The sequence below is a fragment of the Apodemus sylvaticus genome, chromosome 5, assembly GCF_947179515.1.
Source record: "Apodemus sylvaticus chromosome 5, mApoSyl1.1, whole genome shotgun sequence".
NCBI lineage: Eukaryota > Metazoa > Chordata > Mammalia > Rodentia > Muridae > Apodemus > Apodemus sylvaticus.
Window position 1 is genome coordinate 35,268,440 of NC_067476.1, and position 72,089 is coordinate 35,340,528.

Consider the following 72,089-nt stretch of genomic DNA (forward strand, 5'->3'; position numbering starts at 1 on the left):
ACACAAAAGAATAAATCTACTTAGCACCTCACAAAACCTTCTCTAAGAATGACCATACACTTGGGTCCAAAGCAAACCTCAAAAGATATAACAAAACTGATATAATCACTTGTATCTTGTTAAAGCATCATGGATTAAAGCTAGAATTAAAAAAAAAAAAAAAAAAAAAAAAAAAAAAAAAAAAAAAAAAAAAAAAACAGAAACCCAACATAGTCCTGGAAGCTAAACAACCCTACTGAATGACCACTTGGTCAAGGAAGATATAAAAAACAAAATTAAGGACATTCTAGAATTCAATGTAAATGAAGGCCCAGCATACCTAAACTTTTGGGACACAATGCTAAGAGGAAATCTCATAGCATTAGTGCCTTGATTTAAAAAAAAAAAAAAAAAAAAAAAACTGGAGAGAACACCTAGAGGAAGCTCAGCTCCCAGGTGCTCAAACACACCCAGGATCATAGATGAAGAGGCTACAATATCTGCCCCAACACCGGGTGTAACGGGGACCAGCAACATTCAGGGACCGAGGAACACTTGCCCAGCCAGTGGCATGGGTTCTTCATGCTTTGAGCCAGTACCCTGAGCAGCCATTGGGTACTAGTTCTGCACCCAGTCCTCTAACACCCAGATGAAGCTCAACTCTCAGGTGATCAAACACACCTAGGATCAGAGCTGCTCTAACACACCCAGGATCACAGGATCTCAGGAGCTTGGTCACACCAGAATTTCAGGATCCCAGAGGCAGCTTGACTACCATGAGCTCTGATCACATGATCCCAGAGATAGCTGGATTCTGAGGAGTTCCAAAACAACCAGGATCACAGGAGGGACAGTCTCTAGTCAGAGACAGCAAAGGCAGGTAGCACTAGAGAAAACCAGATTGCAAGAGGGAAGCATAAGAACATAAGGAATAGGAACCAAGGTAACTTGGCATCATCAGAACCCACTTCTCCTACCATAGAAAGTCCTAGATAGACCATCACATCTGAAAAGTAAAATTCGGATCTAAATTCACTTCTCCTCATGATGATGGAGGACTTTAAGAGGGGCATGAATAACTCTCTTAAAGAATTATAGGAAAACACAAGCAAACAGGTGAAGGAATTGAACAAATGAATACAGGATTTAAAAATGGAAATAGAAAAAATAAAAAGAAATCACAAATGGAGACAACCCTTGAGATAGAAAACCTAGGAAAGAGATCAGAAGTCAAAGATGTCATAGTCATAGTCATCACCAACAGAATATGAGAGATAGAAGACAGAATCTCATATGCTGAAGATTCTATAGAAAATGTTGACATAACGGTCAAAGAAAATATAGAAAGCAAAACGCTCCTAAACCAAAGCATCCAGAAAATCTGAGACACCATGAGAAGACCAAACGTAAGGACAATAGGAACGAAAGAGCAACACAGAAGATAGCAAAGATTCCCAAATTAAAGGGCCAGTAAATATCCTCCATAGACTTATAGAAGAAAAGTTCCCTAATGTTAAACAAAAGAATATACCTTCTACTCAGAACCTCATGGTACTTTCTCCAAAACTGACCATATAATTGCTCACAAATCAGGCCTTAACAGATACAAAAGGATTGAAATCATCTCATGCATCTTATAAGATCACCACAACCTAAGATCTTCAATAATAATGTAAACAACATAAAGCCCATGTACACATGGAAGCTTAACAGCAGTCTACTCAATGATGACTTGGTCAAGGAAGAAATAAAGAAAGAAATTAAAGACGTTTTAGAATTTATTGAAAATGAAGACACATCATACCAAAACTTATGGGACACAATGAAAGCAGTGCTGAATACTCATAGCTCTAAGTGCCTCCAAAAAGAAACTGTAGAGAGCTTGCACAGGCGCTTGACAGCACACCCTAAAGCTCTATAACAAAAAGAACTAAATATACCAAGAAGACAGCAGGAAATATACAAATTTAGGGATAAAACCAACCAAGTAGAAACAAAAAGAATTATACAATGAATCAAACAAACCAGGAGGTTGTTCTTTGAGAAAATCAACAAGATAGATAAACCCATAGCCATACTAACAAGAGGGCACAGAAACAGTATCTAAAGCAAAAAATCAGAAATGAAAAGAGACATATAACAACAGAAACTGTAGAAAACCAAAAAATTCATCAGAGCCTATGACAAAAATGTATACTCAATAAAACTGGAAAATCTGGATGAAATGGACAGTATTCTAGACAGATACCAAGTGCCAAAGTTAAATCAGGATTAGATAAAATATTTATACAGTACCATTACCCCTAAAGAAATAGAAGCAATCATTTAAAGTCTACCAATCAAAAAAAAAAAAAAAAAAAAAAAAAAAAAAAAAAAAAAAAAAGCCCAGGACCAGAGGGTTTTAATGCAGAATTCTATCACACTTTCAAAGAAGACCTAATACCAATGTTCTTCAAACTATTCCACAAAACAGTAGAAACAGAGGAATACTATCAAATTCGTTCTATGGAGCTACAATTATACCTATGCCTAAACCACATAAAGACCCAACAAATAATTCAGATCAATTTCCCTTATGAACATAGATATAAAAATACTCAATCATCAATGAAATTCATCAATGAATTTCATCAATGAAATTCTCGATGATCCAAATCCAAGAACACATAAAAATGGTCATTCATCATGATCAAGGAGGCTACCTGATAGAGATTCAGAGACGGTTTAATATAGCGAAATCCATCTATGTAATTCATTATATAAAAATAGTCAAAGAAAAACCACATGATCACTCCATTAGATGTTGAATATATATTTGACAAAATTAAACATCCCTTCATGTAAAAAGTCTTGGAAGGATCAGGAATTCAGGGCCCATAAATAAACAGTAAAAACAATATACAGCAAACCAGTAGCCACCAACAAACTAAAGGGAGAGAAACTTGTAGCAGTCTCAGCAAAATCAGGGAATAGACAAGGCTGCCCACTCTCTATCAATTCAATATAGTACTTAAAGTTCTAGATAGAGCAATTAGACAAGAAAAGGAGGTCAAAGGGATACAAATTGGGAAGGAAGAAATCAAAATATCACTATTTGCAGATGATATAATCCACCAGTGAACTCCTAAAGCTGATAAACAACTTCAGTGAAGTGTCTGGTTATAAAATTAGCTCAAATTAGTAGGCTTCCTTTAACAAAGGATAAACAGTATGAGAAACAAATTAGTGAAAGGACACCCTTCATAATAGTCACAAACAATCAAAATACCTTGGTGTGACTCTCAACAAGCAAGTGAAAGAGCTGTATGACAAGAACTTCAAGTCTCTGAAGTAAGAAATCGAATATTTCAGAAGATGGTAAAAACTCCCATGCTCATGGATTCCCAGGATTAATAAATAGCCATCTTTTGTAAAGCAGTTTACTGGAGGTCAGCACCTACAGTCACTTGATATTTGACAAAGGAGCTAAAAGCATCCAGTGGAAAAAAAGAGCATTTTTAAAAAATGGTGCTGGATCAACTGGAGGTCAGCATGTAGAAGAAGGCAAATCGGCTCATTCTTATCTTCTTGTACAAAGCTCAAGCCAAAAAGTACATCAAGGACGTCCACATAAAACCAGACACACTGAAACTCATAGAAGACATAGTGGGGAAGATCCTCAAACCTATGGGCACAGGGAAATTTCCTGAACAGAAAGTCAATGACTTATGCTCTAAGATCAAAAATCAACAAATCAGACCTCATAAAATTGCAAAGCTTCTGTGAGGCAAAGGACACTGTCAATAGGACTAAACAGCAACCAATAGGTTGGGGAAAGACCTTTACCAATCCTACAGCAGATATAAGGCTAATAGTCAATATATACAAAAATCTCAAGAATTAATACTCCAGAGAATCAAATAACTCTGTTAAAATTCTCAATTTAGGAATATCAAATGGACAAGAAGAACCTAAATAACGTTCATTCAGAAAATGCAAATCAAAACAACTCTGAGATTTCACCTCATACCAGTCAGAATGGTTAACATCAAAAATTCAGTTAATGCTAGTAAGGATGTGGAGAAAGAGGAACACTCCTCCGTTGCTGGTGGGATTGCAAGCTGATACAACTACTATGGAAATCAGTCTGGCAGGTCCTCAGAAAATTGGACCTGAGGGCTCAGCTATACCACTCCCTGGCATATACCCATTAGATTCTCTAACATATAACAAGGACACATTTTCCACTATGTTCATAACAGCCTTACTTATAATAGCCAGAAGCTGGAAAGAACATAGATGTCATTCAACAGAGGAATGGATACAGAAAATGTGGTACATTTACACAATAGATTCAAAGCAATGAATTCATAGTAACAAATCTGTGCAGTGTTGGCATAAGAACAGGTAAGGTAATCAATGGAATAGAATCAAAAACCCAGAAATACACTGACACACATATGGAAACTTGATTTTTGACAAAGAATTAAAACCTATACAATTGCAAATAGGAAGCATCTTCAACAAATGGTACTAGTCTATCCCGATATCTGCATGTAACCAAATGCAAATCCATCCCATTCATCATCCTGTGCAAAATTCATGTCCATGTGGATTAAGGACCTCAACATAAAACTGGAAACACTAGATCTAATAGAAATGGAGACTTCCATGAATACATTTGCCCAGGAGACAAGTTTTTCAACAGACCAACAACTGCCCAGGCACTGAGATCAAGAATTAACAAACAGAACCTCATAAAACTGAAAAGCTTCTTCAAGATAAAGCACACTGTCAATAAGGAAAAACAGCAGCCTACAGAATAGGAAAAGATCTTCACCAAACTTGAGTCCCTTGGAGGACTAATATCCAAAATATATAAAGAACTGAAGAAATTAGATACCGACATTTTTAAAAACTGAAGTACAGAGCTTAACAGAGAATTCCAAACACAGAACTATCTGATGGCCAAGAAGCACTTAAAGAAAATGTTCAACATCCTTAGTCATCAGAGAAATACAAATCAAAAAGACTCTGAGGTTTCCATCTTAAACCTTTTTTAAATTGAATATAATCTTCATTTACATTTCAAATGCTAAAACCTTTCCTGGTTTCCCCCTCACTGAAAACCCACAACCCCTCCTCCCACCCGCTGCCTCCAAGTATATGCCCCTCCATCTGTCCCACTCCCACCTCCTCCCACATCAATTTCCCTTTGTTGTTCTCAGGACCAGGGACCTCTCCTCCCACGGATGCCCAACAAGGCATATCTCTGATACATTTTTGACTGGAACCATGTGTACCCCTTGATTGATGGTTTAGTCCCTGGGAGTCCTGGGGTGTCTGGGTGTCATTGTTCTTCCCATGGTGCTATAAAATCCCCTTCAGCTCTCAGCTTCTCCAATCTGCCCTCCATTTGATCCCTTGGGGACCCCACACCCAGTCCAATATTTGGCTGTTAGCATCTGCCTCTGTATGTATAAGGCTCTCGCAGGGCCCCTCTGGAGACAACCATAACAGGCTCCTTTTGTTATACACTTCTTGTCGTCCATAATAATATCAGATTTGGTGACTGTTTATAGGATGAATTCCCAGGTAGGGGAGTTTTTGGGTGGCCTTTTCTTTAGTCTTTGCTCCACACTTTGTCTCCATTATTGCTCCTGTGAATATTTTGTTCCTTTTCTCAGAGGAACCCAAGCACCCGCACTTCAGTTCTCCTTCTTCTTGAGCTTCCTGTGATCTGTGAATTGTAGTATGTTTATTTTGAGCTTTTGTGCTAATATCCATTTATCAGTGAGTGCACACCATGTGTGTTCTTCTGTGACTGGGTTACCTCACTCAGAAAGACACTTTCTAATTCCATCTATTTTCCTAAGAATTTGATGAATTCATTGTTTTTAATAGCAGAATAGTACTACATTGTGTATATATACCACAATTTCTGTATCCAATCCTCTGTTGAAGGACATCTGGGTTCTTTCCAGCTTCTGGCTATTATCAATAAGGCAAATAAGGCCACTATGAACATAATGGAACATGTGTCCTTATTACACGTTAGAGCATCTTCTGGGTATATGCCCAGCAGTGATATAGCTGGGTCCTCAGGTAGTACTATGTATAATTTTCTGAGGAACTGCCAAACTGGTTTCCAGATTTTATCAACTTGCAATCCTACCAACAATGGAGAAATGTTCCTCTTTCCCCACATCCTCTCCAGCATCTGCTGTCCCCTGAGTTTTTCATCTTAGCCATTCTGACCTCCAGTTGATCCAGCACCATTTTTTAAAAAGGCTGTCTTTTTTCCACTGGATGTTTTTAGCTCCTTTGTTGTTTTGATTTGCATTTCCCTGATAACTAAGGATGCTGAACATTTCTTTAGGTGCTTCAGAATGTCCTCAGTTGAGAATTCCCTGTTTAGCTATGAACACCAGTTTTTAATAGGGTTACTTGACTCTGGAATCTAACTTCTTGAGTTCTTTGTATACAGTGGATATTAGCCCTCTATCAGATGTAGGATTGGTAAGATCTTTTCCCAATTTATTGGTTGCCCTTTTGTCCTATTGACCATGTCCTTTGCTCAACAGACACTTTGCTTTGCACTTTGATGAGGTTCCATTTGTCCACTCTTGTTCTTAGAACATAAGCCATTGGTATTCTATTCAGGAAAATTTCTTCTGTGCCCATGTGTTCAAGTTTCTTCCCCATTTTCTCCTCTATAATCTTCAGTGTGTCTGGTTTTATGTAGAGGTCCTTGATCCAGTTTGACTTGAGCTTTGTACAAGGAGATAAGAATGGGTCAATTTGCATTTTTCTGCATGATGACCTCCAGTTGATTCAGCACCATTTTTTAAAAATGCTGTCTTTTTTCCACTGGATGTTTTTAGCTCCTTTGTCAAATATCAAGTGACAATAGGTGTGCAGGTTCTTTTCTGAGTCTTCAATTCTATTCCATTGATCTTCCTGCCTATCTCTGTACCAATACCAGACAGTTTTTGTCACTATTGCTCTGTAGTAGAGCTTGAGGCCAGGAATGTTGATTCCCCCAGAAGATATTTTGTTGTGGAGAATAGTTTTTGCTAACCAGGGTTTTTTGTTATTCCAGATGAATTTGAGAATTGCTCTCTCTAGATCTATAAAGAATTGATTTGTAATTTTGATGGGAATTGTATTGAATCTATAGATTGCTTTCAGCAAGATGGCCATTTTTACTATATTAATCCTACCAATCCATGAGCATGGGACTTCTTTCCATCTTCTGAGATATTCGATTTCTTTCTTCAGAGGCTTGAAGTTCTTATCCCATAGATCTTTCACTTGCTTGATTAGAGTCACACCAAGATATATAATATTATTTGTGACTTGTGAATGGTGTTACTTCTCTAATTTCTTTCTCAGCTTGTTTATCCTTTGAATATAGGAAGGCTACAGATTTGTTTGAGTTAATTTTATATCCGGCCACTTTGCTGAACTTGTTTATCAGCTTTAAGAGTTCTCTGGTGGAAGTTTTGGGGCTGTTCAAGTATATTGTCAGATCATCTGCAAATAGTGATATTTTGACTTCCTTTCCAATTTATATACCTTTGACCTCCTTTTGTTGTCTGATTGCTCTGGCTAGGACTTCAAGTACTATACTGAATAGATATGGAGAGAGTGTGCAGCCTTGTCTGATCCCTGATTTTAGTGGGATCATTTCAAGTTTCTCTCCATTTAGTTTTATATTGGCTATTGGTTTGCAATATACTGCTTTCAACATGTTTAGGTATGGGCCTTGGATTCCTGATCTCTCCAAGACTTTTATCATGACGGGATGCTAGATTTTGTCAAAAGCCTTTCCAACATCTAATGAAATGACTATGTGGCTTTTATTTCCTTGAGTTTGTTTATGCAGTGGATTACATTGATAGATTTCTGTATATTGAACAATCCCTGAATCCCTGAGATGAAGCCTACTTGATAGGGGTGAATTATCATTTTGATACATTCTTGTATTTGATTGGCCAGAATTTTTGCATCGATGTTCATAAGGGAGATTGGCCTGAAGTTCTCTTTCCTTTTTTGGTATTTGTTTTGTTTAGGTATAAGGTTTTCTAGACAGGGTTTCTCTACATAGCCCTGGTTGTCCTGGAACTCACTCTGTAGACCAGGCTGGCCTTGAACTCAAAAATATGCCCGCCTCTGCCTCCCAAGAGCTAGGATTAAAGGCGTGCTCCACCACTGCCTGGCTAGGTATAAATGTTATTGTGGCTTCATAGAATGAGTTGGGTAGTGTTCCTTGAGTTTCTATTTTGTGGAATAATTTGAATAATATTGGTATTAGCTCTTCTTTGAAGGTCTGATAGAATTCTCCACTAAACCCATATGGTCCTGGGCTTTTGTTTTTGTTTTTGTTTGTTTGTTTGTTTGTTTTTGTTTTTTTATTGGAGAGTATTAACAACTGCTTATATTTCTTCAGGACTTATGGGACTATTTAGATGGTCTATCTGATCCTGTTTTACCATTGGCACCTGGTATGTATCTAGAAGGTTGCCAATTTCATCCAGATTTTCAAATTTTGTTGAGTATAAGCTCTTGTAGTAGCATCTGATGATTTTTTTTTAATTTCCAGTTTCTTTGTTATGTCTTCCCTTTCATTTCTGATTTAATTAATTTGGGTAGTGTCCCTGTGCCCTCTGGTTAAACTTGCCCAGGGTTTAGCTATCTTTTTGATTTTCTCAAAGAACCAGCTCCTGGTTTTGTTAATTCTTTGTATAGTTCTTTTTGTTTCTGTTTGGTTGATTTCAGCGCTGAGTTTGATTATTTCCTACTGTCTACTCCTCTTGGGTGAATTTGCTTATTTTTGTTTTAGAGCTTTCAAGTGCACTGTCAAGTTGCTAGTGTAAGCTCTCTCCATTTTCTTTTTGGAGGCACTTAGAGCTATGAGTTTTATTCTTAGCACTGCTTCCATTGTGTCCCATAAGTTTTGGTATGATATGTCTTCATTTTCAGTAAATTCTAAAAAGTATTTAATTTCATTCTTTATTTCTTCCTTGACCAAGCTATCATTGAGAAGAGCATTGTTAAAAGTCCACATGTATATGTGTTTTCCTTTGTTTTTGTTTGAACTTAAGACCAGCCTTACCTCATGGTGATCTGATAAGGTGCATGTAATAATTTCAATATTTCTGTATCTGTCAAAGCCTGTTTTGTGACCTATTATATGGTCAGTTTTGGAGAAGGTACCATGAAGTGCTGAGAAGAACGTATATTGTTTGCTATAAGATGGAATGTTCTATAACTATCTGTTAAATCCATTTGGTCAATAACTTCAGTTAGTTTCACTGTATCTCTGTTTAGTTTCTGTTTCTATGATTTGTCCATTATTAACAGTAGGGTGTTGAAGTCTCCCATTATTATTGTGTGGGGTGCAATGTGTGCTTTGAGCTTTATCAAGGTTTCTTTTATGAATGTGGGTGTTCTTGCATTCAGAGCATAGATGTTCAGAATTGAGAGTTCATCTTGGTAGACTTTTCCTTTGATAAGTATGAAGTGTCCTTCCTTATCTTTTTTGACAACTTTTGGTTGAAAGTCAGTTTTATCCGATATAAGAATGGCCACTCCAGCTTGTTTCTTGGACAGTTTGCTTGGAAAATTGTTTTCCAACCTTGACTCTGAAGTAATGGTTGCCTTTGTCACTGAGGTGGATTTCTTGTATGCAGCAAAATGTTGGTTCTTGTTTATGTATCCAGTTAGTCTATGTCTTTTTATTGGGGAATTGAGACCGTTGATGTTAAAACATACTAAGGAAAAGTGATTGTTGCTTACTGTTTTCTTCTTCGTTAAATGTGAAATTCTGTTTGTGTGGCCATCTTCTTTTGGGTTTGTTGAAAGACGATTACTTTATTGCTTTTTCTAGGGTGTGTTTTCCCACCCTGTGTTGGTATTTTCCACCCATTATCCTTTGTAGAGCTGGATTTATGGAAATATATTGTGTACATTTGTTTTTGTCATGGAATGCCTTGTTTTCTCCATCTATGGTAATTGAGAGTTTTGCTGGTATGGTAGTCTAGGCTAACATTTATGTTCTCTTAGGGTCTCTATGACATATGCCCAGGATCATCTAGCTTTCATAGTTTCTGGTGAGAAATCTGGTGTAATTCTGATAGGTCTGCCTTTATATGTTACTTGACCTTTTCCCCTTACTGCTTTTAATATTCTTTCTTTGTTTAGTACATTTGGTGTTTTGATTATTATGTGACCAGAGGTATTTCTGTTCTGATCTAGTCTCTTTGGAGTTCTGTAGGCTTCTTATATATTCATGGGTATCTCTTTCTTTGGGATAGGGAAGTTTTCTTCTATAATTTTGTTGAAGATATTTGCTGGCCCTTTAAGATGTAAATCTTCATTCTTTTCTATACCTATAATCCTTAGGTTTGGTCTTCTCATTGTGTCCTTGATTTCCTGGATGCTTTGGGTTACACGTTTTTTTGTATTTTGCATTTTCTTTGACTGTTTTGTCAATGTTTTCTGTGGAACCTTCAGCATCTGAGATTCTTTCTTCTATCTCTTGTATTCTGTTGTTGATGCTTGAATCTATAATTCCTGGCTTCTTTCCTCCAAAGTTTTCTATCTCCAGAGATGTCTCACTTTGTAATTTCTTTATTTTTTCTACTTTCATTTTTAGATCCTGGATGGTTTTGTTCAGTTCTTTCACTTGTTTGTTTGTGTTTTCCTGAAATTCTTTAAGGGATTTTTGTGTTTCCTCTTTAAGGGCTTCTGTCTGTTGACCCATGTTGCTAGTTCTCTAGTAAGTGCTAGGAGATGGGTCCTTCCCTGTAGCAGAACTAGCAGGGGGTCTACCACAGTAGAAGGAACAGGCAGGTAGAAGCAGAGGAGGGTGTAGAAGCATCTTAAACCTTTAAGAATGGCTAAGATTAAAAACACAGACAGCACATGCTGGTGAGGATGTGTAGCATAGCGAACATAGGGAACACTCCTGATTGCTGGTAGTAGTGCAAAGTTTTACAATCATGTTGGAAGTCAATTTATCAGTTTCAGAAAATTGGGAAAATTTCTACCTTAAGACTCAGCTATACTATTTCTGCATATACCCAAAATATGCTCTACCATACAACACAGAAAATTGTTCATCTATATTCATAGGAGCTTTATTCATAATAACCACAAACTGGAAACAATATACATGCTCCTCAACCAAAGAATAGAAAGAAAATAATGTGATCATGTATAAAATGGAATACTGCTCAGGTATTAAAAACCAAGGTAGCATGAAATCTGTATGCAAATGGATAGAACTAGAAACTATCATCATAATGAAGGTAACTCAGACCCAGAAAGACATGAACAGTATGTAGTCACTTATACATGTACTTTATTAGCCATAAAATACAAGCTAACCATGTTATAATCTACAGACTCAAAGATGCTACATAACAAGAAGACTCTCAAGGATGAATACTTGAATCTTATTTAGAAGGGCAAATAGTCACTGGAGGTAGATAAAGGACAGGAGCTGGATGGGAGAAGGGAATGGGGATAAGGTGTGGGGAATGGGAGGATAGTGCAGGGGAGCAGAAATCGGTACAGGGAGATCTCTGGGATGAGCAGGAAACACGGAAATGGGTAGTCTCTGGGGAATCTGGGGGTGGGGTGTCCTACCCAGGCTGAGATTCTTAGCGTCTGGGGATATGGAGATTGAAGTGTTCACTCCTGTAGCCAGGCAGAAAAACTAGTGGAAGGAGGACACCAATCCACCCACAAAAACTTTGACACAAAATGTATCCTTCCTGTAAGATGTACAGGGATAAAGATGGAATGAAGATTGAGAAAATGACCAACCAATGGACTTTCCAACTTGAAACACACTCAGAAGAGATCTAGGCCCTGACACTATTAATGATACTCCGTGATGCTTCAGACAGAAGTCTAGTATAACTGCTCTCTGGGAAACTTCATCCAATAACTTGTAGAAACAAATGCAGAGAACCACAGCCAAATATTAGTCAACTTTCTGAAATCGTGAGGAAGAGTAGGGAAACAGGTTGGGGAATCCAGAGAGGTCAAGGAGACTACAAGATGGCATACTGAATCACCTAACCTGGGCCCATGGGGGTTCACCGAAACTAAACCACCAACCAAGGAGCCTATATGGATTAGAACAAGGTCCCTTACAAATGAGTAACCTATCTTCATGTAAGCCTCACAAATTGGAGCCGGGCTGTGTCTGAAGCTGTGACCTGGCTTGGGTTCCTTTTCTATGATTTGAGCTGACGTTTCTACCCTCAATGGGATAAGATGTGCTTTTATTGTGACTAAATGTGCCATGGCAGGTTGGTACCCATGAGGCCTTCCCATTTTGTAAGGAAAAGAGAGGAGTAATGGGGAAGGAATATGTGAGGTCAGGACTGGGAGGTGAAGATGGATAGTCTGCTATCAGGATGTAAAGTCAATAAGTAAAGTGAATAAGGCAGGATTACATAATGAGTTTAATATGTATGTATATACTGGTGGTTTAAAATGGGTCTATTTTGATGGTTGAACAGCAGAAGCCAAAGAAATATATATTACAATTCTTTTTTTTGGTTTTGTTGTTGTTGTTGTTGTTGGTTTTTTTTTTGTTGTTGTTGTTGTTGTTTTCCAAGTCAGGGTTTCTCTATGTAGTCCTGGCAGTCCTGGAACTCCCTTTGTAGACCAGGCTGGCCTTGAACTCAGAAATCTGCCTGCCTCTGCCTCCCAAGTGCTGGGATTACAGGTGTGTGCCACCACCGCCCGGCTACTACAATTCTTAACATTTGGAAAATTAAAGTCATGAAGTATCAGCGATAATAATTTTTGGTTGAGATCATAACATGAGAAACTGTATTAAAGTGTCACAGCATTAGGAATGTGGAGAAACACTAGCATATGTAGTGAAGTCAACTTGAAAATAACCAACATAGATATGGTTGTGCATGTTTAACTGGTGCCTTGTTTTCACAATTCACACAAACTATTTGTGATCCAGTTCTTCCAATGTAACATTGTCATGATTATTCCATCACTAAAGCAGATGAAACCCTTGTTCCCACCTTTCTTTAAAATTATAAGAAAGGCATGCTTTCAAAAACAAAGGCTCATCACTTACCCACCATAAAATATTTACTATATATATGTTATAACTGTGCAAATATACTTTTCAAATATATATTGAAATAAAATATATACTACCTCCTGAAAAAATATATAAAGGGCAAAAATGTCTTTCTGGTTTCTGTTTATTCTGTGACAGGATAGTGGTGTGAATATTCACAAGATATAAAAAATAACTTTTGTCTCATTTTAAAATGGTTAAATATGTTTTACAAGACTAAGAAAAGTGGGGAAGTTATGACAAGTATCACTTGTTTAGATGCTATGAGAAATAAAGACTTTTGAATTATGGGATTAAAGATCTACACAGTCTTGAATATGACTCCACGCAATAAATAGTACAGATCCAAGAAAGTAATTTTTAAAAATAAATTATTTCTATAAAAAGTAAAATAATATACTAAATCATATAGACCATTTGTTTATTAACTCCCATGCATAATGTAAAAATATTGTGAGATGTTACTGGCACAAAGAGAAGTAGGGTGAATTTTTTATATTAAAATGTTGACCAGTGTATACAATATACAATAATTTACAAGAAAGTCTTAGCTAATGTCAATACATCAAAATTGATAATTTCATAAAACCAAATCACATGTTTTATTTGAAACCAGTGCAAATGTTCTATGTAGCTTATTGCTCAAATCGTGTGAAGTTGTCTTTGAATTAACAGTATTCACAGTAAAATATATAATGCTTATCTGTATTATATTATTTTTTTAATTCTTTCCTTAAAAACACTTAAAAGGTTGGTCACCTTATTTTGATTTTTAAGACATGGTTTCTCTGTGTTAAATTGTATGTCCTCAAACTCACTCTGTAGACCTTGCTGGTTACAAACTTAGGTATTCATCAGCCTTGCTTTTGGAGTGCTAGCATTAAAGGTATATGCCAGCACTCCTGACTTTTGAATCCATTTTGAGTGACCAAATATCTCAACAGAGTAAGTTTTATAACTATTTTCATGTTTACATTCTTATAATAAGTTTCATACACTAATAAAATATGAATGATTATTTTTTATTGGATATTCTCTTTATTTACATTTCAAATACTATCCTCTTTCCCAGATTTCCCCCTTCCTGCCAGAAATTGCCTATCATATCCCTCCTCCCACTGTGTATGAGGGTGTTACCCACCCAGACACCCCCTAATCCCTCCTCCCAACCCTCTAATTCACTTATACATCCATCAGACCTTCATGGGATCAAGGGCCTCTCCATTCACTGATGCCTAATAAAGTCATCCTCTGCTACATATGCAGATGGAGCCATGGGTCCCTCCATGTGTACTCCTTGGCTGGTGGCTTTGTTCCTGGGATCTCTGGGGTGTTTGGTTGGTCGATATTGTTGTTCTTCCTATGGGATTTCAAACCCTGTCATCTCCTTCAGTCCTATCTCTAAGTCCTACACTGGGGACCCTGTGCTCAGTCCAATGGTTGGCTACCAGCATCTGCCACTCTATTTGTCACGCTTTGAAAGCGCCTCTCAGAAGATAGCCATATCACCCTCCTTTCAGCAAATACTTTTTGGCATCCACAATAGTGTCTGTGTTTGGTAAGTTTATATGGATGGATCCCCAAGTGAGAGAGTCTCTAGATGGTCTTTTCTTCTGTCTCTGGTCCTTACTTTGTCTCCTTATTTGCTACCCTGAGAATTTTGTTTCCCTTTCTCAGAAGGACAAAAGCACCAACACTTTTATCTTCCTTCTTCTTGAACTTCATGTGGTCTGTGAATTACATCTGGGTATTCTGAGCTTTTGGACTAATATCTGATTATCAGTGAGTGCATACCACATGTGTTCTTTTGCGATTGGGTTACATCATTCAGGACAATATTTTCCAGTTCCATTTATTAGACTAAGAATTTCATGAATTCATTGTTTTCAATAGTTGAGTAGTACTCCATTGTGTAAATGTACCACATTTTCTATATCCATTCCTCTGTTGAAAGCATGTGAGTTCTTCCCAGCTTCTGGCTATTACAAATAAGACTGTTAGGAACATGTTGGAGCATGTGTCCTTGTTATATGTTGGAAAATCTTTTGGGTATATGCCCAGGAGTGGTTTAGATGGATCCTCAGGTAGTACTATGTCCAATTTTCTGAAAAACTGCTAGACTGATTACAAGAGTGGTTGTACCAGCTTACAATCCCACAAGAAGTTGAGAAGTTTTTCTCTTTCTCCTCATCCTCACCAGCATCTGTTGTTACTTGAGTTTTTGATGTTAGCCATTCTGACTGGTGTGAGGTGGAATCTCAGGGTTGTTTTGATTTGCATTTTCCCAACAACTAAGGATGTTGAACATTTCTTTAGGTACTTCTCAGCCATCTGGTATTCCTCAGTTGAGAATTCTTTGTTTAGCTCTGTACCCATTTTTAATAGGATTATCTGGTTCTCTGGAGTCTAACTTCTTGAGTTCTTACAATGCTACCCACTCTCTCCCTATCTATTCAATATAGTATATAAAGTTCTAGCTAGGGCAATTAGACAACAAAAGGAGACCAAAAGGAGGTCAAAGAAATATAAATTGAGAAGGAATAAGTCAAAATATCAGTAGTTGCAGATGATAAGATAGTACACTTAAGTGACTCCAAAAATTCCATGAGAGAACTCCTAAACTTGATAAAATAAAAGTTCAGGAAAATGCCTGGATTAACTCAAACAAATCTGTAGCCTTCTTCTATTCAAAGGATAAACAGGCTGAGAAATAAATTAGGGAAGTGACAAATTTCACAATAGTCACAAAAAAATAAAATACCTTGGTGTGACACTAACCAAGCAAGTGAAAGATCTATATGACAAGATCTTCAAGTCTCTGAAGAAAGAAAAATATCTCAGAAGATGGAAATATCTCCCATGCTCAAAGATTCCCAGGATTAATATAGTAAAAATGTTATTCCCTTTCCTTTTGAATTGTAAGGAAAGAAAAGATCTAATAAAAAAATGTTTAAAAAAAGAAATGAAATAAAACGTAAATATTTCATCTTAGTTTGACATACCTATTTATAACTATGTCACTTTTTTTATTCGATATAATTTATTTACATTTCAAATGATTTCCCCTTTTCTAGCCCCCCACTCCCCGAAAGTTCCGTAAGCCCCCTTCTCTTCCCCTGTCCTCCCACCCACCCCTTCCCACTTCCCCCTTCTGGTTTTGCTGAATACTGCTTCACTGAGTCTTTCCAGAACCAGGGGCCACTCCTCCTTTCTTCTTGTACCTCATTTGATGTGTGGATTATGTTTTGGGTATTCCAGTTTTCTAGGTTAATATCCACTTATTAGTGAGTGCATACCATGATTCACCTTTTGAGTCTGGGTTACCTCACTTAGTATGATGTTCTCTAGCTCCATCCATTTGCCTAAGAATTTCATGAATTCATTGTTTCTAATGGCTGAATAGTACTCCATTGTGTAGATATACCACATTTTTTGCATCTACTCTTCTGTTGAGGGATACCTGGGTTCTTTCCAGCTTCTGGCAATTATAAATAGGGCTGCTATGAACATAGTAGAGCATGTATCCTTATTACATGGTGGGGAATCCTCTGGGTATATGCCCAGGAGTGGTATAGCAGGATCTTCTGGAAGTGAGGTGCCCAGTTTTCAGAGGAACTGCCAGACTGATTTCCAGAGTGTTTGTACCAATTTGCAACCCCACCAGCAGTGGAGGAGTGTTCCTCTTTCTCCACACCCTCTCCAACACCTGCTGTCTCCTGAATTTTTAATCTTAGCCATTCTGACTGGTGTAAGATGAAATCTCAGGGTTGTTTTGATTTGCATTTCCCTAATGACTAATGAAGTTGAGCATTTTTTAAGATGCCTCTCCGCCATCCGAAGTTCTTCAGGTGAGAATTCTTTGTTTAACCCTGTACCCCATTTTTTAATAGGGTTGTTCGTTTTTCTGGAGACTATATCACTTTTATAAATGTAAATTTCTAGTCCTGGTTTATTATCACTCACAGCTTAAAATGTTATCACTCACTAAAAGAAAATATAGTAAAAATGGCCATCTTGCAGAAAGCAATCTACAGATTTAATGCAATCCCTTTCAAAAATTTTAACTTAATTCTTCATAGAGTTAGAAAGAGCAATTTGCAAATTCATTTGGAATAGCAAAAAAAAAAAAAAAATCCAGGATAGTGAAAATTATTCTCAACAGTAAAAGAACTTCTGGGGGAATCACCATACTTGACCTCAAGCTGTATTACAGAGTAATAATGATTAAAAAAAAAAAACCTATATGGTATTGGTACAGATATAGGCAGAAAGGTCAATGGAATAGAATTGAAGACCCAGAAATGATCCCATACACCTATAGCCACTTGATCTGTGACAAAGGAGCTAAAACCATCCAGTGGAAAAAAAATAGCCTTTTCAACAAATGGTGCTGGTTCAACTGCATTGCAGAAGAATGCAAATTGACCAATTTTTGTCTTCTTCTACAAAGTTCAAGTACAAGTGTATCAAGGACCTCCACATAAAACAATATACACTGAAACTTATAGAAGAGAAAATGGGGAAGAAGCTTGAACACATGGACACAGGGGAAAATTTCCTGAACATACCACCAGTGGCTTATGCTTTAAGATCAACAGTCGACAAGTGGTTTTTAATAGCTGAGTAGTATTCCATTGTGTAAATGTCCCACATTTTCTGAATCCATTTCTCTGTTGAGGGACATCTTGATTCTTTACATCTTCTGGCTATTATAAATATAGCAGCTATGAACATAGTAGATTATGTGCCATTATTAAATGTTATTGAATACTCTAGGTATATGCCCAGGATTCATATAGCAGATAGTATTATGTCCAATATTCTGAGGAACTACCAAACTGATATCCAGCATGGTTGTACCAGCTTGTGATCCCAGCAGCAGAGGAGTAGTGTTCCTTTTTCTCTATATCCTTGCCAGCATCTACTGTCTCCTGAGTTTTTGATGTTAACCATTCTGACTGGTGTGAGGTGGAATCTCAGGGGGTTGTTTTGATTTGCATTTCCCTGATGACTAAAGATATTGAGCATTTCTTTAGGTGCTTCTCAGCCATTCAATTTTCCTTAGTTGAGAATTCTTTGTTTAGCTCTGTACCCCATTCTTAATAGGGTTATTTGGTTCTCTGGAGTCTAACTTCTGGAGACCTTTGTATATATTGGATATTAGTCCTCTTTCAGATGTTGGGTTAGTAAGGATCGTTTCACTATTTGGTGGTTGCTGTTTTGTCCTATTGACTATATCCTTTGCCTTACAAAAGCTTTTTAATTTTATGAGGTCCCAATGAATTCATTAAATTCTTAGGCAAATGAATGGACCTAGAAAATATAATCCTGAGTGAGGCAACCCAATAACAAAATAACACACATAGTATGCACTCACTGATAAGTTGATATTAGCCCAGAAACTCGAAATACCCAAGACACAATTCACAGATGAAACAAAGCTCAAGAAGAAAGATCAAAGTATGGATACTGTGATCCTTTTTAGATGGGGGAACAAAATACCCACAGGAGAAGATACAGAGATAAAGTGTAGATCAGAACTGAAAGAAAGACCATCTAGAGACTGCCCCACATGGGGATCCATCCCATATACAGTTACCAAACCCAGACACTACTGTGAATGCCAACAAGTGCTTGCTGACAGAAGCCTGACATAGCTGTCTCAGGAGAGGCTCTGCCAGTCCCTGAAAAATACAAAGGGGACTCTCTCAACCAACCATTGAACTGATCATGAGGTCCCCAATGGAGGAACTAGAGAAAGGACCCAAGGAGCCAAAGTGGTTTGGAGTCCCATAAGAGGAACAAAAATATAAACTAACCCATCCCACAGAGCTCCCAGGGATTAAACTACCAACCAAGAGTACACAAGGAAAGACCCGTGGCTACAGCTCCATATGTAGCAGAAGATTACCTTGTTGCACATAAAATGGATGAGAGGTGTCCTTTGCCTTACAGAAACTTTGTAATTTTATGAGGTCCCATTTGTCAATTCTTGATCTTAGAGCATACACTATTGGTGTTCTGTTCAGAAATTTTCTCCCTGTACCAATGTCCTCTAGGGTCTTCCCCAGTTTCTTTTCTATTAGCTTCAGAGTGTCTGGCTTTATGTGGAGGTCCTTGATCCATTTGGATTTGAGCTTAGTACAAGGCGATAAAGATGGATCAATTTGCATTCTTCTGCATGCTGACCTCCAGTTGAACCAGCACCATTTGTTGAAAAGGCTATCTTTTTTCCATTGGATGTTTTCAGCCCCTTTGTCAAGGATCAAGTGGCCATAGGTGTGTGGGTTCATTTCTGGATCTTCAATCCTTTTTCATTGATCTGCCTGCCTGTCACTGTACCAATACCATGCAGTTTTTAACACTATTGCTCTGTAGTATTGCTTGAGGTCAGGTATACTGATTCCCCCAGAATTTCTTTTGTTGCTGAGAATAGTTTTAGCTATCCTGGGTTTTTTGTTATTCCAGATGAATTTGTTAATTGCTTTTTCTAACTCTGTGAAGAATTGAGTTGGGATTTTGATGGGTATTGCATTGAATCTGTATATTGCTTTTGGCAAAATGGCCATTTTAACTATATTGATTCTACTGATCCATGAGCATGGGAGGTTTTCCCATTTTTTGAGGTCTTCTTCCATTTCCTTCTTCAGAGTCTTGAAGTTCTTGTCGTAAAGATCTTTCACATGTTTGGTAAGAGTCACCCCAAGATACTTTATACTGTTGGTGGCTATTGTGAAGGGGGTCATTTCCCGAATTTCTTTCTCAGCCTGCTTATCCTTTGAGTATAGAAAGGCCACTGATTTGCTTGAGTTGATTTTATAACCTGCCACTTTGCTGAAGTTGTTTATCAGCTGTAGGAGTTCTCTAGTGGAGTTTATTGGGTCACTTAGGTAGACTATCATGTCATCTGCAAATAATGATAGTTTGACTTCTTCCTTTCAAATTTGTATCCCTTTGACCTCCTTATGTTGTCGAATTGCCCGAGCTAGTACCTCAAGTACAATATTGAAAAGATAAGGAGAGAGGGGCCAGCCCTGTCTAGTCCCTGATTTTAGTGGGATTGCTTCAAGTTTCTCTCCATTTAGTTTGATGCTGGCTACTGGTTTGCTGTATATTGCTTTTACTATGTTTAGGTATGGGCCTTGAATTCCTGTTCTTTCCAAGACTTTAAGCATGAAAGGATGCTGAATATCCCTCAACAGAAGAGTGGATGCAAAAAATGTGGTATATCTCCACAATGGAGTACTATTCAGCCATTAGAAACAATGAATTCATGAAATTCTTAGGCAAATGGATGGAGCTAGAGAACATCATACTAAGTGAGGTAACCCAGACTCAAAAGGTGAATCATGGTATGCACTCACTAATAAGTGGATATTAACCTAGAAAACTGGAATACCCCAAACATAATCCATACATCAAATGAGGTACAAGAAGAAAGGAGGAGTGGCCCCTTGTTCTAGAAAGACTCAGTGAAGAAGTATAGGGCAAAACCAGAACGGGGAAGTGGGAAGGGGTGGGTGGGAGGACAGGGGGAGAAAAGGGGGCTTATGGGACTTTCGGGGAGTGGGGGGCTAGAAAAGGGGAAATCATTTGAAATGTAAATAAAAAATATATCGAATTAAAAAAAAGACAAAAAAAAATGGATGAGAGGACCATGGTACTGAGAAGGCTTGATGCCCCAGCATAGTGGAATGCCAGAACAGGCAAGAGGGAGTGGTTGGGTGGGTAAGCAGGGAGAGTGGGGATGGTTTAGTGGGTTTTTGGAGGGGAAACAAGGAAAGGGGATAACATTTGAAATGTAAATAAAGAAAATACCTAATTAAAAATGTATTTACAAATATGACCTCATAAAATTGCAAAGCTTCTGTAAGGCAAAGGACAGTATCAATAGGACAAAACGGGAACCAACAGTGGGAAAAGATCTTTACCAATTCTGTATCCAATAGAGTGCTAATATGGTTGATTCTTAATATGATAACACAGATTGCTTAATAAAATAATTATAAAAAGCTACATGTAATACAGTAAAAGATCCAATCTGTAATTATCATAGAGGCAAATAACTGATATGAAATTTCTGACCTGTCATATGCAAGTGTCACATTTTTAAAGCTTTTCCCCTAACAAATGTGATTCATTGTGGCTTATAAAACAAGAAAATTGTGTTTGGAAGCAGGTTTTTAATGCTATTAAAGTACTAGGCTCAGAAACCTTTGACATCTAACATTTTATAGATTGCATTAAATGAGTAGTTCTTGAATTATGAGCAGAAAATGAATGTAGAAAAAAAGGTAGCATTGAGATGATGGTTACTGGAATAAAACCACCACTATATCTATACAGACAATATATTTTCTTTCTTTTTTCCTTTTTTATAAAGAGAAAACTGTTACATGGTGTTGTATAGAGTATTGCCTATAGTTATTAAGCAAAAAATAAAGCATAATAAAAGGAGAAATATTAATAACCATTACTGTATATAAATAGGCACCTTTGTACCACCTAGTAACAAATATATTTGCAATGACTGCTTAGAGCCAACCTCCAACTCCATTCTAATTCCTTGCACTAGCCAGATTCCTAAGACAGTACTTTTGCACTGCAAGGCTTCTGTAAGGCAAAGGACATGGTCAATAGGACAAAATGGCAACCAATAATTGTGAAAAGATCTTTACCAACCCTATATCAAATAGTGTGCTAATATCCAACGCATACAAAGAACTCAAGAAGTTAGTCTCCAGAGATTCAAATAACCCTATTAAAAATGGGGTACAGAGCTAAATAGGGAATTCTCAACTGAGGAAGCTCGAAAGGCCCTAAAGCACCTCAAGAAATGTTCAGCATCCTTAGTTATTAGGGAAATGCAAATCAAAACACTACTGAGATTCTACCTTGTACCAGTCAGAATGGCTAAGATGAAAAACTCAGGGGACAGCAGATCCTGGAGAGGATGCGGGGGAAAAAGGAACCCTGCTCCATTGTTGGTGGGATTACAGACTGGTAAAACCATTCTGGAAATCAGTTTGGCAATTCCTCAGAAAATTAGACATAGTACTACCTGCTGACCCAGCTATACCACTGCTGGGCATATACCCAGAAGATGATTCTACATGTAGTAAGAACACATGCTCCACTATGTTCATTGCTGCCTTATGTATAATAGCCAGAATCTAGAAAGAACCCAGCTGTCCCTCAACAGAGGAATGGATACAGAAACTGTTGTCTATATACACAATGGAGTACTATTCAACTATTAAAACAATGAATTTATGAAATTTTAGGCAAATGGATGGAACTAAAAAGTGTCATCCTGAGCAAGGCAACCCAATCACAAAAGATGACACATGGTATGGACTCACTAATAAGTGGAAGTTAGCCCAAAATCTCAAAATAAATAAGTTACAGTTCACCCAGCACAGGAAGCTCAAGAAGAAGGAGAACTTAAGTAAGGGTGCTTTAGTCCCTCTAAGAAAGGGAACAAAATACTCACAGGAGCAATAAGGGAGACAATGTGTGGAGCAGGGGCTGAAGTAAAGGCCACCCAGAGACTGCCCTACCTATAGGATTCATCCTATAAATAGTCAACAAACCCCAACACTTCTAATGATAACAAGAAGTGTATACCAAATGGAGCATGCAATGGTTGTCTCCAGAGGGGACTTGCCAGAGACTTACAAATACAGAAGAAGATGCTAGCAACCAACTATTGAACTGGGCATGGGGTCCCCAATGGAGGAGCTGGAGGGTGGTCCAGAAGAGCTGAAGGGGCTTACAGCCCCATTGAAAGAACAATGATTTTAGCCACCCAGATGTCCCAAATCTCCCAGGGACTTAACCATCAACCAAGGGGGCACAAATGGTTCCAGCGAAAAATGTAGCAGAGGAAGGCCTTGTTGGGCACCAATGAGAGGAATGGTCTTTGGTCAGGTAAAGGCTCAACAGAGGCCCCAACAAAGGGAAACCGAGGGGGCGAGGCGGGAGTGTGTTGGGTGGAAGGACATATACATGGAGGCAGGGGGAGGGAGGAGGGGTTGGGGGTTTTGCGGGAGGGGGAAATTGGGAAAGGTTTACCATGGCATTGCAAATGAAGATGATATTTTAAAAAAAGACAGTACTTTTGCCCTATATACCAGAGCTGAGAATACCTAGAGTTGCTTATATATGATTTCTTCAGAAAATGACTTCTGTTGTTATTTTGATTTGCTTATGAAGATTTAATTAATAGATAATAATAACTTATTTGACTCATTTACATCATTTCTCATGTTTCACTATCATAAACAGCATGCCAATGTAACTGCACTTAGGTCATTTAATGTATGTGAATATATATAATTATATATATACAAATATTTATATAAATGAATATATAAATATATGTGAATATATATTCCTACTTATTATATTGCTGCATTAAAGAGCTTGTACATTAAATGTTTCTTAGCTGTCAAAGATATGTTCATTATTTTAGAATGTATAAGAATATGCATTTAATTCTGTCACCAGTAATTTATTCAGAGAATCCTGCCATGTACATCCAGTTCTAAAATTTTCCTCTTATAATGATTTCTCACATAAGGAAATTTTTCTCCTTGTATTTAATATTGCTAGTGGATGATGTCCTATTGCTCTGTTCCTTGAATATTTTTACTTATTAAACTTTCATTTTAACCTTTTATTTTAGAGAAGTATTTTAAAGAATTTTGAGTTTTGCATGGGGAAAAAGAAATAGAAGGGAAAGGTTACACAGAACATGACAAATTGGTTGTAGTAGAGAAAAGTATATTTAATTATAATAGAAAATGCTTTCTAAATTCACATTCAGAGATGGATCCCAGGCACAAACCATTTCCTTCCAGAACCATTAGCAGGTTCTTGAGCCTTGCTTATGTTACTTCCCAAATGGTCTTTCAGTTTACATGGTTCTCATACCAATTACCAGTTGTGACCATACAGAAGTGCTTATTGATTGTTAGTAAGAATGAATTAAATATTTTTGTTAAAATCTGTATATATGGAAATTAAAGCCTGGGGAGATTGTGCATCTGTTAAGAGTTCATAATGCTCTGCAGAAAACCAGAATTCAGTTCTGGTGTACACTCTGGACTGCTTACAAATACCTGTCACAATATCTCCAGGGGATCTGATGCTTTCTTCTGGACCTCATTGTCATACTCATGTTTTCACACACATACACACACACACACACACACACACACACACACACACACTTTACATACTATAAATATAAATCAGTAAAATATATGTACCTTTTAAATCAATATCAACTTAGATCTGGCCAAACAAGTACCTGGAAGAAACTCAGTCCAGTTACACACCTGTCGTGCTTTCCCTGTTTTTTTTTCAGCTTCTTAGTGGAGTCAGGGAAGCATTCACCATAAGGCTGATTTAATTCTTAGGCTATTTACTTTTTGTCAATGGAATACAACATAGACATATCTGGGTAGAGGCAACCTCTATTGAGAAAATATCTCTATTCACACTTAATTTTTTGATCAATTGCTTTGGTCTTTGTGTACCATTTCTATGAATGGTATATGTGATTTTTAACATAGTGAATCATATCATTATTATTTTGACAAGGAAAACATAGGATCTCCACATTGCTTGAGTATGTGAACATTTATTTCAGCAATACGGATTTTTTCCAATTTATGAATAGAGATAGGCTCTGGTTTCCTTCATCATAAATTTATTTTCCTATTTAGAGGTCATTTGTCTTTTAAACAAATAGATTGTTTCTTCAGTGTCCATACTAAATAGGCTTATTTTCTTGACTTTTATATCAGAGAATTCACTTTGCTCTCAAGTTTTATACCTTATAACTTTGCTTAACTCATTTATTTAAAAATAAATATATAATTCTTTATTGTTTAAATTGGAATAGAATTAGGTCTCATTCCTTCCTTCTTTCCTCCGTCTAAATATTAAATATTCCTAAATATTTCTTCTAAATATTCTCCCTTCAACCTTTCCCTTCTCAAGATGACAGCCTTTTGTTTCCTTTTTATATTTGTTACATTCATAATTGTATATGTGTATATGTATACGTACAAATATAAATAAATTTAACCTGCTGAATCTATTTCTGTTGGTTGTGTATGTGTTTTCAAGCCTGATAGCTTGAGCAACCAGTAATGGGGAGAACATCCCTGGGAGTCATTAATTCCCTTACTCTTACAGTTAAAGTTTATTCCCAGCAGTCCAAAGTAACCTAGAGTTCTTTCTCTTAGGTGGGGACCACATAAAAAATTTCCATTTATGTGTTTACATGTAGATTGATATTGCAGGTCTTCTGGCTTTGTCTGTGCATCAATTTCTATGAGACAATTTCAAATCAGACATCTTGATATTCTACCTCTCACAATGTCTCTTTCCTGTCTTCCTTGGTTCTCTCTGGCCCAAAAACACAGGAGTTGTGATGTAGATTTATCTGTTGTGGTTTGAATTTACATAATATGTTGATTTCTGTGTTGTAATGTAAAAAAAATGAGTTTTTGTGGTGGTGTATAGTAATTGATTAACAGTAAGTAGAGGGTTCTTTGAAAAGAGTTGGTAGCTATACTTATCTGTGGGCATAAAGATATGATATGATAAGTAAAGGGAATTATGCTAGTCCAGCAAAGTGGGAATGGTAGATTCTTTTCTAAATTCCTAATTGTCACAATACCTAGGAAACTAGAAATATGTATAATACAATGTAAGACTTCCCTCCTTGTGAGTAGACCTAAAGTCTAATCAGACAGCTATTGGTTACTATGAACACATGAGTGCCACTTGTTACACTTTTAGCCATATCTTGCAATGTCGGTAATTATGAGTTCACAGTAGTTGCATCTGGGTGGATTGTTTTCCTTCCTTGACAATTTGAATAGTATTTTTCTAAAACTATGAAAGACAGACTGCAGGAGATACTTTCAGGTCGGATATGCCTCTAGCCATCTGAATAATGTATTTTAAGCATTTGGTGTCTTCAGAAATAAAGGCAATCTCTTGAGCCCTGAGCAGCAACTAAGTGTTCCATTAACAATAGATATCGGTTTTGTAATTATCTGAACTGCCCTGAACAAGACTCTGAAAGAAGGTTTCTTTTGTTTTGCTACTGGAATTGTTAGTCTATTGCACTTACAGAGATCATTGTCAGGTCAAGAGATTTAATATCCAGATGATAGAAATAGATACAGATACAGATAGACAGAGATACAGATATACATGTATAGCTATAGGACAGATATGTATATATAACTCCAAATACAATTACAAGAGAATTATCCAAGTACAGATACATGGGCAATTGCATATATTTCCATACATATAATTTATATTATCAAGATATTTTGTGTAATTTAGGTAAACATATGATTCCTTGACATTTTATCAATCTAAATGTTATTTGGTCTCCCATCTCTTTCTATAATGACCTTTCTCTCAGTTATCTTCAAACAATGTTTGGTTTTAAATTCCTCTAATTTCTCTAAGGGCTCTGACTAGGAATTCTTATATTGAATAAAGATGGTGAAAATAATCATCTTTTCTTGTTTAAGATTTGAGAGATAGCTTGAAAATTCCCCACTCTGCATTCTAGTATGATGCTGGAAGTGTTATAAATAGCCAGATCATGTTAGACTCCCTCTCGAAATTGTAGTCTATTCAGGCTTGTAGATTCTCTTTCTATACAAGTGGAGTTTAATTTTATCCGAGAGCTATTGAACACTCTCAGGCCCTGATGATTGCTAGCCATTAGAGATGAGCTCTGCATAGCCATTCCACATTTCTGAGCAGTCCTTGTGACTTGCTTATAGATTATTCTATTCCATAGAAAATATGGCAAAGGTGATTAGTTGTCAATTCAATAATTTCTTGTAGAAAATGAAACTCCCTGTTAGAAATTAAAAGAAAATACTCATTTTCCTACCAGTGCTAAGGAATGAAGCAATCCATGAAGCAAGGCTTGTGTGTGGCATCTCAGGCCTGAGGCAAACTTTGGCCTATATTCACAAAAATCCAGGGCCCCCAGTTTTATGACACCACTAAAAAAAAAAAAGAAAGAAACAAAATGAAGCCTGCCCACAAGCCAAGGATATTTTGAAACAGAAATTTCCCCAGTCGACTTTTGATGAGATTAAAGCACCCTGTATATATTGAATTGCAGCTCACTGACACCCAAAAAAAAAATATTGTCAAGTTACATCTACACACCCAACATCAAAGACGCGTGGGAAAACAAATGTATAGTTTTAAATCATTGGGTTTGAGGTCACTTACTATGCAGCCTGGAAAGCAAGTACTGATCTTAATTATATTTTTGAAGATCTTCATCAGCACAGTTACTTCCATTCAGGTACATCATTCTGCAAATTCTAGTTTGGTCAGGTAATTTGTCCTTGAAAATGATCAAGATTACCCATCTTTGCGTATTTTGATTTCCCTTAACTACCCAGAATACTAAAAGTAGCTTCTTGTTATAAAGGATTCCTTGTTTGACTTTTGATTTTACAGTGATATTGTTAAAGCTTTATTATTCATCCATGAATGATAGTGTTTATTAAGTGGAATTACTACCACGTAAAAATTTATTGTAGTACTCTATAGGGTCCTCAATTTCCCTATAATTGTATAGCTTACTACCGTTAGTTTTTGTTCTTTAAACTTCATTTATATGATTCCTCCAGTATGCCAGCTGCTCAGATACCTGACTTCAATTATGCTGGTGATTGTGCCTTCCACTCTGACTCTCATTCTCATGTCTTAGCTATATCTTATCTTTTTAATATCTGTGTTTCAATCTCAAACCAGTATCTCCTATCTTTCGAGTTTATTGCCTGTGTAGTTCCTTCTTAACCTTTAATATCTGGCTTGCTATTTTGCTCATATTTCTAAAACCTCTAAGTATTGTAATTTCTGAGTTCACTGTCTTCCTTTCTATCTATACTCATTCCTTTTGCAATCAATTCATCTCATAGTTCCCTCAGTTTAGAGGAGGTGGGTGGGTACAATTCAATTGAATTGTGCACAACCCAGAGGTCAGGAATGAATAATAGATGTGTGCGTTATTCCAGGACAATTGCAAAGAGGTGGTAAAGAAAAGAGAAGCCTTTAAACTAGATAAAATCCCAATATCAGAAAGACAGCTTTCTAGATATTTATGGTTCTCTGTAATAAATTACTAATATTTAACTGGGTATAAGCAGCTTGAGCACATTAGTCAGAAAGTCAGTAGACAAATAAAACAAACGCATTTATGTATGCGTTTACAAAGTCTTTTGCTTTCCTTGCTACTAGTCTTAGCAATCCAGCTAGTGAACAGAAGTCTTTTGAAATCTTAACACTGAAATTTTCAGAATATATCACACTTAAAACATAAACATTAAGAAAAATATATCCCTAAGAAACAAGATAGCTAGAAAGGTGCAGGTGGGAGTATTCTAGCAGTTTTAAAATGTTCTTTCATGGTAAAGTTTAGAATATCCTTTTCTTAACGTAATAATCCTTATCCACAACCCTGATAATAGAACAAAAGCAACCTATAACTTATCATCTGGACTCAAATAGGAATGAAGGTCTTATATCACTCATTTTGCATCCTTGTGGGTATGTTTCCTTACAGTACTCTGAAGGAATTCTAGATTTCTCCTTGTGGAATTTTGAAATTTTATGATATGCAGTGTTATTCTTTCCATCTGGCTACCCCAACACTTGGCTATAAGAATATTAAAATACTGAACTCCTACATAGCAAGTTAAAAATTCTTAAAGTTCAGTGCAGGTTAATGTGTATATAATCCAGTTTATTGGATCGCAGTGTTACACAGAAATATATGAGGTCTACTTTCAAGAAGATTGATAAATAATAAAACATGCTTGACAAAATAAGGCTTATTTTATTCTTGTACTTTTGGATGTTAGGCTCTCTGTATATTACCAACAGCAAGTTTTCATAATTTAGGAAAATAAGATATAGAAACAGGGAGTCTGCCTGGAATAAATGTCTCATATTGATATAAAACATACTAACCTCAGTCATCAGTAATGTTTAAATTCCATCTAAGACTAATGGGAAATGGATAAGAAAACTAAATTTGTATCCTGTACTACAAAACATTTTTAACCACACCTGATGTTTAAGCACTTCCATTTATGTAATTGATCGTAACCATCATTTGATTATGAAATGTATATTCATTGCATTATTATAATGTGAAATATAAAATAAGCAAACTTATAAAATTAATACTTTACTAGAAAATATAAATATTGAATGCACATGAATGATATGGTACACACAATGTGTGAAAGTGTGAAGGAGTACTTACTAGATTTTCGCAACAACTTAAAATAAGAATTTCACTGTGGTTTTAAAATATAGTTTATATTAGTTATTTTTTTATTTACATTTCAAATGTCATCCAATTTCCTCCAACAATTTTTTTCAGTTTTTTTTCCTCCAAGACAGGGTTTCTCTGTGTTGCTCTTGCTGTCCTGGAACTTACGCTGTATAGCAGGCTGGCCTCGAACTCAGAAATCTGCTGCCTATGCCTCCCAAGTGCTGGGATTAAAGGTGTGCACCAAAACTGCCCTGCTCATTTCGCTTCCAAAAACCCTCTATTCCATCTCCTCTCCCCCTGCTCACCAACCCACCAACCCTTGCTTCCCTGTCCTGGCATTCACCTGCACTGGGGAATCAAGCGTTCACAGGAACAAGCGCTTCTCTCATTGATGTTCAACAGTGCCATCCTCTGCTACATATGCAGCTGGAGTCATAGGTCCCTCCATGTGTACTCTTTGGCTGGTGGTTTAGTCCCTGGGAGCTCTGAGGTGTACTGGTCTGTTCATATGGTACTGGTTGTTCCTCCTATGGGGCTGCAAACCCTTTCAGTTCCTAGTCCTTTCTCTAGCTCCTCTATTGGGGACCCTAAGCTCAGTCCAATGGTTGCCTGAGAGCATCTACCTCGCTGTTTGTCAGGCACTAACATAGCCTCTCAGGAGACACCTATATCAGGCTCCTGTCACCAAGCACTTGTTGTCATCCACAATAGAATCTGGGATTGGTAACTGTATATGGGATTAATACCCAGGTGGGGCATTCTCTGGATGGGTTTTCTTTCAGCCTCTGTTCTAAACTTTGTCTCTGTATCTCCTCCCGTGGATGTTTTGTTCCCTGTTCTAAGAAGGACGAAAGTATATACATTTTTGGTTTTCTTTCTTCTTGAACTTCATGTGGTCTGTGAATTTTAACTTGGGTATTCAGAGCTTCTGGGCTAATACCCACATATCAGTGAATGCATACCATGTGTGTTCTTTTGGGATGGGGTTACCTCACTCAAGATAATATTTCCTAGTTTGATCCATTTGCCTAAGAATTTCATGAATTCATTGTTTCTAATGGCTGAATAGTACTTCATTGTGTAGATATACCACATTTTTTTGCATCCATTCTTCTGTTGAGGGATACCTGTGTTCTTTCCAGCTTCTGGCTATTATAAATAGGGCTGCTATGAACATAGTGGAGCATGTATCCTTATTACATGCTGGGGAAACCTCTGGGTATATGCCCAGGAGTGGTATAGCAGGATCTTTCGGAAGTGACATGCCCAGTTTTCTGAGGCACTGCCAGACTGATTTCCAGAGTGGTTGTACTAATTTGAAACCCCACCAGCAGTGAAGGAGTGAATTCATTGTTTTTAATAGCTGAGCAGTACTCCATTGTGTAAATTTACCACTTTTCTGTATCCATTCATCTGTTGAGGGACATCTGGATTCTTTCCAGCTTCTGGCAATTATAAATAAGGCTGCTATGAACATAATGGAGTATGTGTCCTTATTAGATGTTGAATCCTCTGGGTATATGCCCAGGAGTGGTATAGCAGGGTCCACTGGTAGTACTATGTCCAATTCTCTAAAGAATTGACAAACTGATTTCCACAGTGGTTGTACAAGTTTGCAATCTCCCCAGCAATGGAGAAATGTTCCTCTTTCTCCACATCCTCACCAGCATCTGCTGTCATGTGAGTTTTTAATCTTAGCGTGTCTGACTGGTATGAGGTATCAACAATCTCAGGGTTGTTTTGATTTGCATTTCCCTGATGGCTAAGAATGTTGAACTTTCTTTAGGTGCTTCTCAGTCATTTGGTATTCCTCAGTTGAAAATTCTTTCTTTAGCTCTATACTCCATTATTTAATAGGGCTATTTGGTTCTCTGGAGTCTTTTTGTGTTCTCTCTAAATATTGGATATTATCTCTCTATCAAATGTAGGATTGGTAAAGATCTTTTCCCAATCTTTTGGTTGTCATTTTGTCCTTTGACTTACAGAAGCTTTGCAATTTTATGAGATCCCATTTTTCTATTCTTGATCTTAGAGCATAAGCTCTTGGTGTTCTGTTCAGGAAAAATTCCTCTGTGCCCATGTGTTCCATGTTCTTCCCCACTTTCTCTTCTATTAGATTAAGTGTATTTGGTTTTATGTGGAAGTCCTTGATCCACTTGGACTTGAGCATTGTACAAGGACATAAGAATGGATTGACTTGCATTCTTCTACATGCTGTCAGTTGAACCAGCATCATTTGTTGAAAATGCTGCCTTTTTTCCACTGGACGACTTCAGCCCCTTTGTCAATGATCAAGTGACCATAGGTATGTGGCTTCCTACATCTTCAATTCTATTTCATTGATCTACCTGCCTGTCTCCATACCAATATCATGCAGTTTTCATCACTATTGCTCTGTAGTGCAGCTTGAGGTCAGCGATGGTGTTTCCCTCAGTACTTCTTCTATTGTTAAGAATACATTTCCCTATCCTGGGTTTTTTGTTACATCAAATGAATTTGCAAATTGCTCTTTGTAATTCTATGAAGAATCAAGTTGGAATTTTGATGGAGATTGCATTGAATCTGTAGACTGCTTTTGGCAAGATGGTCATTTTTACTATATTAATCCTGCCAGTCCATGAGTATTGAAGATATTTCTATCTTCTGTGATCTTTTTTTGATTTCTTTCTTCAGAGACTTGAAAGTCTTGTTATACAGATCTTTCACTTGCTTAGATTCACACCAAGGTATCTTATATTATTTGTGACTATTGTGAAGGGTGTTGTTTCCCTAATGTCTTTCTCAGCCTGTTAATATTTTAAGGATTTTTTAAAACTATTTTTTTATTCATTTTCCTTTTGGGGGAAGAGTAGACTATTAAGAGAGTGTGTCATATAGTTCTGGGTTGTACAAAATTTGCTATATTCTGGAGGATAACTCTGAATCTATGATTCTCCTGCCTCTACCTCCCATAGCCTAGGATTACAAGTGTGTACACCCAGTTTGTGTATTGCTAGGGATTGAATTCATGGCTTCCTGTGTGCTAGACTGACATTTGCCAATTGAGCAATGAGCAACATCCAAGCTATTTTATTTTCATTTAAAATCAAAAATCTCTTAGCTTTTCTCCTTTCCTTAAAAGTGATCATTCTCATCTGGCACTTGGTTTTGTACAGCTTTCTTTCCAATTGGTCATTAAGAATATTCTATGAATATTTCTACATTCCACTCCTGTGCTAATTGTCTATTGACCATCTTGAATCCTCCTAGTAAATGCTTTGAATGCTTCCTACTTTCTATGAGCTAGGGCAGAGAGCAATACTTGTGTTTTTATAAAAATCTCCTTAAGTTGAGCTTAAATCTGTCTTCTCATTATGGGCATTGATTGGTTCTACATCTGTCTTCTGAAGCTTCTAGGATTGCAGTAATTCTAGTATTCTTCAGGGAAAATATGTCTTTAATCTTGGAGGGGAGGATTTAAAATATTCCTAATCAAACTTGAATACTAACAGACATGCATACTTGTTTACCCTGAATTACATTATAAGGAAGTAACAATGAGTTTTCTTAAGAGAGTTATAATTTTTCATTCATATCTAGATTCTAATATTACTATAATTCATATTATTAATTAAAACATTAATTTTGTGAATCATATTCATAAATAACATTTCTGTTTTTAAATTTTAATTAAGAATAAAACAGGTATATATCAGAAAAATTTCAAAATATCGCTGCAATCACTTATGCATATTATATTAGGATATGTGTTATAGAATTGTAATTTATAGAAAATGAGATCTTTGATTATCTAACTTTTTGAACCTGTTAAAGAAAGTCTAAATTATTATTATTTATACTTTGAGTTCTTAAAAGTAGAGATGTTTTTTGGCACACTTACCTTGCAAATGTCAGCCCAGCAGGGGAACCTCTTGAGAGCACAAAATAATGGAAGCACAGCTTAATAATAATAGTTTTCGCATGGCTATGTTTTCTTTTGCAAATGCTATTAGATGTTGCTCCAAAATTACTAAATTGTAAAAAAAAAAAAAAAAAAAAAAAAAAAAAAAAAAAAAAACATGGTTTCATAAATTACATGTGAAGTATTTTCTCTCAGTATAAAGGGTTATTCTTTCAATTTTTATTTTGTGTTTTACTAAATGTACTAGAAAATACCAACTTAAAATATCTATTCTATAAATACCATATTTGAAAAAATATATATATATAGTCATATATATTAGCAAGTCACTGTTACAATGCTTAAATTTGCATACCTGGTTAGTCTGTAAGTAGCCTTCAGGCAGCACAATCACATTATTCTTTCTGAGGGTCTGTGATATTAACACAGATTTAGAGTATTTAAGAATTCCTCTGTATGTATGCACACACACATGCATACACATATACACATGTATATGGATATATTTATATATATCAAAAAAGGAGAAAATATACTACTAAAATTATATTCTGTATAAGTTAATTTTTTAATGACAAAGAAGCTCTCAAACCAGAGATGACAGAATGAAAGACTATTACTATCAGTCTTACACTGGAATCATTAGGTGGTATGTATCAGTTTTCTCTAGCCTCTAGAAAGATCCAATTAGTTACCTATTCACAAATTGGAAAAAAAATTAACTAAGTTAATAAGAAGAGAGTTTTATGTGCTTTTACAAACTAGCTACTAGTTTACAAGCAAATTGATGCAGCAAATATTTATTAAGCATACTGCAGCAAACTAGTCATTTTCCTAATTACATGATTCTATTGATGAAAACTAATACATTATTATAACATGAAAATCAAAGCTAAAATATTATACTCTTTATCAATTTAAAATTTTATAATGAGTCAGAGTAACAGTTTTACTAGAAGCTAAACTTAACTTTCTAGTTGTATCATTTTCTGCTTTGCCCTGTTTTTGTTACAAGAAGACAGTAGATAAATTAGTAATATACGACACCAGAGTTCAGATGAGAAATGATTAATGGCAAGAAATGGGAACCTGAATATATTATTGGACATGATTCTAAACAACTATACAATTATATAATGTTCAGGATGTTAATTGGCATAAATTAACTTAAAATGCAATAATTTTATAATGCACAATATCTTGCTTTGTTTAATGGACTGAAAAATTCAGTTTTTCCCTTGCTTAAAACATACCTAAAACACTTCCAGATTACAAATATGAGTGTCGATGTAGCTTATCTCAGGCTACTGAATCATAGGATCTTACACATCTCACAATATCAGAATTAGAACAGGCATAAAGAAGGTTGTATTGTTCTTCAAGGTTATACTCAAGCACTAGTCATTTGTTATTGTTTCCTCATGTAATATCCTGGGAACAGAACATTCTCTTCAAATGATGAAATGTATTGAGAGCTTTTTCATTAAATGGCAAGAGACATCAAAACTGTAGGACCAAAGAAAATGCTCAAAAATTAGTGGCATTTTAATTAGAAAAATCATAAATTAATGAATATTTTTCTCACTGTATTCCACTTACCAAATAAGAGCAGATAAACAACTTAAACAGCTTCTAGTATGTAAAAGTGATTATGTACTAGACATTCAAAAAAAGCCCAAGGGTTAGATTGTTTTATCACAGAATTCTCAGACATTCAAAGAAAAGTTAATACCAATAATGTTCAAATAATTTCATAAAATGAAAACTAAAGGAATATTGCTTAGTTTTTGTAATGAGGCCACAGTACATGCATACCTAAACCACACAAAGACCCAAGAAAGAAAAATAATTACAGACAAATTTTCTTATATTCATAAATATTAAAATTCTCAATAAAGTACTCATAAACTGAATCCATGAACATATCACAGTGGTCATCAAGCATGACCAAATAGACTTTATTTATATATGGTTTAGTATACATAAATAAATAAATAAATGTAATTCACCATTTAAACAAACAGACAGTTAAAAAACTCAAATGATTAAAATCACATTGGATGTAGAAAAGACCTTTCACAAAATGTAACATCTCCTCATGATAAAAGCACTGGAGAGATTAGGCATATAAGGGATGTATTTCTATATAATACTTTAGAGCAAGCCTATAGTCAATATCCACTAAAATGGAGAGAAATCAATGCATTTTCACTAAAATCAGAGACAAGCAAATGTTTTCCAAGTTTTCTGTCCCTATTCAATATAGTACTTAATCACAGCAATAAGATAACTGAAGTAGATCAAGTTGATACAATTGGAAGGGAAGATATTAGCACATTTTTCTGTACAGATGGTATGATAGTTTACATAAATAAGCCTAAGGTTTTCACTAGGAAATTCTTACTTCTTAGGGTGGGTACACTATTAACTCAGAATAATCAGTAGAGTTTCTATACACAAATATCAGAGGGACTGGAAAGAAATCAAGGGAAGCATATTTCACAATAACTTCAAATGTATAAAATATCTTGGGGTATACTCAAGTAAATTCCATAAAAGTAATGGTGCAATAGAAAGACTTATGTGATTAAAAACAAAAATACATTGAAGAAAGAAACTGAAGAAGGTATCACAAGTTGAAAAAAAAATCTCTTATGCCCATGAATTAGTGAGTTTAATATAGTAAATAGTAGGTCTTCCTCTGAAAGGTAATCTCTAGACTCAGTGGAATCCCCATCAAAATTCCAAAGCAATTATTTATAGATCTTGAAAGAACAATCTAAGCTTCATGTGGAAACACACACACACACACACACACACACAAACACACACCACTACTACCACGACTACCTCTACCACCACCATCATGACCAGCACCACCACCCGCTACCACCACCACCATCACCACCATCATTGTCACTACCACCACCACCATCATCATCAACAACAAAAACAACAAAAAACAAAAAAACAAAAACACTCCAATATCCCAGATCTAAAAATGTACTACAGAGCTATAGTAATATAAACATCATAGCACTGGCACAGAAGCAGAAACATTGATCAGTGGAATAGAATTGGAAACCCTGAGTCTTGATGAAGGGGCCAGAAAGGTAGATAAACAAAACAAGACGTTTCAATAGGCATTGGGTCAAACTGAATGGCTACATATAAAAGAATTCAAACACATCCGTACTTATCATAAGCCACATAACTCTACCTCAATTGGGTTAAAGACCTCAACATAATATTAGATCCACTGAATCTGAGAAGAAAGAAAATGGGAATCTTATTGAGGTCATTGGCACAGGAAGACTTTGTAGGCAGAGTACAATTTTCGAAGCTACTAGAAAATTTGGGACTATGGTAAAGTGTTGGGTCTCCCTAGCAAGGGGAAATAGAATAGAGAGTTATGGAGGAGGAGGATGACACTGGAATGGGACTATTAAATAAGGAAGGGGAAGTATTAGGGAATGAGAGACAGAATAATGGGAGGGACAGCTATAGCGATGGATCACAAGGAATCTGACACTGCCATCTTTGTTCCTGTGACTGAGCAGCCAGGTGCAGACAGTTATGCAGAGATCACCCAAGTAGAAGATCACTTGGGGCATGGCCTCCCACAGCCTTCTGTGCACCTAGTCAGCTAGGGGTTATCTGCTCTGCAGTGAGTCCCTTGATTAGAGGTGAGGCCACCATCTTCACTCCTGCAACTGAGCAGGCTGCTGCTGCCAGGAACGCAGAGACCACCGGAGTGTAAGATCTCTTGGGACATGGTCTGTCAGGGCCCCACCTGCACCAAGGAGCTGGGCAGCCCTACAGCAATCTGTGCCAGGGGAAAGCCAGTCACTCAAGGGTGCTGAGATAGGTTTACAGGCACACAGGAGGGACAAGCACCAGTCAGTGACAGCAGAACCAACAAATACAAGAGATAACCAAATGGCAAAAAGCAAAATTAGAATCATAACTAACAGAAATGAAGGTAATAAGGCAGCATGCAAACCCAATTCTCCTACAACAAAAAGTCCTGGATACTCCAACAGAAGGAACACATCAAGACCTGGATACTCCAACACACCATAAAAGCAAGACTCTGATCTAAAAAGCACATCTCATGATGATGATAGAGGACTTTAAGAAGGACATAAATAACTCCCTTAAAGAAATACAGGAGAACACAGGTAAACACTTAAAAGCTCTTAAAGGGGAAATATAAAAGTCCCTTAAACAATTATAGGAAAACATAACCAAACAGGTGAAGGAACTGAACAAAACCATCCAGGATCTAAAAATGAAAATAGAAACAATAAAGAAATCAAAAAGAGAGACCACAATGGAGATAGAAAAATCTATGAAAGAGATCAGGAATCATAAATACAAGCATCACCATCAGAATACAAGAGATAGAAGAGAGAATCTCAGATGCAGAAGATACCAAAGAAAACATTTATACAGCAGTCAAAGAAAATTCAAAATGCAAAAAAGCTCCTAATGCAAAATATCCAGGAAATCCAATACACAATGAGAAAATAAAACCTAAAGGTAATAGGTATAGAAGAAAAAAGAGATTCCCACCAACAAGGGCCAGTAAGGATCTTCAACAGAATTATAGAAGAAAACTTCCCTAATCCAAAGAAAGAGATGCCCACAAACATACAAGAAGTATACAGAACTCCAAATAGATTGGACCAGAAAAGAAATTCCTCCCATAACATAATAGTCAAAACACCAAATGCACAAAACAAAGAATATTAAAAGCAGTAAGGAAAAAAAGTCAAATAAAATATGAAGACAGATCTATCAGAATTATACCAGACTTCTCATCGAGACTAGATGAGCCTGGAGAGATGTCATACAGACCCTAAGAAAACACAAATGCTAGTCCAGGCTACTATATCCAGCATATCTCTCAAATTTCTCAGATGGAGAAAACAAGATATTCCATGACAAAAACAAATTTATTAAATATCTTTCCACAGATCCAGCACTGCAAAAGATAACATATGAAAAACTTAAACACAAATAGGGAAACTACACCCTAAAAAAGGCAAGAATGTCATATTCCTCTTTCAGAAGATAGCCACAAAAACATAATTCTACCTCTAACAACAAAAATAACAGGAAGCAACTATCACAGTTTAATATCTCTTAACATCAATGGACTCAATTTCTTAAGAAAAAGACAAAGAGTACCAGACTGCATATGTAAACAGGACCTCAGAGTAAAGAACTAGAAATTTTTTTTCTAAGCAAATGGCTCCAAGAAGCAGGCTGGAGTAGCCATTCTAATATTGAATAAAATTGATTTTGACCAAAAGTTATCAAAAAAGAGAAGGAAGAACAATTGATACTCATCAAAGGAAAAATGTACCAAGGTGAACTCTCAAGTCTGAACATCTGTGCTCCAAATACAAGGGCAACCACATTCATAATAGAAACTTTACTAAAGATAAAAACTTGCATTGTGACTCACTCAGGAATAGAGCAAACTTTTATATCCCTCTTTCATGAATGGACTGATCATGGAAACAGAAAGTGAATCTAGACACAGTGAAACTAACAGAAGTTATGAATCAAATGGTTTTAAAAGATCTATAGAATGTCACCCTAAATCAAATGAATAGGACTTCTTCTCAGCACCTCAAGGTACCTTCTCTAAAATTTTCCATATAGTTGGTCACAAAACCTGCCTCAACACGTATAAGAAGATTCAAATAATCCCATGCATCCTATCAGATCACCACAGACTAAAGCTTAACTTCAGTAACAACTAAAACAATGAAAGCCCACATTCACATGGAAGCTGAACAATGCCATTCTCAATGATAACTAGTTAATGAGGAGATAAAGAAAACAATTAAAGACCTTTTAGAATTCAATGAAAATGATGGCATGACATACCCGAACTTATAGGACACCATGAAAGTAGTGCTAAGAGGAAAACTCATAGCTATGAGTGTCTCCAAAAGAAATGGGAGAGAGCATCCACCAGCAGCTTAACAGTACACCTGAAAGATATAAAACAAAAAGAAGGAAATATACCAAGAGGAGTTGACTTGGAGGAGGAAATAATCAAACTCAGGGGTGTAATCAACCAAGTAGAAACAAAAAGAACTATTCAAAGAATCAACAAGACTAGGAGCTTGTTCTTTGAGAAAATCAACAGGATAGATAAAGCCTTAGCCAGACTAACCAAAGGGCACAGAGAGTACCCAAATTAACAAAATCAGAAATGAAAGGGAGACATAACAACAGAAACTGAGAAAATTCAAAAAACCATCAAACACTACTAAAAAAGCCTATACTCAAGAAAACTTGGAAATCTAGATGAAATGGATAATTTTCTAGACAAATACCCGGTAACAAAATTAAATCATGATCATATAAAGCATTTAAACAGTCTCATAACCCCTAAGGAAATAGAAGCAGTCATTAAAGGTCTATCAACCAAAAAGAAACACAGTACCATATGGGTTTAGCAGATTTCTATCAGAACGTCAAAGAAGACCTAATACCAATATGCTTCAAACAATTTCACAAAGTAGAAACAGAAGAAACACTACCCAGTTTATTCTATGAAGCACAGTTACACTGGGAGCAAAACTACACAAAGAGCCTAAGAAAGAGAATTTCAGACCAATTTCCTATATGAATATTGATGCAAAAATAATAAAATTCTCACGTAGAGAATCCAAAAACACTTCAAAGTGATCATTCACCATGGCCAAGTATACTCCATTCAAGAGATGCAGAGATGGCTCAAAATATTAAAGTCCATCAATGTAATCCACTGCATAAACAAACCCAAAGTAAAAAAAAAAAAATCACATGATCATTTCATTAGATGCTGAAAATGTATTTGACAAAATTTAGCATCCCTTCTTGTTAAAAGTCTTGGAAAAATCTGGAATTCAAGTTCATACCTAAACATAATAAAAATAATAAACAGCAAACCAGTAGTCAACATCAAGCAAAATGGAGAGAAATGTGAAGCAATCCCACTAAAATCAGGGACTAGACAAGGCTACCCATTCTCTCCCTATCTATTCAATACAGTACTTGAAATTCTAGCTAAATCAAAGAGACAACAAAAGGAGGTCAAAGAGATAGAATTTGGAAAGGAAGTAGTCAAAATATTTACAGATAACATGATAGTATACTTATGTGACTCCAAAAACTCCAACAGAGAACTCCTAAACATGATTTAAAAAAAAAAACTTCAGCAAAGTGGCTGGATATAAAATTAACTGAAACAAATCAGTAGCCTTCCTATACTCAAAAGATACATGGGCTGAGAAAGAGAATAGGGAAATGACAACCTTCACAATAGTCACAAACAATATAAAATATCTTGCTGTGACTAACCAAACAAGTGAAAGATCTGTATGGCAAGAACTTCAATTCTCAGAAGAAAGAAATCAAAGACCTCAGTAGATGGAAAGAGCTCCCATGCTTGTGGACTGGCAGGATTAATATAGTAAAAATGGCCATCTTGCCAAAAGCAACATACAGATTCAATGAAATCCCCATCAAAATTCCAACTGAATTCTTCATAGAGTTAGAAAAAGCAATTCTCAAATTCATTTAGTATAACAAAAAAACCTAGGATATTGAAAACTATTATCAACAATAAAAGAATTTCTCAGTGAATCACCATTCTTGACCTCAAGCTGTAATACAGAACAATAGATAAAAACTGCATGGTATTGGTACATTGACAGGCAGGTAGATCATTGGAAGAGAACTGAAAACCCAGAAATGAACTTGCACACCTATGGCCACTTGATCTTGGACAATGAAGCTACAACCAACCAGTTGCAAAAAGGCAGCATTTTCAACAAATGGTTCTGGTTCAACTGGAGGTCAACATGTAGAAGAATGCAAATTGACCCATTCTTATCTTCTTGTTCAAAGCTCAAGTTCAAGTAGATCAAAGACCTCCACATAAAACTAGAAAGAATCAATGATGGGATAGGGGGTTCCTCAAGGGGTCACCTGGAAGGGAGAAAACATTTGAAATGTAAATAAAGAAAATATTCCATAAAAAAACCCTTAGATACACTTAATCCAATATAAGAGATAGTGGGGGAAAGCATCAAACATATGGGCACTGAGAAAATTTTCATGAACAGAGCACTTATTCTTATGCTCTAAAATGAAGAATTAACAAATGGGACCTCATGAAATTACAAAGCTTGTAAGGCAAAGGACACTGTCAATAGGACAAAGCAGCAACCAACAGTTTGGGAAAATATCTTTACCAACCCTATATCCAAAAGAAGGTTAATATGCATTATATACAAAGATCCCAAGAGGTCCCATTTGTCAATTCTTGCTCTTAGAGCAAACGCTATTGGTGTTCTGTTCAGAAACTTTCTCCCTGTACCGATATCCTCAAGGGTCTTCCCCAGTTTCTTTTCTATTAGCTTCAGAGTGTCTGGCTTTATGTGGAGGTCCTTGATCCATTTGGATTTGAGCTTAGTACAAGGAGACAAGGATGGATCAATTCACATTCTTCTGCATGCTGCCCTCCAGTTGAACCAGCACCATTTGTTGAAAAGGCTATCTTTTTTCCATTGGATGTTTTCAACCTCTTTGTCGAGGATCAAGTGGCCATAGGTGTGTGGGTTCATTTCTGGATCTTCAATCCTGTTCCATTGATCCTCCTGCCTGTCACTGTACCAATACCATGCAGTTTTTAACACTATTGCTCTGTAGTATTGCTTGAGGTCAGGGATACTGATTCCCCCAGAATTTCTTTTGTTGCTGAGAATAGTTTTAGCTATCCTGGGTTTTTTGTTGTTCCAGATGAATTTGATAATTGCTCTTTCTAACTCTGTGAAGAATTGAGTTGTGATTTTGATGGGTATTGCATTGAATCTGTATATTGCTTTTGGCAAAATGGTCATTTTAACTATATTGATTTTACCGATCCATGAGCATGGGAAGTTTTCCCATTTTTTGAGGTCTTCTTCCATTTCCTTCTTCAGAGTCTTGAAGTTCTTGTCATACAGATCTTTCACATGTTTGGTAAGAGTCACCCCAAGATACTTTATACTGTTTGTGGCTATTGTGAAGGGGTCATTTCCCTAATTTCTTTCATATCCTGCTTATTCTATGAGTATAGGAAGGCCACTGATTTGCTTGAGTTGATTTTATAACCTTCCACTTTGCTGAAGTTGTTTATCAGCTGTAGGAGTTCTCTAGTGGAGTTTTTTTGGGTCACTTAGGACATCGGTACAGGGAGAAAGTTTCTGAACAGAACACCAATAGCATATGCTCTAAGAGTAAGAATTGACAAATGGGACCTCATAAAATTACAAACTTTCTGTAAGGCAAAGGACACCATCAAGAGGACAAATCGGCAACCAACAAATTGGGAAAAGATCTTCACCAATCCTTCATCAGATAGAGGGCTAATATCCAATATATATAAAGAACTCAAGAAGTTAGACTCCAGAAAACCGAACAACCCTATTAAAAATGGAGTACAGAGTTAAACAAAGAATTCTCACCTGAAGAACTTCGGATGGCGGAGAAGCATCTTAAAAAATGCTCAACTTCATTAGTCATTAGGGAAATGCAAATCAAAACAACCCTGAGATTTCATCTTATACCAGTCAGAATGGTTAAGATTAAAAATTCAGGAGACAGCAGGTGTGGGAGAGGGTGTGGAGAAAGAGGAACACTCCTCCACTGCTGGTGGGGTTGCAAATTGGTACAACCACTCTGGAAATCAGTCTGGCGGTTCCTCCGAAAACTGGGCATCTCACTTCCAGAAGATCCTGCTATAGCATTCCTGGGCATATACCCAGAGGATTCCCCACCATGTAATAAAGATACATGCTCTCCTATGTTCATAGCAGCCCTATTTATAATTGCCAGATGCTGGAATACCCAGGTATCCCTCAACAGAAGAGTGGATGCAAAAAAATGTGGTATATCTACACAATGGAGTACTATTCAGCCATTAGAAACAATGAATTCATGAAATTCTTAGGCAAATGGATGGAGCTAGAGAACATCATACTAAGTGAGGTAACCCAGACTCAAAAGGTGAATCATGGTATGCACTCACTAATAAGTGGATATTAACCTAGAAAACTGGAATACCCAAAACATAATCCACACATCAAATGAGGTACAAGAAGAAAGGAGGAGTGGCCCCTGGTTCTGGAAAGACTCAGTGAAGCAGTATTCAGCAAAACCAGAACGGGGAAGTGGGAAGGGGTGGGTGGGAGGACAGGCGAAGAGAAGGGGTCTTACGGAACTTTTGGGGAGTGGGGGGCTAGAAAAGGGGAAATCATTTGAAATGTAAATAAATTATATTGAATAAAAAAAATTTAAAAAAAAGATCCCAAGAAGTTAGACTCCAGAAAAACAAATAATCCTATTAAAAAATAGGAAAGAATTAAACAGAATTCTCCACTAAAGAAACTGAAATGGCTGAAAAGCTCTTAAAAAATGTTCAATGTCCTCAGTCATCAGGAAAATGAAATCAAAACTACCCTGAGATTCTACCTCACACCAGTCAGAATGACTATGTACAGAGAGCCTTACTGAGGTGCATTGTCACCTGCCAGGAACTTGATATAAACCGAGGTTGATGTCAAATTTCTCTCCCAGCCTTTGAGAGGGAACTCCTGTGTCAGCCAAAATCCCCTCCACCTAGCATGGAACACTCAGACCAAGGTGAAGTCCATTGTTCTTCAAGGACCTGAAATTTCCTGAGAGATACTAGCCACAGGCTGTGTAATTGAACTGGTTCTATGGAGAGTTTCCAGCCTTTGGGGGAAGGGTTGCCATGCCCATATATTTGGAGTCCTCCATTAAACGTTCAGATTTCTTAGACATCCCCAGCCTCACTTCCAGGTAATCCATTCTGCGGGCAGTTACAGTTAAGTTCAAAACCTCAGGTGACAGCAACTGCTGGCTAGGATCTTTAGTAGGAACATGCTTTCACTGCTGCTGGGATTGCAAGCTGATGCAACCACTCAGCAAATCAGTCTGGTGGTTCCTCAGAAAACTGGACATAGTACTTCCTGAGGACCTAGCTATACCACACCTGGGCATATACCCAAAAGATGACCCAATATATAACGAGGACACTTGTTCCCCTATGTTTATAACAGCCTTATTTATAATAGTCAGAAGCTGGAAACAACCCAGATGTTTTTCAACTGAAAGATCCGAACCCCTTATAAAATTTATAGACCCCTAGCAAACAAGCTCAAGGACAAAAGAAAGATAACGTGCCTGGCAGGCTCCACCTGGCTACCACAACAGGGCCCTGCTGAGGGGGTTTGCAGCCCTGTAGGGGGACCAAGAGTGTCAATCATCCAGACATCCACTTGTGATAGGACCACCAACCAAAGAGTACACATGGAGGAATCCATGGCTCTGGTCAGGTATGTGACAGAGGACTGCCTTGTTGGACATCAGTGGGAGGAGCAGCCCTTGGTCTTTTAAGGTTTCAATGTCCTAGTGCAGAGAAATGCCAGAGCAGGAAGTCAGGATTGGGTGGGTGGGTAGGGAACACCCTCATAGAGGCAGGGGGAAGGGGGATAGAAGAGGGAGTTCCTGGAGGGGAGACCTGGAAAGGGGGTAACATTTAAAATGTTCTGCATCTGTTTCCATGAGTTGCTTGATGAAGCCTCTCTGATGTCAATTGAGCTGTATGCAACTCTATGGGCATTACAGACTATCATTCAAAATATGTTTTACTGACTTTTTCTTTTTGACAGCTATATTTGGTTCTACCTGGGCCATCCATCCATCATATCTTTTCTTTTTTCCCTTCACAGTGGTATTCATGTGTCTCCACACTAGAGCCCTATTTGTTACTTAGCTGTTGAGCTGGTGTTGAACTGCTGGAGACAGACTGACAAGGTTCCTGCTCCTGGTACACAACTCTGGTGTGAGCCTCCATGAGTGTCTATTGCACTATGGGCATAAGGCTTGTTTGCATAATAATGTGCATAATTTACATTGCTTCAAGCAATGTCCTCCCTGTTAACATAAATGACTGCATGAAACTTAGAAACAGTACAAGACCAGGTGGCAAAGGTATGGCTAATGTCTCAGCAAAATGGTAACCAATTGGACCTTCAAGACAGCTCTTAAAGCTATGACAAAGAGATGTAAACATATGAGTTCAAAAATATATAGTATCAAAACTATGCAAAAACATAAGAATGCAATATGAAATATGAGAAGCTTCATAAATCTAAAGGAATAAAGGTGGCAGCTTGTCAGAAAGACATGAAGGCAGGCAGATACAAAGGCAGACACATTCAGAAATTCAAGGTCAGCCTGGGATACTGGCAGGTTAGACCCAGGTGTAATAGAATTGGTAATTTCAGGACTGGGTTACATCCAGTAAGTTTAACATCTGTGTGTAACAGAGGCAGGCAAATCTATCAATTCTTTTGCAATGTTAAAAGAAAATGAATGCTTGCTGTTTCCTAAGAACCAAAAGGCTAGGGTCCAGGTATGATGATACATAGGATTGAAAGGATAGAAAATAATACAGCCTAACAATAATGACCCCAAGAAATCAGGAGTTTAAAATGTTCTCTCACTTTGTTAGAAACTAGGTGAAAGGTCACATTCCAGAGCCCACCCTTTGTTTAGACCTAGCAGAAAGGCCTTGAATAGGTGATCCTGGCCCCATAGGGTAACTGGAAATGGGCTAAGCTTATCTTCTGTAAACTTACGCCATTACCCCTAAGCAGGAGTTCACGCAGCTGTAGACATTATAGGAAACTAATTGGTCCACTGGTCCGATAATTTAAACTGATTGGCCTAAAAGCTATGGAGAGGTTCAAATCAATTGGCTCCCATTTCGTGGGCTCTCCATGCTAAGAAATGATTGGTTTGTGATTCACAGGCTCTGTCGTAAACTTATAAAAGCTGTCGCAATTCGACACTCAGGGTCCATAGTCCTCTAACCCTGCCTGGTGCACAGCTATGGAACCCAGAACTCTGGGATAAAGAAATCCTCATGCTATTGCATCGAGACCGTTTCTCACGAGTGATTTGGGTGTCGCCTTGTGGGGTGCTGGTGCAGCCTCGGTTTTTGGGGTCTTACAGGATAATCAAAAGGAAACCTGGAACAAATGGCTGGACTGATATGTAAAATAGAAGGTTGGACCCCTGTTCTGAGAGATAACCTATCCAGAGAAATTTTATCCAGGACAAAAAGAGAGATCTGCTTGAAGAAAACACACACACACACACACACACACACACACACACACACACACACACACACACACAAGTAAGCAAGTCAGATAGATATCTTAGAACAGCAAGCAGAACATAGGTTGCCAACTTTGATCCACAATTTGACTTGAAGTCTTTCTTTTAGGCACTCCCAGACACCACTTCTTTCAGGATCCCTCTCTATGACAAGCCTGGGTCTTGCCACTTGGCCTCTCTGGCTCTCTATATTTGGGTGAGAACCCTGTCAGAAAGAGCCAGCCAGGTCCCCATGACCAAGCATTGGGACTCACATCTGGACTGAAACTTTCCATTCACCCAGGATTGCCTGGGGCAGGATAGATAAGGAAATGGCCTAAGCAGAACCACCCTGCCTAGGGTGAGGCCAGAGAGGGAAGTGACTTGGAAAAAAGACAATGCCAGGAAATAGCACAAATACCTCAAGGTGGGCATGACTGGGCAAATGGTTGACCAATAACTTTAAATGTTGCTCAGGGTAAGCAATTGCAGTCATTCAAGTCAGGTGATGACTCAACTCCCTGCCAAAATGTTCATAAAAACTGTGTGATTTGTGAGCTCAGGGTCTCCTTTTGCCTGCATGCTGGGGGACCTCAATGTACTTTTGAACAATAAACCTCTTACAGATTTCAGGGATTCTGGTCTTGGTCTCTGTGGTCTCTGTGGCCATATTGAGTGTGTGTGTGTGTGTGTGTGTGTGTGTGTGTGTATGTATGTATGTGTGTGGTGGTAGTGGGGGGGGGTCTTCTGACAGACTCTTACTGTAGCATGATTTTCCTTTACCTTGAGGATAATATCCACTTATAAGTGAGTATATATCATGTTTTTCTTTTTGAGTCTGGGTTACTTCACTCAGGATGATTTTTCCTAGTTCCATCCATTTTTCTGCAAATTTAATGATTTTACTAGCTGAATAATAGTCCACTGTGTAAAAGTACCATTTTCTTTATTCATTCTTCTTTAAGGGACATCTACATTGTTTCCAGGTTCTGATTATTAGGGAAAATATCATGAATATTATAAATAAAGCTACTATGAACATAGATGAGGAAGTGTCATTGTGGTTTGATGGAGTCTTCTTTGGGTATATGCCCAGAAGTGGTATAGCTGGGTCTTGAGGTAGATCAACTCACAATTTTCTGAGAAACTGTCATATTGATTTCAAAAGTGGCTATATCTCTGGAGAGCCTTAACTTAACAGAGACCCCTGAGTGAACCATGTGGAGACGAGAATAAATTAAAAACACAAGAGGAATTTAATATCCAGCATGCTGGGGCCTCCCTGCACATGGAGAGAGAATGACCACACACACAGTGGGCTTTTTATACAGTTCTCAGGGCAGCTGCCATTATGCACAATGTGACTCGCAGAACAGTGTTACCTTCAAACAAATTGATTGTTAGGGAATGAAGTAGGTGGCTAACAGGCCTGGGACTTTCCTAGCTTCAGGTACCTCCCTGAGTTCTGAGGACTGTAATTTAGCCTCTCCCTTCTGGCCGGAGAAAGTGTTCTATGACCTTTCTAAAGTTCCTGTGCTAACTCTTTCATTCCTCCCTTTTCTTTGTGCATGCTTCAATTCTGAAGCAATTGCTGGCAGTCTGACAGCTTATACTCCTGGTCTTCTGTGTCTAGCTATTTGTATCTCTGCTTTAAGATCATTAGCTGTACTGTACTTAAGTGTTTCTTAACAATAGTGACTAAGCAGTGTTACCTTCAGTGTTACCTGTAGGGGCCAAACGTCAACAATATCTGGAGAACTAAGGGTCCTAACATGGTGGATATGCAGGCGGTTAACCAAGGGGAGGAGTTAAGCTAAGATGCAAACCAGCCCTGACTCTGTTCTCTCTCTTTTCCTCTTGGCTAGCCCTTTCCTCACCGTGGCCATTGACTCTTTAACAATCCAGGAATGGTCTATATAAAAGCAGCACCACTCAGCTAAGGCAGCACATAGCCCTCCTGTCCTGCAGTACTACTTCTGATAATGAAGTCAATGATTCTTGAAGGTGACAGATGGAAGTTTCTATTCTCTCTACATCTAAATCAATGACTGCCCTCAGACTGTCATAATTTTCCCATTGCAAGACCAGAGTGGAAGTCCACGTGACTGTCCTGGCCATCTCAAACCTCAACAGAAAGGAGACAATGAATGCTGTAACAGGTGGACAGGCAGATAGGATGGGAAAAGGAGCCAGAATCCAAGAGATTCTGACCAGGCAGTCATGATCAAGGTTGAGTTATCTTGCCTATCTTCTGTACCTTCTAGCGGGGTGGGGTGGTGGGGTGGGAGGGTGTCTCTGCAGAGCAGGGTTTCTGCAGTTTCCAAATGGGAAGCATGTACCCAGGCCAGAGTTCCATCCACATTAAAGGGTGTGGTAGTGGCTAGTAAGCTCCAGTAACTTCCACCAGAGTTCTAGCAACTATCACTGAAGCCTCCTTACATAGATCCAGGTACCAGTCTGGAAGCAGTGAGGAGTCTCTGTCATCCCTGGAACATTTAAGGCAGACAGTTTGGGCCAAATCTCATGTTGTGAGATAACTCCTGGGATGGCCCAGTAGACAACAAAGTAGGTGGTATACCAAAGAGGATCTCAAAAGGGGTTAGGTTAAAGTGGCAGGAGCTGTTCTGGGCTCAGAACAGGGTCAAGTGGAGGGGTACCACACAGCCTGAGCCAGTCTCTGAGGTCAATATAATTACGGTCTCTTATTTTCTCTACCTGCCCTGAGCTCTGGGGACAGTATGCCCAATAATTCTTCCAATTAGTCCCCAATATCTCTTCCAATCCGTGACTTACCTTAAGAGACAAAAGCAGGACCATTGTCCAATCCAATTACCTTGGGCACTCAGACACTTGGGAAAATGTCTTCTAATATCTTCTTTAGCAGTCATGGCAGCTGTTTCCTGCTTGGCGGAGAAAGCCTCAACCCATCCAGAGAAAGTATCCACAAATACTAGAAGGTCTTTATAACCATGTTTTCCTACCCTAAATCTGTAAAAATCTCTTAATACACTCTAGGCTGTTCTCCTCTATATCTTTTGCCCTGCTTATTCTTTGCTCCATAAGCATTCACTTGCTGGCATACTTTACATAATTTTGCTATCTCTCTGGCCAAAAACCTAAGTGTTATAAATATATACATTAGGTCCCTTAACTGCTTTGACAAACTTTTTATCCCCTAAATGAGTCCAACTGTGCATTTGGCCTAGTAAGTCTTTTGTTTACTTTCTGGGAAATATAATTCTCTCTTCTTGTGTGCACTATTGTCCTTTCTTGGGAAGGTCCATAACTGGGATAGGCTCCTGCGTAGCCACCTCTGGAGTCATTTGATCTGCCTGGTTATTACCCACTGAGTCTTTTTGCTTCAGGCATCCTAGGCAGTGAATAACACGCACAGTGACTGACTTCATTAGGGCATCTAAGAGGTTGAAGATTACCTGTTTGTTTCCTCTGATGTGACCAGTCCTCTTGGCATATATCCCTGTGGATGTGGGCTGTGGTAAAGGCATACCTTTTATTCGTGTGAATGTTAATTTTCTTGCTGGCTCCAAGTTCCAAGGTCTTGGTGAGGGCAATTAGCTCTACTTTCTGTGTTGATGTGCCAAAGGGTGGAGATTCTACCCAGATTGGCATTTGTGCCATCCACCACAGTAGCACCTGCTCATCACTGACCTACATGGAGTAAACTGCTCCTGTCTGTAAACCAAGTAGCCTCCATTTTTGGCAGGGATCATTCAGAGAGGTCTCCTTTTGAGCCAGTTAGCTGTGGTTTGTCTGACAGGAAGTGTATCTGAGCCCCCATTTTGGAGAGAGTATGTATCATCCCAGCAGGGGTTAAGGACAGTCTGCAACAACCCTAAATGAATAGGCTACCAATCCCATCCCTTGGTCCACTGTTCTTCAGGTAGTCCATGAATAGATTTTGGTTTCTGGGACCCAAGATCTTTTCTTAGAAATGGGGCCATTGGCTTGGAGGACCAAGTGTTGAACCCTATGTCTCCTCCACTCTCACAGTTACCCTGTGTTTGGAGAGGGGGTCCAAACCAATGAAATGACCATGTGGTTTTTGTTTTTTTTTTTTTTTTTAGTTTGTTTATGTAGTGGATTCCATTGATGGATTTCCATATATTGAACCATCCCTGCATCCCTGGGATGAAGCCTAATTGATCATGGTGAATGATCCTTTTGATGTGTTCTTGGATTTGGTTGGCAAGAATTTTATTGAGTATTTTTACATCTATGTTCATAAGGGAAATTGGTCTGAAGTTCTCTTTCTTTTTTGGATATTTGTGTGGTTTGGGTATCAGTATAATTGTGGCTTTGTAGAAGGAGTTGGGTAGTGTTCCTTCTGTTTCTATTTTGTGGACTAGTTTAAAGAGTATTAGTGTTAGGTCTTCTTTGAAGGTCTATGCCAATTGACCTTCATTGACCACATAGGCATGCTTGCACACACACATACACACACACACATAGACATACACATGCACACACAATAAATGATTAAAAGAAAGCATTGTTTAGTCAGGAGAACTGATATATTTACAGAAGTCAATCACAATATTTACAATTTTGAATCTAAATAATCAGATGTAAGATTATTAAGCTGTTTATTTTTATTTGATAAAATAAATAAGATAGTACTTTAAAGATATCAAAACAAGCTGGGTGGTGGTGGTGTACACCTTTAATCCCAGCACTTGGGAGGCAGAGGTAGTTAGATTTCTGAGTTTGAGGCCAGCCTGGTCTACAGAGTGTGTTCCAGGACAGCAGGACTACACAGAGAAACCCTGTTTCGAACAACAACAACAACAAAAAAAAAACCATTAGACTAATAAGACAGCTCATTTGTGCATCATGGGATAAAAGCCCAGAAGCTCATACACAGTGATTGATGCTTTTAACAAATGAGCTTTCAGGTATAAAAGCTACCATAGAAAACAGTGACACAACAGTCAAAGAAAATGAAAATATAAAAAGTTCTGAACCCAAAACATCCAGGAAATTCAGGAAATCAAGAGCACATTGAGAAGACCAAAACTAAAGATTATAGGTATAGAACAGAGTAAACATTTTTAATTTATAGGGCCTGTAAATATCTTTAAGAAAAATATAGAAGAAAACTTCCCTAACCTAAAGAGAGATGTTCATGCACATACAAGAAGCCTACAGAACTTCAAATAGATTGGACAGGAAAAAAATTTCTCCTGTCACATAATAGTCAAAACACCAAATGCTCAAAACAAAAAAAGAATATTAAAAGCAGCAAGAGAAAAAGGTCAAGTAAGATATAAAGGCTGACCTATCAGAATTTCACCGGACTTGTCAACAGAGACTATGAAAGCTAGAAAATTCTGGGAAGATGTCATATAGGCCCTAAGGGAACACAAATGCCAGCCCAAGCTACTATACCCAGCAAAACTCTCAATTGGCATAGATGAAATCTTTAGATATATATTAGCCTAAATCTTTTTCTCTTTTAAGAAATTAGAATGGCTATACGATCTTGCTTCTTGAATCTGTTTGCTTAGAAAATCTTTTTTCCAGACACACCCTAGGGTAAAGTATATTTTTGATATTGAAGTATATTTTTATATGCAACACAATAATGGGTTCTGTTTTTCATCCATTCTATTAGCCTGTGTCTTTTTACTGAGGAATTGAGTGCATTGATTTTGAGAGATATAAGTGACTATGATTGTTAATTCTTGTTATTTTGATGTTAGTGGTGTTGGTGACTGTGTGTGTGTGTGTGTGTGTGTGTGTGTGTGTGTGTTGCTTCTTTTGATTTTACTAGTGTGAAATTATTTTCTGTGGTTTTCTTGAGCATATTTAATAGCCTTGTATTACAGTTTTACTTCAAGTATCTTCTCTAGAGATGAATTTGTGGACAGTGTTTAAATTTTATTTTTTCACAGAATACCTTGTTTTCTTTGTCTATGGTGATTGAAATTTTTGCTGTGTATAGTAGTCTGTGCTGGCATATATGTTATCTTAGATTCTGCAAGACATTTCTCCAGATCCTTCTGGCTCTTGAGTCCCGGATGAGAACTTGGGTGCATTTCTAATTGGTATGCCTTTAGTGGTACTTGTTCTTTTTCCCTTCTAGCTTTTAATATTCTTTCTTTGTTTTATACATTTAGTCTTTTGATTATCATGCAGCAGGGTAACATTCTTTTCTTGCCCAATCTATTTGATGTATTTTATATTTTTGGTACATTTGTAGGCATTTCTTTCCTTGTGTTGTCAAAATTTTCTTCCATAGTATTTTTGAAAGTATTTTCTGGTACTTTCAGCTAGAAATCTTTTCTTTCATATTCCAATTATTATTAAGTTTTGTCTTTTCATAGTGTCCCAGATTTCCTGTATGTTTTGGGTCAGGAATTTCATATATACTTTCTTTGACAGATATATCACTTTCGTCTATCATATCTTCTACTTGTAATATTCTAACTTCCATCTCTTGCATTCTGTTGGTGGAGACTACATCTGTAGTTCTTGTTTACCTATATTCTCCTTTCTGGTATTCTATCAATTTTTGTTTTTGTTATTGCATCTATTTACATTTTCAGGTCTTAGTTTCTTCACCTGTTTGTTGTTGCAGTTGTTGTTGTTGTTGTTATTTTATATTTTCCTGGATTTATTTAAGGGATTTATTCATTTCTTCTTTAGGGGTCTTTCACATGTTTGGATTTAAGTTCATTTTCTTTGCTCAAGCTTCATTAAAACATCCAGGGCTTGCTATAGTAGGATAGCTGGGCTCTGGTGATAGCATATTTTTCTGACTGTTGTTAATTGTGTCCCCGTGTTGTGTGTCTAGTTTTTTAAAAGATTTTGGTTCTGATTCCTGAATTGATCTTTGTTAGATAGATGTTTCAAATATATTTCTCTTGCTTTCTGTTTCCTATATGTTCTTCTGCCTTGAGCAGTTTGGGTTTCTTATGATAAACAATTCTCCAGCTCCAGTAGGATGTTTGTTTGTTTATTTTCTGTTGCCTTTGTGACCTCTTAGACTTTGGGTGCCAATATTGCTTTTGTAGTTCCAAGTACTAGTATGGCCTCTAGGGTTTTGTATACTTGTTTGGTGTCTTAGTTTCTTAGTAAAAGGGTGGCTTCCAATAAAATAGAACTTTTCTGCTTATGTCATGGTCCATTTCAAGTGGACACATAAGGTAATCATTAGATTTTTAAAAATATATAATACTATGATTTTTTTACATAGTGTTACACCAAGCATGATTATTCCATTTTAGTCAAAATAATCTGAAATGAATTAAGTATCTAAATGCAATATTGGTAATTTTATTTCTACTTGGGTAAGATATATTAAAATACATACATTTTCCCATTAGCATAGCAAATATTTAATGAACTCCATTGTACTTAGTGCACTGTATCCATTATTGTAAGAACATAAACATGCACACATATTCTAACAGATGGCAAAGTCATAATTTTAATATCTTTGAAGATTTATTGTTAAAGTTGCATAAAACTTATGATATATTATAAAATAAAATAGGAAAATCCATGGTTCATTTTAGTTACATAAAACCCTACTTTTCATGTAAACTTCCACTAATTGTGTTACAATTTAATACATATTTGATCTGAATGTCAAATTTTAGACACCTTCCCATGAAAGTTAATTTGAATATTGATAAAAGTTACCAAAATGAGTAACTGTGAGTAGAGAGGCAGTGATGTTAGCCTGACTAAATCTTCGAATTTCTAGTGCAGTGGAGAAAATAAGACATGATTGTTGTACTACTTATTTTGAGGTGTTAGTTTTCAAGATTATCAACCAGTAGAGGAAACGATAGAAAGAAAGGTTTAAGTTATTTATATAGTGTCCAGTCTATCAGTGGTGCTTCTAAAACTATTGAGTCTCCAATGTCTAACAGACTAACTTGAAGACTAAGAAAGGGATAACTACTGTCTTTCTGTAGACATTTGGAATTGTGACTAATAATACCCTTTGCATTTACAATTTTTCCCCTAAAGACTATTGAAAAGCAAGCTGTGTACTAATCTTCACTAAATGAACATGATGCCATTCCCATTCAAGACAAGTTTATGTGAATCATGCATATAAAAATTACATTATATAGTGTGAATGGGTTATATTTATATATTTAAGAATATATTTGCATACAATTTCACCCATATAAAGATAGACAGATATAGAGAGGGAGAGATAGATAGATAGATAGATAGATAGATAGATAGATAGATACATACGTACATACATACATACATAGAGAGAGATAGAGAGAGGTGGGTATGGATATGCTTAAAATAGGGATAGGGATAGGGATAGAGATATTGACAGAAAGATACTGATTGAGATATAGATAGATAGAGCTAAATAACTGTAGATATGTAACAACAATTAAAAATACAGGTCACAAATTTAAAAGAATTAAAAGATGTACACCGGAAGGAGTAGAAAGAAGAAAGGAAAAGGAGAAAAAGAGGAAATTATTTCCTATTTCTAAAATCAGAATACAATTTAAAAATAAAATAAATATTGTTGTAAAAGGCAAAAAGAAAGACTAAGCTCAGAGAATGAAGGTGTTTAATGCTAAATGTCTTTTGTTCTGTAGTTCTACAGAGCGCCATTTCTCTGTCTCCTTGTACAACTTCTTAATGACTAAGCACAGCATGCTATCCGTGTGTCACGATTGCATTTTATCCCATTAATTTACTAACATCTAAGATGCTGGTTTTGGTTAAACTACATTTAATCCAAGATATTCTAGGCAGTCTTCTTTGGAAAATGAAAACTCATTCTTTACCAACACTACATTTGCCTTTTCCTCAAGAATCTGTTGCCTTTACCTACTTAGGCAGCCTGCTAAATTTTCTCTCAACTCCATGTACACTATCTAAAACAACCGTAAAACTCATCTAGACTCATGCTCTAAAAAAGGGATGGACTGACATACAGTATAAGAATAACTCTAGGGTCTGTTACTGAAGGCAGTAAGCAGAATTTTCTTTGATTTTAGAGTGTCCTCTTTCATATGTAAGGAGACACCCATGGAGGGAGAGAAAAATAGGGAAGAATAAAGAAAGAAGAAAGGAAATAATGTTCTAACATGGACATTCACTGGGCCAATTTAATGAATCCCAAGGAATTTTTGACCAGAAAAATTTGCATATTATAATCTAATATCAAATGTTAGACTGATATAATGGTCTTAATAATGATACACATTTCTAATCCGACCACTGCTAGTTCACACTCACACTCATGGTATAAGAGAAAAATGTTCTTTCACATCCTCACCTAACATAGGAAACATATCTTTGTTAAAAAAATATGTATTTATTGGAAGTGTGTCATCCTTGTTTTGATTTGGACTTCCATGACATTTGTTGACTTTCTAATTTTTAGGCTGCATGTACATCAGAGTTTTCTTTTTTTCTTTTCTTTTTCTTTTTCTTTTTCTCTTTCTTTTCTTTCTTTCTTTCTTTCTTTCTTTCTTTTTTTTTTTTTTGATTTGGTTTTTTTCAAGACAGAGGTTCTCTGTATAACCCTGGCTGTCCTGGAGCTCACTCTGTAGACCAGGCTGGCCTTGAACTCAGAAATCCACCTGCCTCTGCCTCCCAGAGTGCTGGGACCAAAGGAGCGCTCCACCACCGCCCGGCTTTTAAATTTTTTTTCCTCAGAGTTTTCTAATCCCTGAACTAAATCTGTAAAAATAATAACATAGAACTTCTGCCCATAGACCACTAATCTAGAATTACAAAAGAATTGCTTTACTAGAGCCAAAACTAGGTTTGGTCTTCATACTTCTTTATCCTCTTCTGGAATATATTGGTCCCTTTTCATTATTGTGATGACAGAAACCATTTAAAAGCAAGAAAGGTTTGTTTTAGCTGCAAGTTTTTAGAAATTTCAGCCCTTAGTTGTTTTTCTATGACCTATGGCTGGGGTGTGGAGTGTTAATCATATCATGACTGATTGGAAAGTGTGAAACATAGGAAAGAGTGAGGGATAAGATATACAAATATATAATTAATAGGCACACATTTAGTGAACTACAACCTCTAATGTTACTTTCTTTCTAGGAGCCTATTCAGCTATAAATGAAATAAAATGAAATAAATATAAATGGTTCATAAATATAAATGGTTCATGCCATTGTAGTATCCTCATGATTAAAGTACCAGTGAGTAACATAATTAGCTGGGGACATAAATCTTCAACACATGAATTTTGGGTACTGCTTGATATCTGATCCATAACACAGGGCATTACTTAGTGAAGGCATCAAGTTAATTGTTCCCATACTTGCCACTAGTTCCTTTTTGTCTTTCTTTTCCCTGTGTAATAACCTCAAAACTTGCTGTACTATTTGTCTTAAGGGCTGACAAATACACAATAGAGCTTTGCTTTTCTTAGGCATCCAGTTAATATGTGTTGAATAATTGAATAATGAGACTGGAAGAAAAATTTTCACCCTAGAAAATAATCTTATGCAGCCTTAAATTTACCTCTCTAAGAACATCATACTACGTGAGGTAACCCAGTCTCAAAAGATCAGTCATGGTATGCACTCACTGATAAGTGGACATTAACCTAGAAACTTGGAATACCCAAGACATAATCCACATATTAAATGATGTCCAAAAAGAACAGAGGAGTGGCCCCTGGTTCTGGAAAGACTCAATGCAACAGTATAGGGAAATACCAGAACAGGGAAGTGGGAAGGAGTAGATGGAGGAACAGGGGGAGGGAAGAGGGATTATGGGACTTGCGGGGAGTGGGGATACAGAAAAGGGGAAATCATTTGATATGTAAATAAAGAATACATCGAATAAAAAAATAAAATAAATAAAAAAAATTACCTCTCCAAAACTTCTTTTTCTTTTATAATTCAAAACAGAGCAATTATTTTTCAAAATGATACATAAGGATACTGTTTGTATTCATAGTTTTGAAACAATGCATTTCTCAATATGTAATCTGCAAGATAGAAGATAGCTCTAAAAAGAGAATATTTTTTCAATTATTTCAAATTTTATTTGACTTAAGCAAACTTTACTGGTAGAATTTGAATGTGTTCCATTTATGATGATAGATTAAACTGCTCAAGTTAGGTGCTGCCTTCCATTGTCTTTTTAACTGTAGATTTTTCATTGCATGTGTCCAAGTAAACAGCACATCTTGGAAAACATGAGTCTTTGAGACTCACGGGACCATTTGAAGTGACTAAATGACTAAAGGAGTATTATTAACAAATTTTAACAAATGCTTCAGTTGCTGCATTGTGTCTTCAAATTACAACCTGAAATCAATTGCTTATTTATCAATAACAGCCCAATTACAACATAACTAAATATGTTGACATAAAGGTCTTCATAGTGTATCGTATGCGCTATGTATTGTAGAAGTTATTTTAAAAGTATAAAAGAACGGAGAAGGAAGTTTCTTGTCCAAATACACATTATATTTTCAGCACCATAATTATTGTCATTTTCAGCACTGTGAAGCTTTAATCCAGGGGAAACTCATCAGTGGAATATGACTCAGTTTGATCTGAGAGTCCTTGAGAGGAGGAGAACTTTCTGCAGATGGTTGCTCATCTGCATCTCATAATTACAGTGTATGCTCACACTCTAATAACCCTAAAAATATATAAAGACCAACATAGTCAGTCTTCTGAGTAAGCAATAACTAATGAACATCTGGAAATGCCAACACAGCTTATAATTGGGTAGATAATTTTCAGATCAGTCAGTTAAGCAGTGGCTGTTGATTTCTCCATGTACACATTCCTGTCTCACCTAGACATTAAAAAATCATCAAGAATATTCAAAACATGTATTTGTACAAACTATAATTCTAAATAGGCCATGTGAAAGTATACTTCTTAGAGACAGACAACCATATGATTTAGAGTGTAGCTGGGGACACAGATAACAGAACTCTAGAAAAGCCAACTAGTTGGTGGGAAGATGGGTTCTGTTTATATTCTTTAGACAGAAGAGCCAGTCCTCAGGAAGAAAAACAAGTTAGAATAAACAGTTTTCCAATACCTCACTTCCAGTTGTCATTATCATTAAATTACACACAATATACATGTGGCCTTTGTTTAAAATGAAGTACAGATTTTGTTTACAATTCAAAATTGGGGTGTATGATACTCTTTTTGTTGTTGTTATTTTATTTACTTACATTTCAAGTGTTATACACCTTCCCAGTTTTTTTCCACAAACTCTCATCCTCTCCATCTCCCCTACCTCTATGAGGGTACTCCCCTACCTTCCCATTCATTCCTGCCTCATCACCCTAGTATTCCCTGACCATGGATTATTGAGTATCCACAAGACCTAGGTGTTCCTCTTCCAGTGATGCCTGATAAGGCAGTTCTCTGTTACATATCCAGCGGGAGCCATGGGTCCTCAACAGAGAAATAGATACAGAAAATGTGGTACATTTACACAATGGACTAAGATACTCATAAAAGTTGGTGGGTTTTTTGTTGTTGTTGTTGTTGTTGTTGTTGTTGTTTGTTTGTTTGTTTGATTGGTTGGTTGGTTTTGTTTTGTTTAGAGTGATATTTCAGCTGGGCCACGGGATTGTCTGACATGCTCCAATTAGGTATTCTGTTCTCAAATACTTTAGATTTTCTTTTCTTTTTTTGGTTTTTCGAGACAGGGTTTCTCTGTGTTGCTCTGGTTGTCCTGGAACTCACTCTATAGACCAGGCTGACCTCGAACTCAGAAATCCACCTGCCTCTGCCTCACAAGTGCTGGGATTAAAGGCATGTGCCACCACCACCTGGCACTTTAGATTTTCAAATGTCATCGGTGCTTTAATTTTTTTTAGCAGTACTTTATTTTTACTAACACGCTGTGGTAGACAGAAAACACGTGTTTTATTGTTCAATTGTAAAGATAAAGGCAACATACTTTCATGACTTTACATGGAAACACCCTGTCAACACTTCTGATACTGGAAATTGAAACTATGACCTCACACCTGTTAGCCAAGTGCTCTACCACTGACTTATTCTCACTGCTCTGAATGCTAGTTTTTAACCTACAGTAAATACAAAATTTCCTTTACATAAAGAAATGCTACAGTGTAGGAACCTAAACTATTAGTTTTTAAATATGTATGATTCACCACAGCCTCTTGTTTATAGCCAAATGAAATCAGAATCTTGATGAGATGGACATCTTCCTCTTACTAGAAAATAGCTCTCTATTACTAAAACATCAGAAAATCCCATATCTATCTATAAAGGAACACATAAATTTACAATGATGATAATAAATTATTATTCAGCCATCCAGAGAAATTATGCCATTTGCAACAACATTGATAAATAAATTGCATACATAACATAAAAAGATAAATAGATAACAACATAAATAAATAAGTTACCTCATATCAACTAAGGCAAACCAGAATATCCCCACAGACATACCCACAGGCTATTCTGATTTAGAAAAAAATTACAGAGACTTTCTTCCTAGTAATTCTATGTCTTGTCCAGTTTACAATTAAATCAAACTGATCTTCTTATGTAAAATAATCATATACAGGAAGAAAAATGCTTTATGAACTCGCTTAAATAATTTTAAAGATTCAAATAGAAACAAAGTGGATAGTGGTAGACAAGAATGGAAATGTGAGGAGTAGATGAGGAGGTACAAATCTGCAAGATACATACACATCTCTAGAATATGTTAGGAGGAAAATAGTGCTCAAGACTAATATATTATATATCAGACTTTAATTTGCTCTTATACTCCCACAGACAGAGTTAAATGTTCAGGTGATTGACATGTAAATTGTATGCTTTCAGAAGTCACTTCACTACAAACATGTATAATGAAATATCTCAAGCCATTTAAGTTTCAACATTATAATAATAACAAAAAAGAGCACAGAGTGAAAATGGTGATCATGATGTTTACCTTGGATTTGACTTCCATATTACTGGCATCCTAAGCTAGGAGTCTATTTTCTCTCCAGCTTTTAATTGAAAGAGAGACTGAAGGGAACAGAGAAAGCTAAGATCCTCCCTCACTTGTTTATAGGTATAGGTTAAATGTATAATAGACATCATTTTTGTTGTGGTTGTCAATTAATCCTACTCAAATCACCTGGCAGTGGTTACACTTTCCTCACATCCTGCCCAAGTGTTTTGGGTTCCCAAATGAAAGATACATTCAGCCTTATATATTAATAGGCTTGAATAGTTCAATGAAAGGCCACTTCCAAACTTCTACATGGCTAATGCCTCCCCTCTGATATTCCGAATAAATACTAAAATCTATATTCCATCATTGTTGTCCAGACCCAGTCAGAAGGGGCCCTCTGAGGCTGCTCTTCCCCAGGTCTCTCTTCTGCAGCTCTCAGGTCTTACAGCTACCCCTTTCCAGGTATGGAAACTCTATGTTTTCCCCCTCTCTCTTGGTCCCTTGTCTAAGAATCCTAAAATGTTCTGCCTCTTTTTCCTTTCCAGCCATTGGCTACATTTTATTTACTCATCAAAGCCAACTGGGGGCAGGGATTCTCAGCATCTTATATGCAGATTCTCATACAATTTTGAGAGCCCAAATAACATAATACAAGTCTTAGACCAAATCCAACTTTCCCCCTTTTCTGTCCATTAAAAAGGCGTTGTCTCTCAGATATATAATGAATATAGTTATAACAGTTATGTAAACTATAAAGTATGATATTCACTAATAACAACCAGTCTATCATTTTATCAATTTCAGTACAATACTCTAACATCTACACTAAATTAATAAGTTGATCATCCTATACCTGAATTATGCTTTGAATTTAACCTGCATTACTATCTTAAAACCATCCTTTCAAATCTAGATTATCTTCCTTAATGTTAAATAACTTAAGTTTGATTATGAGACAATTAGTCATCAACCCTTTCAGAGATCAGAGAAAGAATTAAATATTACCAGAATATATAAGAAGCAGAAAAACATAACTTCCAAAACTTACACAATTTGTAGAGACAACTGACTTTCTGGACAGCCCCCTATTCCAAAATGTTGGCACATCTATCTTTAGCCTTATGGCCCAGAACCATCTGAAAGACCTTAAGTAAAGGAAGAATTATTAAGGAATAGCTTGCCCTGTCTAGGCAGAGCTAAGCTGTCAACTATGCTGCATTGTGTGTACTTTGTTGGACAGTATTTTTTGTCTGCATATGAGTTAAACAAATTCTTGCCAGTGGCTACCTTGCTGTGATTGAAGCAACTTTCCCCACAGGTAATGATGCTCAGTATCTTCCTTGAAATGGAATACTGTCAGGAGCACACATGTCTCATAGTCAAATGATCTTTAGTAATGAAATAATACTAAATTCCAATCCTCTAAGGATTTCTGATGCTTTTGAAGACAATCTATATGTGGAATATCTGAACTCTTAAACCTTGACTACACTTAGCTATTTCTATTTGAATAGTATTGAAAACAATTATAATTAAATCAGAATCAAATATAACCATGAGTTCACTATCTGGCCCTTTATTTGCATTACTTAATCATCCTAAACAGTTTGAAATCAGAGCTATTAGAAAGACTGAGTCAGGGAGCTGATCCTGTGCCACAGCACCTGGAGCTGATTCTGTGCCACAGCGCTCCATACCCAAATACAACTGGGAGAAAGCAGGTCTCTCAGGGGTGCTTACAAGCCTGTGAATACAGATAAGACCATCACTTCTGCTCCAAAGGACCTTCCCAGATCCCTCATGACACTGGAACAGAGGAACAGCCTGGGACAGGATCCTTCTGGTTTCAGTCTGTGCCATAAGCTGATCATATGTTACAGAGCCTGGAGCTAATCTTGTGTCACAGTGTTCCATACCCAAATACCATAGGGAGAGAGCTGGTCTCCCAGGAGTGCTGACATACCTATTAACAGATAAGGCCAACACTTCTTCTCAAATTCCTGGTCAAAGAAGAACTGCCCAGAGCCATCAGGACATAGGACCCAAAGAAACAGCCAGGAACAGGATCCATCCAGTTTCTGTCTGCAACCCAGAACTGACCCTGTGCCACAGCCCTTCATGCCCAAATTTCTCCAGGAGAGAATTGGTTTCCCAGAATTACTGACACTCAGTCTTGCAAGAAGGACAATCCACAGTCAGAGACAGCAAGACCAGCTAAAACCAGAGATAACCACATGGCGAGAGACAAGTGCAAGAACATAAGCAACAGACACTAAGACTACTTGACATCCTCAGAATCTGGTTCTCCCACCACAGCAGGCCTTGGATATGCCAACATACCTGAAAAGTAAGACTCTTATTTAAAAATCACATCTCATCATGATGATAGGGGACTTTAAGAAGAAGGATGCAAATAACCCCCTTAAAGAAATAAAGGAGAAGACAAGGAAACAGGTAGAAGACCTTAAAGAGGAAGCACAAAAATCCCTTAAAGAATTACAGGAAAACACAGCCAAACAGGTGAATGAATTGAACGAAACCATTAGCATCTAAAAATGGAAATGGAAACAATAAGAAGTCACAAAGGGAGACAACCCTGGTGATAGAAAACCTAGGAAAGAAATCAGGAGTCGCAGATGTCAGCATCATGAACAGAATGCAAGAGATAGAAGAGATAATCTCAGATGCAGAAGATACCATAGAAAACATTGACACAACAGTCAAAGAAAATGCAAAATGCGAAAAGCTTCTATTCCCAATGAAGATCAAGGCCTAAAGTTTTACTATCTGTCTGAGATATGGCTTTGCTCCCTATCCCCTTCCCTGACCTATATGAGATCAAAGGCTTTAATTTATTTAATTTATGTCTATTTAAATTCTCACTTCTGCATGTGTATGTGAGTATACACACACACAAACACACACACACACACACACACACACACACACACATATATATAATAAGAGCTAAATTAATATCCTTTTAATTTAAATTTAATTACATTTCCATATACTTACTGGATAAACATATTCCTAGGATATTAATTTGTCATACTAGCCTAAAAAATTCCAGAATTCCCATGAAGCCCACATTCAAAGAACAGAGCTGTCTATAAAGACATAGACTTTTCAATTTTTTCAAAAGCAATTAGCATTATTTAATCTTTCTATCCTCAAAAACAATCAAGTCTAGAGGCAAAAGGGGCTTCCGGGAGGCCGGCTGTGAGAAGTCAGTGTGCTCTGGTGAACCCAGTGAGCCCTGGCAGGAGCCTCCAGGTGTCGGCTTTGGGATCTGAACAGCCTGGGCCACAGCACTTGGTCTCCAGAAACTGCAGGAGACCCTGTGCGCACCCGGAGGCAGTCTGGGAGTGCACAGCTTACCCCAGTGGCACAGAGCTTAGGTTCCAGTCCTGAGGCCTCTGGCGGGGGACCTCAGATTGCTCCACTTCTGGACCAAGATCAGCCTGGGCAGCAACACCATATCTCCAGGTCCTGCAAGAGGCAAGAGGGGCTTCCAGGAGGCCAGCTGGGAGAAGTCAGTGTGCTCTGGTGAATTCAGCGGGTCCCTGTAGGAGCCTTCAGGTGTCTGCTCTGCAATCTGAACAGCCTGGGCAACAGCACCCTGTCTCCAAGCAGTGCAGGAGGTAAGCTGTGCACCAGAGGCCAACTGGGAAGGGGCAGCTTGCACTGGTGAGTCCAGCATTGACAAGACCAACTAACACCAGTGATAACTAGATGGCAAAAGGCAAATGCAGGAACGTCACTAACAGAAATCAAGGCAATATGGCAACATCTGAACCCAATTCTCCTTTAACAGCATGTCCTGGATACCCCATCACACCAGTAAAACAAGATTTGGATTTAAAGCCACTGGTCATGATGCTGGTGCAGGAATACATGAAGGACATACTTAAAGAAATTCAGGAGAAAATGGATCAAAAGTTAGAAGCTCTTGCAAGGGAAACACAAAAATCATTGAGAGAAATTCAGGAGAATACAAAAGCCAATAAGGAGGAAACACAAAAAACACTTAAAGAAATACAGGAGAACTTTGGTCAACAGGTTGAGGTCATGAAAGAGGAAACACAAAAATCTCTTAAAAAATTACAGGAAAGCACAAACAAGCAAGTGAAGGAGCTAAGCAAAACCATCCAGGATCTAAAATCAGAAGTAGAAACAACTAAGAAAACTCAAAGGTAGACAAATTTGGAGATAGAAAGCCTTAGGAAGAAATCAGGGGACATAGATGCAAATATCAACAACAGAATACAAGACATAGAAGAAAGAATCTCAGATGCTGAAGATTCCATAGAAACCATGGACTCAACAGTTAAAGAAAATGCAAAATGCAAAAAGCTTGTAACCCAAAATATCCAGGAAATCCAGGACACAATGAGAAGACCAAACCTAAGGATTATAGGCATAGATGAGAGTAAAGATTTACAACTTAAAGGGCCAGCAAATATCTTCAATAAAATTATGGAAGAAAACTTCCCTAACCTAAAGAGAGAGATGCCCATGAATTTACAAGAAGCCTACAGAGTTCCAAACAGACTGGACCAGAACAGAAATACTTCCCGTCACATATTAATCAAAACACCAAATGTACTAAACAAAGAAAGAATATTAAAGGCAGTAAGAGAAAAAGGCCAAGTAACATAAAAGGAAGACCTATCAGAATCACAGCAGACTTTTCACCTGAGACTATGAAGGCTAGAAGTTCTCATGCAGACTCTAAGAGAACACAAATGCCAGGCAGAACTACTATATCCAGCAAAACTCTCAATCACCATAGATGGAGAAACTAAGATAGTCCATGACAAAACCAAGTTTACCCAATATCTATCCACAAACCCAGCCGTACAAAGAATAATAGGAGGAAAACAACAATACAAGGAGGGAAACTTCACGCTGGAAAAAGCAAGATAGTAACCTTTAATCAAACCCAAAAGAAGTTAACCAATCAAATTTAAAAAATAACGTCAAAAATGACAGGAAGTAACAGTCACTATTCCTTAATATCTCTTAACATCAATGGAATCAATGCCTCAATAAAAAGACATAGACTAACCGACTGGATACGTAAACAGGACCCTACATTTTGCTGCATACAGGAAACACACCTCAGGGTCAAAGACAAACACTACCTTAGAGTAAAAGGCTAGAAGACAATTTTACAAGCAAATGGTCTCAGGAAACAAGCTGGAGTAGCCATTTTAATATCAGATAAAATTGACTTTCAACCCAAAGTCATCAAAAGAGACTCTGAGGGACACTTCTTGCTGGTCAAAGGAAAAATACAAGAAGAACTCTCAATCCTGAACATATATGCTCCAAATGCAAGGGCACATTCATTTATAAAAGAAACTTTATTAAAGCTCAAAGCACACATTGCACCTAACAAAATAATTATGGGTGACTTCAACACTGCACTTTCCTCAATGGACCAATTAGGAAAACCGAAACTAAACGGGGACACAATGAAACTAATTGAAGCTTTGGACCAATTAGATTTAACAGATACATATATAGAACATTCTATCCTAAAGCAAAAGAATATATCTTTTTCTCAGCACCTCATGGTACCTTCTCCAAAATCAATCATATAATTGGTCACAAGACAGACCTAAACAAATATAAGAAGATCGAACTAATCCCATGCCTCCTACCAGATCACTATGGAGTAATAGTGGTCTTCAATAGCAACAAAAACAACAGAAAACTCACATACACATGGAAACTGAACAATATTGTACTCAATGATACCTTGGTCAAGGAAGAAATAAAGAAAGAAATTAAAGACTTTTTAGAACATAATGAAAATGAAGACACAACATACCCAAATCTATGGGACACAATGAAAGCAGTGCTAAGAGGAAAATTCATAGCCCTGAGTGCCTCCAAAAAGAAAATGGAGAGAGCATATACTACCAGCTTAATGATACACCTGAAAGCCCTGGAACAAAAAGAAGCTATTTTACCCAGGAGGAGTAGAAGGCAGGAAATCATCAAACTCAGGGCCAAAATCAATCAAGTAGAAACAGAGAACTATAGAAAGAATCAACAAAACCAGGAGCTGGTTCTTTGAGAAAATCAACAAGATAGATAAACCCTTAGCCAGACTAACGAAAGGACAAAGAGACAGTATCCAGATTAACAAACTTAGAAATGAAAAGGGAGATATAACAACAGAAACAGAGGAAATTCAAAAAATCATTAGATCCTACTACAAAAGCCTATACTCAACACAACTGGAGAATCTGGAGGAAATGGACAGTTTCCTAGACAGATATCCAACACCAAAACTAAATCAGGATCAAATAGATCAACTAAACAGTCCCACAACACCTGAAGAAATAAAAAGGGTCATAGAAAGTCTCCCAACAAAAAAAAAAATCATGGGACTAGATGGCTTCAGTGCAGAGTTCAATCAGAACTTCATAGAAGACCTAACACCAATACTCTTCAAAGTAGTCCACAAAATAGAAACAGAAGGAACTCTACCCAACTCGTTCTATGAATCCACAATTACGCTGATACCAAAACCACACAAAGATCCAACAAAGAAAGAGAACTTCAGGCCAATTTCTCTTATGAATATTGATGCAAAAATACTTAATAAAATTCTTGCCAACTGAATCCAAGAACACATCAAAACGGTCATCCACCAGGATCAAGTAGGCTTCATCCCAGGGATGCAGGGATGGTTTAATATAAGGAAATCCATGAACGCTATCCACTACATAAACAAACTCAAAGAAAAAAACCATATGATCATCTTATTAGATGCAGAAAAAACATTTGACAAAATCCAGCATCCTTTCATGCTAAAAGTATTGGAAAGAACAGGAATTCAAGGCCCATACCTAAACATCGTTAAAGCAATATACAGCAAACCGGTAGCCAAAATCAAACTAAATGGAGAGAAACTTGAAGCAATCCCACTAAAATCAGGGACTAGACAAGGCTGTCCTCTCTCTCCATATCTTTTCAATATAGTACTTGAAGTTCTAGCTAGAGCACTTAGACAACATCAGGAGGTCAAGGGGATACAAATTGGAAAGGAAGAAGTCAAATTATCACTTTTTGCAGATGACATGATTGTCTAGTTAAGTGACCCGAAAACCTCCACCAGAGAACTCCTACAGCTGATAAACAACTTCAGCAAAGTGGCTGGTTATAAAACCAACTCAAGCAAATCAGTTGCCTTCCTATACTCAAAGGATAAGCAGGCTGAGAAAGAAGTTAGGGAAATGACACCCTTCAAAATAGCCACAAACAATATAAAGTATCTTGGTGTGACTCTAACCAAACAAGTGAAAGATCTATATGAAAAGAACTTCAGGTCTCTGAAGAAGGAAATCGTAGAAGACCTCAGAAAATGGAAAAATCTGCCATGCTCGTGGATTGGCAGGATTAATATAGTTAAAATGGCCATCTTGCCAAAAGCGATCTACAGATTTGATGCAATCCCCATCAAAATCCCAACTCAGTTCTTCACAGAGTTAGAAAAAGCAATTCTCAAATTCATCTGGAATAACAAAAAACCCAGGATAGCTAGAACTATTCTCAACAACAAAAGAAATTTTGGAGGAATCAGTATCCCTGACTTCAAGCAATACTACAGAGCAATAGTGTTAAAAACTACATGGTATTGGCACAGTGACAGAGAAGTGGATCTATGGAATAGAATTGAAGATCCAGAAATGAATCCACACACCTATGGTCACTTCATCTTCGACAAAGGAGCCAAAAACATCCAGTGGAAAAAAGATAGCCTTTTCAACAAATGGTGCTGGTTCAATTGGAGGTCAGCATGCAGAAGAATGCGAATTGATCCATTCTTATCTCCATGTACTAAACTTCACTCCAAGTGGATCAAGGACCTCCATGTAAAACCAGACACACTGAACCTACTAGAAAAGAAACTGGGGAAGACCCTTGAGGACATGGGCACAGGGGAAAAGTTCCTGATGAGAACACCAATAGCTTATGCTTTAAGATCAAGAATTTACAAATGGGACCTCATAAAATTACAAAGTTTCTGTAAGGCAAAGGACACTGTTAAAAGGACAAAACGGCAACCATCAAATTGGGAAAGGATATTCACCAACCGCACATCTGATAGAGGGATAATATCCAATATATACAAAGAACTCAAGAAGTCAAACCCCAGGGAACCAAATAACCCTATTAAAAAATGGGGTACAGATCTAAACAAAGAATTTTCACATGAAGAAATTCGGATGGCTGAGAGGCACCTTAAGAAGTGCTCAACATCATTAGTCATTAGGGAAAAGCAGATCAAACAACCCTGAGATTTCACCTTACACCAGTCAGAATGGCTAAGGTCAAAAACTCAGGAGACAGCAGGTGTTGGTGAGGATGTGGAGAAAGAGGAACACTCCTCCACTGCTGGTGGGGCTGTAAGATGGTTCAACCACTGTGGAAATCAGTCTGGAGGTTCCTCAGAAACTGGACATGAGACTTCCAGAGGACCATGCTATACCTCTCCTGGGCATATACCAAGAGGATTCCCTGGCATGCAATAAAGACACATGCTCCATTATGTTCATAGCAGCCTTATTTATAATAGCCAGAAGCTGGAAAAAACCCAGATGCCCCTCAAAGGAGGAATGGATACAGAAAATGTGGTATATTTACACAATGGGATACTACTCAGCAATTAGAAACAATGAATTCACAAAATTTTTAGGCAAATGGTTTGATCTGGAAAATATCTTCCTAAATGAGGTAACCCAATCACAAAAGAATACACATGGAATGCAATCTCTGATAAGTAGATATTAATTAGCCCAGAAGCCCTGAATACCCAAGGCACAAATTGCATAACAAATGACTACCATGAAGAATTATGGAGAGGGTCCTGATCCTGGAAAGTATTGATCTAGCATTGGAAGGGAATATAAGGACAGAGAAAAAGGAGGGAGGTGATTGGAGAAGGGATGGAGAGAAGAAGGTTTATGGGACATATGGGGAGGGGCGATCCGGGAAAGGGGAAATCATTTGGAATGTAAACAAAGAATATAGAAAATAAAAATATTAAAGAAAAAAAGAAAAAAATGTAAAAAAAAAAAGTAAAAAAAAAAAAAACAATCAAGTCAACATAGGCGGTTCATCTGCCAGCCTGGTGGTCATGGGGCCTGTGTCCTGCGTGTAGAGCAGCATAAGGAGAGACTCCCCATGGCCATATTCGCTGCCTGCCTGGGTAGAAAAGCATCACTAGCAGGTCAGTCTTTGGACCTGTGTCCTGTGCGGAGAGCAGCAGAGGGAGCAACTCCCAGCAGCCACCTTTGTGGCCTGCCTGGTCAGAAAATCATCACTAGGTTATCCTGAGCTTAAGATCTCTGAGGGTTCAAACCATCAGCGGTGTGCCTATGTCCAGGACCTGAGAACATTGTCAGTTCATCTGCCAGCCAGTCATGGGGCCTATGCCCTATGTGAGAATCAACAGAGGGAGTGACACCCTCCCTTGCCCTGCCACCATCTTTGCTCCATGAGAGAGCAGTCCAGGAACACCTGGTTCACCTTGGCAACCCAAGTATAACATTGCTTGAAGCAAGACTGAACAGGGTTTCAAAGGCACAAAAGAGGAAGACAGCATATCAGCAATCTGTGCCAGAGGAAACCCAGTCATCCAGTGTCATGGAAATAGCCTTAAAGATCCACAGTAGGTTGAAGCACCAGCTAGTGACAACAAGACCAGCTAACCCCAGTGAGAACTAGATGGCTAAAGACAAACATAGGAACGTGGCTAACAGAAAAAAAGGCATTATGGCAGCATCTGAACCTAAATCTCCAACAACAGCAAGTCCTGGATACCACAACACACCAGAAAAACAAGAGTTGGATTTAAAAATCACTGGTAAGGATGCTGCTAGAAGAACACATGAAGGACATAAATAAATCTCTTAAAGTATTTCAGGAGAAAAAAACGATCAAAGCTTGAAGCCCTTACAAGGGAAACACAAAAATTACTTAAAGAAATTCAGGAGAATATGGGTCAAAAGAAGGAAATGCAAAAATCACTTAAAGAAATACAGGAGAAGTTTGATCAACAGGCAGAAGTCATGAAAGAGGAAACACAAAAATCTCTCAAAGAATTGCAGGAAAACACAAACAAGTAAGTGAAGGAACTGAGCAAAAACGTCCAGGATCTAAAAACAGAAGTAGAAACAACTAAGAAACACAAAGGGAGACAACTTTGGAGAAAGAAAACCTTGGGAAGAAATCAGGGGACATAGATGCAAATATCAACAACAGAATACAAGACATAGAAGAAAGAATCTCAGATGCTGAAGATACCAAAGAAACCATGGACTCAACAGTCAAAGAATATGCAAAATGCAAAAAGCTTGTAACCCAAAACATCCAGGAAATCCAGGACACAATGAGAAAACCAAACCTAAGGATTATAGGCATTGATGAGAGTGAAGATTTACAACTTAAAGGGCCAGCAAATATTTTCAACAGGACAGCCTTTTCAACAAATGGTGCTGGTTCAATTGGAGGTCAGCATACAGAAGAATGCAAATTGACCCATTCTTATCTCCTTGTACTAAGCTTAACTCCAAATGGATCAAGGACCTCCATATAAAACCTGACAAGCTGAAACTAATAGAAAAGAAACTGGGGAAGACCCTTGAGGACATGGGCACAGGGGAAAAGTTCCTGAATAAAACACCAATAGCTTATGCACAAAGATCAAGAATAGACAAATGGGACCTCATAAAACTACAAAGTTTCTGTAAGGCAAAGTACACTGTCAAAAAGACAAAACATCAACCAACAGACTGGGAAAGGATCTTCACCAACCCTAAATCTGACAGAGGGCTAATATCTAATATATACAAAGAACTCAAGAAGGTAGAACCCAGAGAAAAAGTGGGGTACAGAGCTAAACAAAGAATTTTCACATGAAGAACTTTGGACTGCTGAGAAGCACCTTAAGAAATGTTCAACATCATTAATCATTAGGGAAATGCAAATCAAAACAACCCTGAGATTTCACCTCACACCAGTCAGAATGGCTAAGGTCAAAAACTCAGGAGACAGCAGGTGTTGGCGAGGATGTGGAGAAAGAGGAACACTCCTCCACTGCTCGTGGGATTGCAAGATGGTGCAACCACTTTGGAAATCAGTCTGGCAGTTCCTCAGAAAACTGGGCATGACGCTTCTGGAGGACCCTGCTATACCACTCCTGGTCATATACCCAGAGGATTCCCCAGCATGCAATAAGGACACATGCACCACTATGTTCATAGCTGCCCTATTTGTAGTAGCCAGAAGCTGGAAAGATCCCAGGTGTCCCTCAACGGACGAATGGATTCAAAAAATGTGGTATATTTATACAGTGGAGTAATATTCAGCCATTAGAAACAATGAATTCATGAAATTCTTAGACAAGTGGATGGAGCTGGAGAACATCATACTAAGTGAGGTAACCCAGTCTCAAAAGATCAATCATGGTATGCACTCACTGATAAGGGGATATTAGCCTAGAAACTTTGAATACCCAAGACATAATCCACATATTAAATGATGTCCAAGAAGAACGG